Source organism: Cryptomeria japonica, chromosome 10 (assembly GCF_030272615.1).
Source record: "Cryptomeria japonica chromosome 10, Sugi_1.0, whole genome shotgun sequence".
Taxonomy (NCBI): domain Eukaryota; kingdom Viridiplantae; phylum Streptophyta; class Pinopsida; order Cupressales; family Cupressaceae; genus Cryptomeria; species Cryptomeria japonica.
Window position 1 is genome coordinate 914,619,121 of NC_081414.1, and position 72,089 is coordinate 914,691,209.

Consider the following 72,089-nt stretch of genomic DNA (forward strand, 5'->3'; position numbering starts at 1 on the left):
CAAAAACTGATAAGTGATAATGATGATGAAAATCCATTTTAAACAAACTTTCACCTACCATAATAAATGCATCATCGTTAGGGCACAAACCCTAATTTTGCCTTTTACCACTTCAAGTCTTCTACTGACTAACATGTAACATATACTAGTTAAGGTCTTTACCGATATAAACTGGGGGTTCAAAATATTTCACCGATATGTTCCCCCTAAGCTTTTCTAAAGCTCAGTTTGTTAGTTCAGAGACTTCCACACTAGGTGTAGAAACCGGTTCATCCTATGACACTTCTACTTTCTTTTTCCAAGTTTTATTCATTTCCATTTGAATGGTTTCAACATCAATCTTCCCTTTTGGAGTGATCGGTATATCATCTGATAGGTTCTTTCTCAGTCTGCAAGTTATGGCAGTGTGTCCTAATTTGTTGCAATGATAGCATACCATTCCAGGTGTTCTCCATGGTCCATTATTCATACTTCCATTCTTCCTTCTACATGTTACAACAGTGTGACCGCTACCATGATAGATCAAACAAGTTTCTCTCCAACTAGTTGCCGCTTGATAACCACCTAACCGATGGTCATAGGTATTGTACCAGTTGGGATTCCGATTCACAAAAGGTTCCGGGATAACTCCTTGAGTCCTTGAAGGATATCTCCCAGTGTTGTGCAAAACTAACCTGCATTCAAATGCTCTATGCCCAAACTTGTTGCATGCATAATAGTTTCCATTGAATCTATTGGATCTAGGCTTATTATTTAGAAAATAAGGAAAATTGTTGTAGGCCTTGCTTCTACACACATTAGTAGTATGTCCTTCTTTGAGATAATTAAAGCAAACAAGTTTAAATTTTTTCTTACCTTTATCCTTGGATGTTGGTTTCTTCTTTAATGCTTCAGCTTTTGTTCCAGAGGTCTCACCTTCCTCATACCAAAAGAAACCAATTCCATTGGTATTCTTTACTGGCTTTGCTGATTCTAGCTTTTTCTCTAGCTTAGCAGTACTCTGATTGAATTTGGCAAGTATCTCATTTGACTCAGTAAGTTCCTTGGAAATAGCAGCATTGGATTCCATAAAGGTTGCATTCCTAGAAATAGCCATGTTTAGTTCACCTTGCATTTCTTCTTTTTCCACTTTACTCTCTTGGAGGTGAGCGGTAAGGGCACTTAATTCTTGCTTCAGCTTAGAGATCTCATGATCTTTGTCTTTTACCAGATCTTCAGCTTTCCTTCTATTCTTAAGCTCTTGACATATTCTAATAGTCAGTCCTTCCAACTCTTTTCTCAGGTTGGCTTTAGATTCATTCAGTTTTTCAACTTCTTCAACTAGGGCATCCATGTCTGCTTCATCAAAAGAGCTATTTTTCAGTAAGTTCCATCAGTTTCTCAACATGCTCTCTTCTTTTGGCCAAAGAGGCTTTATACTTGATTTTGAGTTGATCATAGGCTCTCTTAGTCTGAGTGAGATGGTGAGTAAGTTCCCTCACACTGTATTCCCCCATATCTCCTTCCAAGTGGTTAGACTTATAGAAAGGTTGGCTCTGATACCAATTGATGAATACTAAGAGGGGGGGTGAATTAGTATACCAAAACATACTGTAAACAATCCTTTGAACATTTTAGTAGATAACCAATGCAACAGATTCACTAATAAACCAGTTAAGATAAATACAAACCAAATAGAAAACACAACATTCACCCACAAAAGCACAATCACTATAACACAAGATATTTGACGTGGAAACCCAAATGGGAAAAACCACGGTGAGCAGAAACTCACAAGTAACTATCTGCAGAATAGAAACTAGACCGGTTAAGGCCATACAATGTTCTTCACTAGAATAGATCCTGTTAGGAATCTAGATCTCTGTTAGGAGAAAAGTCTTGTTAAAGACTACCTTGTTAAATGATTTCAGATCCATAGTTGTGAACCACCTTGTTAGAGGATTTACAAAGGCTTTCCTGGGCCTAACCGGTTAAGGGTTTCAGACTTGTCGAAGATATTAGTAATCAACAAGTAAGTGATCTAGATACTAGCATAGTATGCTTGGTTAGATCCTTTACAACTCATTGTTAATGCATTTTGGCATTACTTCAGTCTTCAATATCTCCACACTTTATCTCTTCACACAAACCTAATCTTCTCTGCAAAGATCACACATAACCTTTTTTATTCTATCTCTCATACATGCAAACCCTAGACATGATGTCCTTATAAAGGAAACTGATTTCATGTTGGTCCAATAGGATTAGACTACAAGTTCCTCGGTTCAGTGCATCTAGACACATTTGGTAACATGACACAAAATCACTACCAAAGTGTCAGTGGATGATAACTCATCACACATAACAGAAAATACCAGTTGGTAACTCTCACAGAGTAATATCGGTTAATACAGATTACAAGTTGTCAAAAATGAAGACTAGTAGATCGAAGTATTCCGATCAAAAGTTAACTACCACTTGGTTCCTTCGTACCACTTGAGATCCTCAAACCGCTTGGGGTCTCCATACAGCTTGAGCTCTTCAGTCAATCTATGACCGGTAAACATCTTCTGCAAAATACTGATAGTCTAAAGACTATACATTCAATACAAGTTGAAGCAATTACCGGTTGAGCATAAATCATACATCAAGAAAGTGTGTGTCCATCAATGACAATCAAAACATCATCAAAATGCCAACAGATTATTCTTTTACTTTTAGAATTTCCTATCGAGAATTGGTAATATTGAATGGTCAAAAGACCTATCGATAACTGCATAGATCAAGAACAACATCAAGATTGTTAAGAACACTTTCTTTGCATCAATGAATAGGTACTTCAATGAATTTCAAAATAAAATGAGTATGAGGGTTAGGCTACCTGAAGATGTGGTGAAACACTTTGCTAAGGACATCATTTTCATAGTCACCAGTGATTTCTATCTAATGGAAGCTATTGAACCCAGAGAGGATGAAATGAAAGACATGAGCTATGAATTCAATTATGACTTATTGATTGGTTATGCTAATAACCTGTTGGAATCTCCAATAGACAAGAAAAATAAAAGACTGGGTACTATAGAGGAGTAAACTATAGAAGCTGAAACCAGTAGTGCTCCACCTAGTAGTGGTAAAGGGAAGAAGATGAAGGTTGAGCAAGTGCCTCTAGTGTCAGCAAGTACAAGAGTGACATGAAGTGTCCAAGATAAAAAGGAACTAGCACCAAAGGTATACATCAAGAAGCAACCTACAACAAAGAAGAGAGGTCGACAACTAATTCTCTCAATAGAATCTAATGACACTAACATTGAGGAGGAGCCAAATAAAGTGAAGGCAACTGGTAAGAAGGTCAAACCAATTGAAGACACCTCTCAGTAGAGTATTCCCATTAAAGCTTTGTCTTACAAACCTATGTCTGATTTTGAGAGAACGGTGAAGACATTAGGGAGGAATAGGTTTGATAACAGTAAAGAATGTTTTAATTCATTTGATGAAGATCAAAAGGAACATATTGTTCAATAAGTAATCAACCATTTGTGTCAATACAATCAATTACCTCATGATCTTAAGAATGAAAGTTTTGATTCTTTTATTCTATTGTTTTGAATAAATGGGAAGAAGCTGTGAAGAAAGAAAAATAAATTATTGATAATGTGTTTATTCAATATTTTCCTGATTTGTCTAAGGATGAGTTAATTGCATTGATTGATAATTACAAAACACAATTTCCTTTTAAGTCGAGGAGATTAATATTAATAAGTGGAAAGATGCAATTTGTTGAAGTTGAGACTAATCAGATAGCAAGGGACATTCAGACAATGCATAAACAGATAGAGTCCCAACGGGCTAATGAATAAGATATTGTGGAAAGACCAAAAATGGATGAGTAAGAAATATTATAAGCTGATATTGTCTATCCTATCAAGAAGAAGGATGACACTACTTCCCAATCGGTGATTTTTGTTGATGATGTATAGGATACCATTGATCTGTCTGGGAATATTATTGAACTAGATAAGTAGCCACTGACTATTTCATTAGTTAAAGCAGTGGAATTACTGGCTACTCAACCAATTGTGGATATTCCACCCCCATCAATAAAAGATCATCAAATGAAAACACAACTTTCACCAGTTTCACAAGCTACTTAGGAGAAACCTGTCGAAAAAGATGTTGAAAAGTCCTTTGAACAGGAAAAGGAAAAAGAGCAAGAGAAAATTGAGAAGGAGAAATCTGCTAAAGTTGAAAAGGTATTAGTCAAGTAGCATGATGATGATGATGATGAATCATTAGGCATCAAAGGGACTATAGATGTTGACAATATGAGTGCATCAGAATTAATGGAGATTGCAACTGTGATGCAATCCAAAGCTCAGAAGAAGAGGCTTAAGGAGCAGAGAAAGGAAGTAGAAACTATCCAAACTGTTGTAGAAATTTTGTCAAGTCTTCTACCCAAGACTGCTATAGGGAACTTGTCAAATCCTATTGGAAAGCTTGGCCAGTTGGTTGTCAATGCCTCTGACCAACCCAAGTCCCTTGAGGAAGCAACTTAGACTTTTGCAGAGAAGAATTACAGGAAGAAAAGAGGAGAATAGATAATGAAAGATATTGATATAGGGAGGATTTCCTTATCACTAAACAAAGATCTTTTGAGGAAAGCTATTGAGATAGGAGGGAAAATTCTAGCCTAAACATTCAATGTTTCATTTTTCTATACCAACTTAATTCAAAGGTGAACAAAGACTAAACAAGAATTGGAAAAGATATTTAATGCCTACATACCTTTATAGGATTTGGCTTAATTTTTGGAAAAATAGTTGATGATTTTCAAAATAGGTTAGATATGTATGATTTTGAACAGGCAAAGAGACTTCGATCCCTAAAGGGGTTAAAGAATTTATTAAGACCTAAAGTGGATATCCTACAAAGAGCTTACAAGAATGCAGAAGCAGTTTTGGCTACTCCTGAAATGAGTATAGTTGATGCAATGAAAGAATTTTGTGCACAAGTCATGACTATCATAGAGATCACTGAAACCTTACTAGAGACATGGGAAAATGTTTTTTTCTCAAATGAAGCTTACTTTCAGTGACATTTTCTTGAGAATTATAGTGAATACTCCTTGATAAAGACTTTTAAGTTTTTGTATATGTAAAATTTTGATGCAAATTTTGCTATATATATATATATATATATATATATATATATATATATATATATATATTACTTTTCAATTTGGCATTGTTGTCAAAGGGGGAGTAGAAATATGTATGTATGATGAAAATTTTATATGTATTGAGGGAGTAGAGTAAAAATTAAGGGGGAGTATTGTAATATGTTTGTTGTACATTTCCTTTTGTAAGCACACTTAGCTATACAATTGAAAATTTTCTAAGTGTTGCTATCAATGCCAAAGGGGGAGATTGTTGGCTTGATGATGATTGTAATGGATGACTTCATGTGTTTTCATTGATAGAACATGTATACACACACATATGTTCACATTAGTTAAGTCAAACTGGTATTACTTCTAAAGTTACTTTTATTGCAATCGGTATTGTTAAGATGGTTTAGAAGGTGTCTAACCGGTATATATAGTCAACTGGTATATGCAGAAATGGCTTGACACCAACTTGGAGATTTAGCGGAAACCATCAAAGAAGCAAATGGAGGAAAATCAATTTATGTGTTGATAGTGGTTAACTCCAAACCGGTATCAATGTTCCAATCGGTATTCATTGATTGTGTGATGAGTTACCCCTAACTAACATTTTGGCGATAATTGGTGATGAGTTATGTTTGATTGTCCAGATACACTGCACCTAGGTAATTGTGATATGATTTCTAAGCCGACATGAAATCAAGTATCTATATAATGATATTATGATGAACAATTATAACATGAGATGATATGATGCAAGATAGAAGTTGAAGCCATTGCAGAATATGTTTGTGATAAAATTGGTGATGCAATTTTGAGCGAGCAAAACTAGATCTATTCAATCAATTTGTGCTAGTATTAGATCACACCACTTGTTGTTTTCTAATCATTACAATAGTCAAATCCCCTAACCGGGTAAGCTCTAACAAGCTTCATTGTAAAAATCCTCAAATCAAGTGATCCATTAGTTTGGATTCATAAATCCTCTACTAAGGTCACTCCTAATAGTGTACTACATTTAACAGGGTATAGCTCCTAATAGAGCTTTGGGATCTTTAACAGGATTCGCTACTAGCAGAGAATTTTTGTAGACCCTAACCAGTCAGTTATCTATTACTGCAGATAGTTAACTTGTGAGTCCCATCTCACCATGGTTTTTCCCATTTGGGTTTTCCACGTATAAACACTTGTGTTATGGTGGATGTTTTACTTGTTGTGGATGCTTTAATATCATTTTGGATTGCATGCATATTATTTAGTAAACTTGTAAAGTATCTCAACCGGTCAGTTTTTAAAGTATTATTGTTTTTGTGTGCAAGAAATGAGTGCAACATAAATGTGAAAGTCAAGTTTCAAAGTCTCCACACACAAATGAGACTCTTGGTGCAAGTTATAGGAGTTATATTGAAAAGCTCAACTTCCCAAGGGGTTTTCCATTGTTCTCTATCTCACAGGAATTCTGAAGTCAATGTCTTTGCTCTTAGATCATTGATAAAAGTGACTTAGGAATGACAACTCCAAGAATGAGTGGTGTTTGGTTATAAGTATGAATGCATTCCTACAACATGTACAATATTGAAACTAGAATGATTTAAACTAGTATGAACATGATACTATGATAAAGATTAGTAATCCTATCCTAACAAGATATACTAGTCTAACATGGATATTCTATGATATTAAAAATGCTTCTAAATGTTTAATGTGTTTTAACAAAGAGAGGCTAGATGCTTAGTAAAAATGACTATAAATAAGATGCATGAAAGATTTCTATATCTCAAAATGAGAGAAAGAGAGCTCTATTTATAGGGAAAATAGGGAAATGGATGGTCAAGATTAGATAATCTTAACAAGGGTTAGGATTGAAATTTAATCAATCCATGTTTACAATTCTCACCAATGAAATGGTGACAATTGTCAACAAGAGGTTGCTTGAGAGGAGATGAAAGAATCATTAAATGCTTGAGAAGACATGAAGGTTACCTTAGGAGGTAAGGGTTAAGGTTAGACTAGGTTATCCATTGGATAAATCTTATACCCAAGGGGTAAAATCTTGTACAAGGGTTAAAGGAATAACCAAGGTTAAAGCCATGAATTCTTGATGAGACCCTTGGGTTAGATGAGGGTTTAGTTATAGAGAAAGTCTCTAACCATGCAAGAAGGATGTATTAACCATTAATGGCTATGTAAGAGCCTTAAATGGTTTAGAAGACTTTGAGAGTTAACTTTTTGAGGACATAAAGCTTTTAATGGTTTTCAAAGACTTTGGAGGCTTTGAGAAGTGACTTCTCTTTGCTTAGGAATGTGACAATAATTAGGAGATGGATTAAGCTAAATTGGAAGTGATTAGAAGAATCTAGAAGGGATTTAGGAGGCAAGTGGGAGATGTAGGAGAATGCAAGTGGGAGTTTTAAAATAATAAATTAGATTTATTTATTTGCAAAGATCAATTTAATTAAATGTAAATTTAATTAAAAGGGGAGGAAGGGGAATTAATTAAATAAAGTGATTTATTTAATTAAAGGTTAGAAAAGTCTTAAGTGAACTTAATTAAATAAATGGAGTAACTTATTTAATCAAATAGATGAATGCAGAGAAATTAATTAAATAAAATTTAATTAAATAGAGGAATGAGGTTAAAATGAATATCAATTATTCACTTAGGAAAGTGGTCAGATTTATACGTCTTCATTTTGCCCCTCTTTGAAGTGACGTGTGTGCACAAGTTGATTCAAAGAAAAATTATCGGATATGCTTGCAAAGTTTGATCGATATGATGTTGTGTGTTGAGATGTCGATATAATGACCCAGATTTGATGAACAATATTGATGATGCCCCCTCAGAAGATGAATCAAGGATTTGAAAAATTTGTTGATTTGATGAGCATTTTTTAAATTAATTGCATTTTGAATATTTTGACTATGTTGAATGCATTTTAATTGATTCATCTCCCGAAAATGATGTTGGTAAGATAAAAAATGAAAAGGTGAGGAAAATGCATGCCCCACTTATTAACCTTGTTGACTTTTACCCTATAAAAAGGTAAAAAGTGATTTGATTCTTATCATTTGCACATTTGTCTCCTTGTGATTGTGACATTTTAGCACTAATGAAGATGCTAGTTCCATATGCTTCGCACCAATTTGAGCACGTTCGTCGATATCGGAGGCCCGCCGCGTATGGCCCACTTGTAAGTGATCCAAAACTTGCCATGTTTTTTATTGATTTTGCTTGTTTTGATCACATTTTTTATTTTTGGTTTAAAATTTGTCATTTTAGCGTGTAGATGTATTTGCATAGCGCATAAGATAGACAAGTTAGCATGTACGGGAAACCTAGGTAGGTTAGCATCCAAGTAGCTTTCTGCAGCGCATTAGTAGGTTAGGTTATCGCATAGATCATTTAGCACATAGGGTTGAAAGGTTAGTGCATGGGGTAGATAGAGTAGCGCGTTAGATAGATTAGCGCATATAGTTAGTAGGGTAGCATGGTGGCGGAACCACTTAGCACATCAGGGGATTTAGTGCGTAGGGTAAAGGTTCTAGTGCATTGGAGGAAAAGGATAGCTCATAAGTAGCAACTTAGCATGTAGGAGCCCTGGTTTAGTGTGTAGGGTGCAAAATGGTTGAAAAAGGCTTGGAAGAATGCATCACGGGTCTAATAAATTAGGTAGATGGCTAAGGGGTTGATAGGTGCCTGCTGAGTGTTTTGAGATAGGTCTTGAGCCAATGTTTTGCCTACTATGATGATGTCTGATTTGTTAGGATTTCCACAGATACTGAGAGGGGGGGATGAATCAGTATCTAACCGGTAATTAGAATTTCTTAACTTAAAACATGTAGAGCATATTATAACAGTGTACCAGTATGCAAGAAATAATGCAATAAACAGAAATGAAAGCAACCACATAAGAAACACACCATAACACAATATTTTAACGAGGAAACCCGATGTGGGAAAAACCTTGGTGGGATTTGTGACCCACAATATTCACTTACTAGCCAATAAGAGAATATTACTTACAAGAGGGGCCTGCACATGCAGGAAGGCCAATTGCCTAGAGCTCACTGCTCAATGGGAAGTCTCACTGACTTACAATGTGGATTATACAAATCCAATATCTTGTACTACTTTACAATAGCATATATAATGCCAGATCCAGTACCAGTTTCTGCTATGTTCTTTACATAATACCTTTAACCTATATTTCGCATAGTAGGTCTGCCTAATATTTCTTCATTCTATCTCTTACAAAATGTCTACAATGATCTCTCTTATATATAAGAGTCATTTTACAACTTGCCAAGTCGGCTTACAAAGTTTTTACAATAATAAACAAAATATAATATATCAAAAATCATGTTGACCTCTATGTCGGTATGCTTCCTTTCTCTGTCGATGCTGATGGTCTAAGTGTCGATGTAGAGTCTGATCTATTGATGTTGGTGTAATGCCTTGCTGGTGCCATAGGATTGTAAGGTTGCCATCAATGACAAAACCTTCAATCACCTACAATGTCTCATTAGAGTGTGCATATGCCAACAATCTCCCCCTTTGGCATTGATGGCAACAGTCATGAGAAAATTCAAAAGTGTATCCAAAAATGTGTTACCAAAAAGATATGCTCCCCCTGAGTAGATAATTCTTCTGCCGGTTATTTTTCTTATTTTCTCATACTACTACTCCCCCTTTGGCATCAATGACAAAGGTTGTCAAGGTGTCAATAGAGTTGTAGCCTTAACCTTGTAACTGGGTAGTTACAATTCGAAATAGATCTGCCAAAATCAAGTTTATACTCTCCATAAACTTCTTACTATCTCTTATTGCTATCTCTATTCTTTGAACTGTACAGGTGAGGTGTTGCATATGCTTTGCCGGTGTTATCTATCCCTGTACAAGTGCCTCGGATATTTCCTTCCACATGAATGCTAGATATTCCAATCTTGGACTCAGTCTTAGTCTCAAATTCTTTTCCTTATCTACTATTCTCTCATTTTCTCTTCCTAGCTTAAGTAAATCTTCCTCAAAACTTTTTATCTTCTGTTCAAAAATTGATAATGTATCAGGTGAGTTAACAAAACTGTCTGCAAGTTTATTTATTTTGTCTTGTACCTTGCTCATTTGCTTATCTATATTAGCTATTAGTAGGTTTGTTTTGCATATGTCTCTATACAAAGTTTTGAATTCCTTCAGTAAGTTGCATAGTTTCGGTAGAAGTGTGTCAAATTCCCTTGTACACTTCTTTATCTGGTTTTCAAAGGATTTTTTATTTTCAAGTTCCATCATATCCTTTAATGCCTCTTCCTTTACTTTCTCAATTGTCATTGTGTTCTTAGTGATGTACCTGGACAAAATGTCAATTTGACTTAATGAATCTTTATTGTCTATATTGCAGTTAGGAGCTAGCCTCTTCAAAATTGGGATTGTGTCATCTATAGCTTTATAAGCTTGTGAACTACAATCAGTTAACCTTTTGATTGAATCTAAAAGTACTTATGTTACATTTGTTGATTTATAACCTGCTGATGAGGAACCAACATTCTGAATTCCGCTGGTGGTAGAAGTAACCAAGGTTGTAGTGACCTCTGGTAGGTTTGTCTGTGTTTCCATTTCCTTAAGCAATGGTTTTTGTACTTCTCTTGTTGTCGGTTGCGCTGTTTCGACATGAATCTGTTCCTGTTCCTGTTTTGGAGCCTTTTTCTCTTCTTGTTTCTCTGTCTGAATCTCTGTCTGTTCTCCTATGTTATCATCTGTCGGTTTCTCTTGTGTTTGATCAGTTTGCTTAGTTACCGGTGGCTCACTAGCCATGTCTGTCTTACCAGTTGTATCTTTATCTACCACAATGTTGATCTTTTGTGTATCAACATCTACTGTGTATAAGACTTCAAGATTAGGATTTATATCCTCTACATTCATACTTTCAACTATCGGTTGATCTTCTGTAGTTGTTATTACCGGTGATGTAATTGGAGGCGGTGGGAGTAAGTTATCCTTTACTTTTATACTAGGAGGTCCACCAACCTTTCCTTTACCCTTGTCCTTGTCTTTCTGATATACCTTTATTGGTTTGGGGTTCATGTACTTTTCTTGTTTTTCTTTTTCAACTAGGAATATATCCCATGCATTTTTTGTTTCTTCAATTACCTCATTAACTCTTCCAACCATTAAAGCAATATGTTGGTGTGCAGTAGAGAATACTGACCGGTTGGCTTTAGCAATTAAGTCATCTATCTCCTTAAGTGAGTTTACTGGGTAAACAACAAGTAACTTTTCAATTTTTATTTTCTTATCAAGCTCTACAACAGCTTGTCTTCTTGCTTCTAGTCTTTTGAACAATTCATCTGGTACTTCATCTATCACTTCCATCAAAAATTTCTTATACATGTCCATGTGTAAAATAACACTGTTTTCCACTTGTTCTTTTTCATCTGCTGTCAAAGTGTCGTACAATTTCTCTATATTCTTTAGTTTCCCTTCCTCTATAATTTCATTTAGCAATATGTCAAGAGGGGCCATGTTTTGTTTTGTTCTCTTCTTCTTCTTGGGTGTCAGTTTCTTCTTTGGCATAGTCTTTCTAACCAGAGATCTCACTGCTTGTTGTTTCTATCTAGTTCTCCTAGGTGAGGGTGTGGTTGCCAATGAAGGATCTCTTTTCCTTACAACTCTCTTGAAAGTTGCAGGCATGCCATTCTCTAAGGAAGTGCCTATCGGTGATAGGTGAGTTTCAAGTTGTGGGGTTGCTAACTCATCCTCAGTGATACCGGTTTGTTTCATCACATCTTCATTAATAGCCTTTGCATGTCTAGAACCTCTTCTCACAAATGTTTCAACCTTTTTCACTCTCTTCTTAGACTGAATTTGTTTTTCTATGGTCTCAGTACTACCAAATACTTCTTCCTTTGGTTCATTTGGTGCTTCCAGAAGTGCTTTAGCATAAGTTTCAATGATAAGGTCATCAGTCTCATAACCCATTTCTATTACCCAAATTGTCCTTGGGATGACTACTTCCATCCAGATCTCATCATTTTTTATTACAAAGCATATGTGATCTTTGTACTTGTCAACAATCTTCTGTGATAATCTGATTCTCTTCTTCATTTTGGCCTAAAGTGCTTGAAAGTATTCATGGATATTCTTTTCCTTGTCTTCACCCATGTTATGTTAACTATTTCCCTACCGGTATATCAAATCCAAGTTCTTTATAGCCTATACCGGGAACCTATTTGGTTATGTGTAGCATCAAGCATACAAGCAAATTACCAAACCTAAAAGTTCCTTTCTTATCTTTCTTGATTTTTCCTAAGTTATCAATCAACTCATCTTTTAATCATTCACATACATCAATTTTCACATTGTCTTTAACCATGTCATAAGCATTTTTAATGCATAAAATGGAAACTAAGTTAAGTCTGTTTGCATGAGTAGCTTTATATCCTAAAATGATGCTAACAAATCTCACATTTATATCAGTCACATCATTAACTCTCAGAGACCTTATGTCTGATGTTGCACCTGTTAAGTTCATTACTAGGTCATTGGAGAGCTTCTTAGTCTTGTCTGGTCTTTTACCGGTGGAAGGTAACCCTGTGACAGCTTTCACAGCTTCCTTGGTAATTTTGTGAATTGCATCTAACCAGAAAAATTCACCATGTACCCTTCTTAAGACTATCCTAATCACATCCTTGGGAAATTCAGGAATGCTAAGGATTTTAGTAAATCCTAGGGTTTCAATGATTTTAAGTTCCGGTTTTATATTTCTGGAATCATCACATATGACAAATTTATACATTGTTTTGATCTCTTCATCTCCTAATTCCTCTATGTTGTAATGAAAGTAAATTCTGGGGTCTTCAGCATAAACAACTCCTTTTGGAATTTGAGAAAAAGCACCTACAGTGTCATCTTTTCTTTGCTACCTCGGGAACTAGTTGAAATACAGGCCTAGGGAATTTTATAACCTTGACTACAGTACGGTTTTCTATATATGCAAGTGCAGAGGTGGATGCCATGATGATAAATACCTTTTTTCTGCCTTAGGGTGGATTGATTGCTTGAAGTGTTCTTGCCTCTTTGCTCGAAATCCCTTAGCTCTACAAATTTCGCGCTCTTCAAATGTTTGAAATCTCGATGAAGTGAAATGGAGCCAAAATCACAAATTTATAAAGTTTATTTGCCATCTACCACATTTAATGTATGCCGGTTAAGTAGTCACTTAACATTGTTTGCCAGTATAGAAGTAATTTCCAACTTCTCACCAATAACCGAGGGAATTATAGCATATATCTCATTGATTTCCAAACCATCAAGAAAATTTTCTTCAATTTGATGAAGAGCTTCCTGCCAGTGGAGTACTACTATGTCCTGTCGGTGAAGCACTAATCTATCCTACCGATGAAGCATTCATTGGTTCTACCAATGGAGGAGTATTCCCAGCATTTAGGTCAGACTTTATAATCCATTGTTTTGAGAATTCTTGCTTAACCTCTTCAACATTTTCTTTTCCTTTCAAGCTAGAACTTTTGTTGTCTGCCGGTGATCCTTTACTTCTACAGAATTTTGCAATATGTCCAATCTTATTACATGCATAGCAAGTCACATTATTTTTTTGAATAGCTTTGCCATAACCTATGCCAGTTTGTGTTCTACATTTATTAGATAGGTGTCCAAATCTTCCACAAACATAGCATCTCACATTCATTCTAAAATTTTCAGAGTTGTGACCAACTTTGTTGCATTTTGAACATTGACCAGTGGGTGTGTTGATATTCTGATAATTTCTAGATCTACATTGATTTTCTCTATGACCATACTTATTACAGTTAAAGCATTTTCCATTGAATTTATAAGCATTAGGTTGCCTTACCAGTTTGTTGTGATCCTGTGTATTTGCAGTACCGGAGCTTTCGCCAACTTCAAAGCCAATTCCATATTTGCAGTACCAGAGCTTTCACCAACTTCAAAGCCAATTCCACAAGCATCACAATTAGGTTTCTGAATCTTCAACAAGTCACCGAGTTCTTCTGAGCTTTTCTTGAATTTGTCTTTGTGTTGATTTACAATATCTAGTTCTCTTTGTAAGATCTCTTTCTGTCTCATCAGTTTATTGGAGTCATTATGTGTATGCATCAGATCTCTCTTCAATAGGTCATTTTCATAGCTAAGTCTTGTGTTCTCATTTGCAGCATCACTTAGTCTTCTAGTCAAATCTTCTTCATTCTTCTTTCTATCTTCAATTTCTTTACAAGATCTCATAGTCATATCCTGCATCTCATTCTTCATTGTTATGTTCTCCAGTTTTAGCTTGCTTATCTGATCATTAAGTGATTCATTTTCATCATTCTCATTTTGCATCTTTTCACATAATCTCTTCTCTTGTTTCTTGCAATGGTAAAATTCTCTTGAAGTGCCTGAATGATATGCTAAGCTGCCTTTAGATCATCTTCAAGTTTGATGTTTTTTAATTTTTCTGCATCATAGTCTGAGAGAGCTGCTTCTAGTTGCTTCATCAAATTTTCCATCTCTATCGGTGTCAAGATCTTCCTCAAGCTGTTAGGCTTCTGAAAATAGAGGACCAAGCTCTGATACCAATTGTTAGGATTCCCACAGATACTGAGAGGGGGGGATGAATCAGTATCTAACCAGTAATTAGAATTTCTTAACTTAAAACATGTAGATCATATTATAACAGTGTATCGGTATGCAAGAAATAATGCGATAAATAGAAATGAAAGCAACCACATAATAAACACACCATAACACAATATTTTAACGAGGAAAACTAGTGTGGGAAAAACCTCGATGGGATTTGTGATCCACGATATTCACTTACTGGTCAATAAGAGAATATTACTTACAAGAGGGGCCTGCACATGTAGGAAGGCCAATTGCCTAGAGCTCACTACTCAATGGGAAGTCTCACTGACTTACAATGTGGATTATACAAATCCAATATCTTGTACTGCTTTACAATAGCATCTATAATGCCAGATCCAATACCAGTTTCTGCTCTGTTCTTTACATAAAACCTTTAACCTATATTTTGCATAATAGGTCTGCCTAATATTTCTTCATTCTATCTCTTACAAAATGTCTACAATGATCTCTCTTATATATAAGAGTCATTTTACAACTTGCCAAGTCGGCTTACAAAGTTTTTAAAATAATAAACAAAATATAATATATCAAAAATCATGTCGGCCTTTGTGCCGGTATGCTTCCTTTCTCTGTCGGTGTCGGTGGTCTGAGGGCCGGTGTAGAGTCTGATCTGTTGATGCCGGTGTAATGCCTTGTCGTTGCCTTCAATGATAAAACCTTCAATCATCTACAATGTCTCATTGGAGTGTGCATATGCCAACATGATTTTGATATGATGATTTGGAGTCTATTGAAATTGCTTTCAATATGGAGTGCCAAGCTGATTGATTGTTTTGATGAGGATCCTAATTTTGATTTTGATGTGGATCTTTGATTTTTGCCTTGCGATATGAATTTAATGTCCGATATGAGTTCCGATTTTTTATTTCTAATATGATTCCTGATTCGATGCTTGCGATATGGATCTTTTGATTTTCAATATGGGTCTTTGATATTGCTTTCGATATGATGCTTGATTGTTGCTTTCAATATGGGTCTTGATTTGATGCTTGTGATATGGGTCTTTTGATTTTAGATATGGGTCTTTGATATTGTTTTTGATATGATGCTTGATTGTTGCTTTCGATATGGGTCCTGATTTGATGCTTGCGATATAGATCTTTTATTTTCAATATGGTTCTTTGACTGCTTGTGTTATGTTGCTTGCAATATGGGTCTTTGATTGATGTTTATGTGCTTGAGATGTTTCATCATTTCAAGTTGATTTTGTTTTGATTGGATATATCAAATGGATGTGAGAACTGATGATGGACATTTGTTGTTTTGCATGCATAGCTTGGCATGCTTCACTCTTGAGAGCGGATTCTGAGACCATGGTCATTTATTCCTTGCTTATCATAGGATGATAGAGATGTGATTTAGAGATGCGGTTTATCATCCTTACTAAACATGCCTCGGTATATCATTAACTCGGGTTTGTTGACAGCTTTGGCAGAGAGGTGGCACAATGACACGAACACCTTCCAGTTGGCTACAGGCGAAATAACAGTCACACCAGAGGACTGTTATCGCATTTAGTGGATTCCTATAGTCAGGGCCTTGTTTCCATATGAGAAGACTGAGGAGGGTGGGACAAAGGCTCTCCGTCATATCTTCCAGGATGATCAGATCAGTGGATATGAGATCCCCTTGCAAGAGTTCATGGATTTTGATTATGCTCCATTACCCTCGGTACTAGCAAGTTTCATTGGTGGATTTCCATGTCCCAATAGTAGGTCAAAGGGACTAGCCATAGGATGGGGATTGGTGTTGGAGGATATGGTCACACAAGGATGCAGGTTCACATGGGGGTCATGTATGTTATCCCACCTTATAGAGAGATTCACTAGGTGGTGTATCTAGGATACAAGAGTCTATCAGCAGGGATGACATTACTATAGGTGTGGGCATGGGAGCACATTCCTACAATGAGGCCACTTGCAGACAGGGATAGGCCATTTGGGCAAGCGTATGCTTATGGATATACAGGTATAGTTGTCCAGCAGAAGCTAGGCAAACTAGAGAATTGATAGAGGGTACTGGATGACATCGATACAGTCATTTAGATACCATATATGGATTGTGAGGTGTGGGATAAGGATGGGCTAGAGATGACCTACGTTTATATGTCAAGATACCTGATCGAGTGAACACCCTTTATCATTGAGCGATTTTTGCACAGCCATGTTCAACAATAATATGGGAGACAATAGGGGTTGCCACAAGGAGCGTGTTTATATGCTCATCGGAGATAGGATGTACCTAAGTGGGGACCCACTGTAGATAGTGTAGCTGAGGTAGAGGAGTATATGACACTGGCAGGACAGATCTGGAATTATGGAGCTAGGGTCGTTGATGCTGGGATGACAAAGGAGTTTGCAGCATACTTCATGGCACATGCAGTAGCACAGATATCTGATCCAACAGAGATGCTACCCGCTTTTGATGATGATGAGGATGAGCTGCCAGAGAGGTGAGGGGGAGTCTAACAAAGAGATGAGGAGGGAGAGGAGGTAGGAGATGAAGGTGGAGATGATGGAGGAGGTGGTGGAGGAGGTGATGGAGGAGGTGGGAGGGGAGGAGGGAGAGGAGGAGATAGAGGAGGTGGTGGATTGGATAGAGGAAGAGGGGGAGATGTAGGGAGAGGAGGAGATGGTGGGAGAGGAGGAGGGCTCATTCTTGGTGCTGGTGGGGTTGGTAGGGTAGGTGAAGTGCTAGCGGTGGTGGGTGGTATATAGGATGTTAGGCAGCCCGCCCAGAGGAGGAGATCTGATGTTTTACCTCCACTGATGCCTCAGATAGGTATAGGTATGGGTGGTATCATGACACAGGTACCCATTTGGATTAGGGTACCCACCCATTGACAATATTCATAGATAAGAGCCCTATAGGTCACAGTGCAGGAGCTACAAGCATAGGTGCTAGCACAACAACACCAGATTATGTAGATTATGGCAGAGTGGGATATGGAGAGAGAGCATCGGGTCTAGGTAGAGGATCTTGTTGAGATATTGGAGAGAGTGATAGGTGGTGCCCCAATGCGAGACAGCTGAGGGAGATATGGTATACAACCAAGGAGGATGATTATTACAGGTATCTATATGAGTTAGAATAACCAATGGACAATTGAGAGGGGGGTGAATCAATTGTCAACAAATTAGATTAATCAAAGCACTTTATAACCTTTAACTGGAGCACATAACATTAAATACCGGAATAGCAGAAATAGATACCAATAAGAAATAAAACTTAAGAATGAAATAGAGAATCAACACAATGCAACCATACCACATAATACCATGATTTGTACATGGAAAACCTAGTAAAGGGAAAAACCATGGTGGGAAGCCTACCTACAGTCATATGATACTTCTGCAAAAAGTATGTGATACAATAAGGGACCCACACATGCAAGGAGGCATGCTGCCTAGAGTGTACTGCTCATTACAAAGGAATCTCACTGACTATAGAAAGATTATAACCACCTCAATATAATTGGACAACAATCCAGAAGAATGAACTGCCAATGATAGCATCTACCATGCCTAATTACAGTCCCAGTTAAGCTCAATACTAGAGGCCTTTGACCTCTTACATAAACCCAATTTGATAACCTATGATCGACCAAATCTCCTTCGTATATGATATTTCATTCCATGACCATTACCACCATGATCTACAATGAGATCTTACATCAATTTATACAAAACCTAAGGCCTAAACCAATTAGATCGGCCACCTAAAAGATATTACAATAAGATCAATACATACATCCACATTACAATGATATACCATGTTGGCTTTAGACCAAAACAACATTAACCAATCCATAAATCATCCGAGTAACATGTAGAGAACACGTAACATGATACCGATCAATAACCTAGACCCAAATAGATTCACCATGTCAAAGCAATGTCTCCAATCAGTCAAGGCATGAATAAATATCACCTTTTGCATCTTGAATTCCATCTAGAAGCCACACCAACACCACTTATGCATCTTGTCAAAGATTCTCAATAAAATCTCTTCCGGTAAAACCTTAAACCCTTACTGGTATAGGCTTACTAGAGTGTATGATAGCATCTGATCATCAAGTCAATACCAACTGACCAAAACATACTCCAGAAACATCAAACCAAACATATTCCATTGATCCAAATATGTTGGTAGTATCCAACTAATATTCCCTTTTGCCAGTAACACTAGTTCTTCTACCAATAACCAAAATCTGTCTATTATCAGTAACCAATCATAATAGCTAGTGTTGATATCAATGACAAAACATCAATGCAACACATAATCAATTCCTTCATATTGCCAACAGTGGTCCCTATAGATCATAGAGCTCCTAGTTATGAAGCCAATCGATCTGCTCGCAATCATACAGGATAGAGAGTAGAGGTGTTACGAGGCCTGCCCAACATGATCCACCTAGTGGAGATCCAGGGGTTGGGACATCTACTGTGAGACCATCAGCCTCAGGAGATAGTCATACCTGAGAGACTTGTCTTTGTTGTATTTTGACATATATCCCTTATACATTTCGACCATTTTTTAAAGATATAATATATATGGCACTGATTTTCTCTGATCCACATATGTTATTGATGATGATTGGCGATATGTATTGATATGATAATTCTATGATGATGATGTGATTCTTAGATAATGATATTCTTGATTTTGATGATTATGTATGATTTATGATGAGATGAGAGTGTGAGGATGTATGTGTATTGATTACTTTGATTTATGAGATGTATCTTAAAAATGAGATGTATGATAATGATGATGATGTGAGATTAATGATATGCAACTAAATGCAAGCTTAAAATGATTTTAAAATGATATGCAACTAAATGTAGGATTAAAATGATGTTAAAATGATATGCAACTAAATGCAAGCTTAAGAATGATATGAAACTAAATGATCACTTTAATTTTGTCGGTGTCATTCTTGTTAGTCACTTGTTTGTGCTCTATTTTTGTGTGTCATCATTGAGATTTTGATATGTTGGAAGTTTATACAAGCATAATGGTATAATTGAACCATAATGACTTGAGTGGAACTTACATGGATTTTGATATTGCAAGATGGCAGAAGCATCGATGTATAATTGAACCAAGATGACCTGAGTGTTGCTTTTGTAAAATAGACAAGAGTTAAATATTTGTATGCACAAAGTGGAACAATTTCGTCAATGATATGTTTCCAATCATGTCTCAAGACAATATTTGTATCGTATGAATGATTGCCTTACAGACAAAAAACTAAAAAATATCAGATTTCTTTGTTCCTTTCTCTATCCTGATGCATCCTTGAGTAGCTCTGGAGATTCAATGATTCAAAAATACAAAATAGTCAAAACTACATGCTAGATGTAATCAAATTATAATTCAGAAAATCATCCATCATGTGTGTGTTAAAGTTTTAATTGGATAATGGTCTTGTTTTCTAGCCCGATGAGAAATTCTTGATAGTGTTTCCTTAGCATGTTGTGATCCTTGTTGTTTTTTGTTGGAAATGTTGAAAGTGAGAGGAATGTTGCCCCTTAGTTACAGATATCTATCGATGTGGATATATATATTGATCACCAAGACATGGTGGGGTATGATATGGATAAGCTTTTTTTGGATAATCAAGGACAGTAACTATGCTAAGTATGTCAGGGATAATGCTACGTGAATAAGTGTTGGGTGATGGCCGTTAGCTGAGACTTGGGTGGATGTCAAAGATATGAGTACTGATAGATAGAGGAGTCGGTCTCTCACAAATAGCGCCTATTGCCAGGTTTTCACTACTTGGTTTTATTGCACTTTTCTTCTTTTTTTTTTTTCCTTTTTCCATGAATTGGACAACTCAAGTGTATAATTTCTTCATATGGATATTGTTGGTTTGTTTGTCAACCACATCCCCTTCTGAGGTTGTTAACTGATAGGTGCCTAATCTATAGGCTGATAAGATGACAAAAGGATCCAACCAGTTAGGTTCAAACTTCCCCTTCTTTTCTCGATTCTGCTGATTTCTGGGATTTTCCTTTAGTACAAGATCACTGACTTTGAAAGCCCTAGGAATGACTCTATGATTGTAACTTCAACACATTCGCTACTGGTGTGCCTTGAGATGATCATAGGCATGTTGTCATTTTTCATCTAGGAGCTCTAGTTCATGCAATTTGTTGACTCGATACTCCTCATCTGGTATGAGGCCCTTCAAAGATACTCTGAGAGATGGAATTTCTACCTCAAGAGGTAGAATTACTTATGATCTGTACACTAATGAATATGGCGTAGCCTCCGTAGTTGTCTAAATTCTAGTCCTATATGCCCAAAGTGCCGGATTGAGTTGTAGATGCCAGTCCTTACCTGCATCATTTTTTGTTTTCTTGAGGATTTTCAAGATTGTTTTATTTGATGCTTTTGCTTGACAATTCCCCTGTGGGTAGTAAGGTGTAGAGAAGCGATGTTGGATTTTGAATCTTTCACATAACTCTCGTACGTCTTGATTTTTGAAAGGACGCCCATTGTCTGTAATGTTGAAACTTAGAATGCAGTATCTGCAAATGAGATAATTAAGAATAAATAAGGCAATATATTTTCCAGTTACTGTGGTCATCGAGACTGCTTCAATCCACTTTGTGAAATACTTTGTTGCAGTGATAATGAACTTGTGTCCATTTGAAGAGGAAGGATAGATTTTCCCTACTAAATCAAGTTCCCAATGACAGAAAGGCCAAGATGTGGTAAATGGCTGCAGCTCCTTTGCTGGTGCATGGATAAGATTTCCATGAATTTAGCACTTAGGACATTTATTTGCAAATTGATAAGAGTCTTTCTCCATTGTCGGCCAGTAATATCCCATTCTCAGAAGTTTCTTAGTGAGAGTAGGACCACTTGAATGCATACCACAGATACCCTCGTGAAGCTTGTGTAAGGTAGAGTCAAACTCGTTACGATTGAGGCAACGAAGAAGAGTACCATCTAGACCTCGATGTTAAAGGGTGTCAGCGGTTAAGGTATAACGGGTGGCTTGCCAGATGATGCTGCATTTTTTGTTACGAGATAGGTCAAGTGGTAGGGTATTTTTCTTAAGATATTCATATATTATCCCGTATAGAGAGGAGTCTGAATCGGTTAAGGCATAGATGACTTGGGATAAATAATTGTCATAGGCTGGGGAAAATAGTTGCTCTACTAGGAACCCAAAACGACTTTGTTTCTCTAAATTTTGCAGCAGTGAAGCGATAGTGGCCATTGCATTGGCCGCTCTGTTGTCCAACCTCGGTATTTTCTCGAAGGTGATGTGTAGAAAGTACTATTTGAAATCATCCACCATTCTCTTATAGGGCATTAGTTTATCATCCTTTGTCTGATATTCATCGTTGATTTGATTAATGACTAATTGAGAATCCCCATAGACTCTCAATTTTGTGATTCTCCATTCCATAGCCATTTTGATTCTTGTGACCAGGGCTTCATATTCAGCGATGTTGTTGGTGCATGGAAACATCAATCTATAAGATCGTGGGATGGTGTGCCCTTCTGGAGTGATGAACAAGATGCCAACACCTGATCTAGGGAAAACTTTAAGAAACCCCTCCCTTGGACAAGGTGTAAAAACCTGGCGAAAGTTATATAATTCTGAAGAAAATTTTAATTTTACTGGCGAATTTTTGTGGTTTACGGAGAAAAATAATAATCTCCATTGGCGAATTAGCCGTGATTGCTCAAAGTTTGTGAAAAATCCTGGTGAATTGTATTGTTTTTAAAACCCAAAAAATAATTGCATGGGTGAATTGTAATGTTTTTAAACAATGTTTGGCCAAACAAACATTGTTTAAAAACAAACTTGATGGTAGGCTAAACAAACATTATTTAAAAAAATGTGTTGTGTAATTGATGGTAGGCTCCAATGTTTGGCCAAACAAACTTGCAAGAAGCTTACGAAGCCACACTACTTCGCAGGTTGCTACACACATTGCAATGTATTATGTCTCTGCAGTGGTCAGAGCTACTGAAGACTGCTTCCTACTACACCAGGAAATCATAGTAGATCCTAAGCTGAAGCAACAACCAAAAGTGCTCTTTCGATCAGTAACACTTCCTGCCCAATCAGAATCAGAATATCCTTCAAGAGTCGATCCATATTGGAAGAGTATTTCAAGCCATATCCAATTGTGCCATGCAAGTATCTAATATTTTATAATCAAAATAAGTAGGGTGTGGAAATAATAATAAATATATAAATATAATTTTTAGATACTATAAGGTTTTCCTAATTGTATTCACCCATGCCCTTGTCCTGATATGAGTTTGTAGGTTGTGTGGGATTTGAGCTTTGGCGATTTCAACCTATTTTCAAACCATAAAAATAAAATATTGGCGATTTCAAGCTATTTTCAAACAATAAAAAAATATTGGTGATTTCAATCTATTTTCAAACCATAAAAATAAAATATTGGCGATTTCAAGCTATTTTCAAACCATAAAAAACAATATTGGCGATTTCAAGATATTAAGTAATTAAAACACGTGGAACACAGTCATCAACTCTCTGCCTGGAAGACTGCCCATTAGAAAATCTCGTGACCTAGTGACTGTAATACCCTAAAAATGGTCATCTAAACCATGAGCCCCTAATCTCGACAACATCACCAAGGTCCTAACCAAAGGCAATTAAATAAGTCTTGAGCACACAATTAATTCTTTAATCATCAATGTCACATGGCAAAACTAATCACTCAATATTAATTAAATATTTATTTAATTAATTAAATCATTCCAAGTAAATCATTTTAAACAATTATCTTATTTATTTTATTAAATATCCTAGCATATTTAATTAAATAAATCAATTTGCCATTAAATCATCAAAAAGAGGAATTAATTTAATTAAATAAATCAATTTGCCATCAAATCTTCAAAAAATGAAACAAATCAAGAAAGAGGAATTGGAAATTATGAGCACAAATCTTCAAAAAAGGAAATAAATCAAGAAAGAGGAATTGGAAATTATGAGCACAAATCTTCAAAAAAAGGAATTAATTGACAAAAAAGAATTAAAAATTGAGAAAAGAAATCAATTGGATATAATCTTGAAAAAACAAATTAAAAATTGATAAATAATCTCAAAGAAAGCAATTAAAACAATTAAATCTTAAAATTGAATGAAATAGAGAATAAATCAGTTTTTTTCTTGATTTTATCTTAATTTTAGTTTAATTTCCTTTAAAACTGAGAAAAGCATCCAATCACATCAATTCACCTAGATTGTGCTTCCTCTTTGAAAATCTTGACTGCTCATCATCATTTAATCTTAGCCTTTGGTTTCTTTCTGAATTTTCTATAAATTCAGGCTCTCATCTCTCATTCAAAAAAAATCCTGGAGAATATATTGTTATTATATTGTTTTTGCTCTAGGTTCATTGAGAATATTGCATATTAATTATTTCATATTGATTAAATCATTTATCTTAATATTGCTTGAATCTTGTTAGATTAATCTTGCTTTCATCTAGCTAATATCATGCTCATATAGATTAAATCCTTCATCTTGGTGTAGTCTAGTCACTGGTATTGCTTATACAAATTTGAGAGCAATCTTATACTCGCATCTTTTAGAAGGCAATGGGTTGATTTGTTGTGGTTTTCATATTCATGCTTATATTTGTCTAACCATACATGTAATGACTTGATTGAAGTGTTGTGTTTATAGATACAGGTTCACTTTTCACACACACATTTTTGGTGCCCATCATGGGGCAGAAAACTACTTTTTCGGCCTCAAAATCATTCATTTTATCCTGCAAGTTTCATCCATACAATCTCTACGAAATTTCGTACAAGTAGTTTCACTGCATTGTACGACATTATATTGAAGCCTGTCATTTACCGTATGACATAATATTATACCTTGTAGTTTGTCATACGAATCATAGTATGGACTCGTACGACATACTGTTTCTAGTTATTTGATTTTATCCTCTGTTGTCCTGTGCTAATTTATGACTCGAATGATAAAAGTGCTTTCATCGTTTCATTTTATGAGAATTGTCGTACGATTTTGTCTCTGTTAGATTAAAAGCAAGTTTCACTTTTCGAGGTTTTTCTTGAATTAAATTTGGATTATTCTAACGCTAACCCTAAATTGTCTTCTGTCTGCCTGGTATTTTCACAGCCTGACCAGTTTCTTGCAGGACGCTTGTCAAAGAATTTATCACTCAAACATACGCCTGTCAAAGAATAAAAACAACATGACTACTGATGCATTGTTTTTGCAGGTTGCCTAAAGAGAAATCAATCAAGCATCGTGTATTCTTTAATTTTTTTAGGCACCTAACTTGCTATCTGGGTAATGAACAAATCTATCTTTTGTGTTTTTTTAGAAAATTTCGAGAGGTAGGAGAGTATGCTCTTGTCTTTCTAAGACAATTAGAAATCTAGACCCTTGAGGCTTTTTCTTTGTTTGAGATTTCTACATCTTTAGCAGGCCGACCCTCCCGAGGGGTTGAAAAACTCTTAAAGCCATTATGGCCAGTGTGAGGGGAACGACCTAAGTGGGAATGTCTAAATGCCAAGTACTCCAACCCACTATAAAATAAACATGATTTGATGAAAATCAAGTCAACGACAGTGCTCAGGAATAGCTCTCCTCAGTACCTTCGAGTATATTGAACCTTGGTTTTCAAGGCTGGGAGACCTCTTAACTGAGTTTATACCTTGATGCATCGAACAAAACCCTTACTAGATCCAATTAAAATTAGAAGCTACCCGATTCACCTCTGAAAGGTTGATAATCTTTGTGCAAGAGAGATAGTAACTCTCCCAAGACACTTGCCATATCGTGCCCCCATTAGCGTTTGGAGTCGGCTAATACGGCGTTGAGAATCCATTGCATGAGACTCAATGGTCATATTCTGATTAGCTATTGGGTGTGCACCTAAGTCAGCAAGCAAAGGTTTTCTTCTCTAAGCCAACTTCCATAGGGTTTGCATGCTGTGATTGAAGTTACTATTCATACTGTGTGTTTTCTGTGTTTTCATCCCTCAAACTAAAACTGGAATACTAAAACTGGAGAAAATAAATCAACAAACTCAGTGATCAAAACTTTGTCTGTGTCACAAACTAGTCTATCCTTGTCAAAAATCAGTCCATCTCAGAATTGGTCATACTCAGTTGTCATACCCAGCCATTGAAAAACTCAAAATTTTTGTCTCTATCCTATTAACAGTCATACGAGCCTGATCATTTGTCATCCTGCACCATATTATGTGTCATACGAGTCTGCTAATTTGTCGCACGATGCTAATCCTTTGTCGTACAAAACCCAGTAGTCTATCGTTTAAAGCTAAATCTTGTGTTGTACAAGATAGAACTGCACTGAATTATTTGTCGTTCGACACCTACCCATTTGTCGTATGGTACTAGACAACAACTCATACGAAACAAAACTGTTGTCATCCTTAAGCTGTTATACTGTCGTACGATCTCAAAAAATTTGTCATACGAGTCTCTGATTTTGTCAGTCCAGAACAGTCAAACCTATCCAAAATAGTCTATAGTTAGCCTAAAACTGGTTATCATCCTCCTGAGCATAAACAACCTTGATAGTGTACCTTTGTCATTACGTTGCACGATTTTATCGATCATCTTTAAGCTAGTTCAAACAAACATCTTATCAAACCTAAGTTAACTTAGATAACGTCTTACACAAGATAGATCATTTCTAAAACCAGACCAAATCTTAGTTACTTCTCTCAATCACTATGTTAAACGAACTACTAGCTACAATTTGATCTTGACTTCTGCAACACATCTCACTCTCGATCCTGTCAGTTACAAATGCCTGTCCAAACTAGAAGCTCTCGTAGCAAAATAGGCAAAGCAAAAGAAACACCCTTTTCATCAAACGACAATCCATTCTTCAAAGAAAACCCCTTTCAAAGTAAACCATCCTCATCACAAATACCAGTTTACGACTTACCAATCTTTGGTCAGCCCCTATCTCCCACCATGTCTGGAGAAAGGCAAGAAAGAGAAGCTAGTAAATGATATACTCACGATGATTTCAGCAATCATGCCACTGACAGTGATTCCTCATCAACTGAATCTGAGCTTCCTGAACCTCCTGAAGCCAAAGTACATAGATGTCAGAATGATAAAGAGTTTTGAAAAATGATGAAGGTCATCATGGCTAGGGAAAAAGAAGACTATTTCCTAGAATTAGCAAAGCAAGGTGCCAAACTCCCTACTAGTTATAATGTGGAGGCCCTCGTTGCTAAAGAGGAAGAGCTACCATGGGGAAAAATAAGCAAACAAATGCAAGCATTACAAACTGTGGTCACAAGAATAGAAGACAAAGATAAAATGCCAAAACAATATTCTCTGGACACAATATGCCCATTCCCATTTGACAAAAACCTTTACATGTCTCCATTTCCTTTACGAGTTGAGATCCCAAAATTTGACAAATATGATGGTACTCAGATCCTCAAGATCATGTCAGAGAGTTTTGTGCCACTTGTATGGAGTTCATGCATGATCAAACGTACCTCATGCACCTTTTCCCAATGAGTTTAGGGGGTCAAGCCATGGAATGGTTCTCAAGTCTACCCAAAGGGATAAAAATGTTTAAATAACTAATCCAACTATTTTTGCAACAATACTCATACAACATTCGACATCCTATGACTATGATAGATCTTTGCAATACTAAACGGAAAACAGGGGAGCCTTTTCACACTTTCCTCCAACGTTGGAGAAAGATGTTCTCTAGGTATCCACGACCTATCTCAGACTCTGAGAAAATGGATATATTTGTTAATAACCTAGTCCCAAAACTGAAATACAGTATACAAATGCAAGTACACCCATCATTTAACAAAATGGTAGATAATGCTATTTGGATGGAAGATGTGCTCATAAAGAAAGGGGATATCTCACTTTGGAAGGAAACACAACAAGGTTCTAGCTCTAAAGAAAAGAATAAATACTGGAAATATGGCAAAGATAGCAACAAGAATGTCGTTAATGATGGAGTGATAGATACTATCCAAGAAAAAACAAAATCCACAATATTTAACTTGGCTAGTGGCACACAAGCACTCAAGGCAGATGAAACTACAACAGAGAATCCCCCAAAGAAAACAAGAGAATGGTTTAAAGAAAAACCTTGGCTTTAAAAGCCTAAGCATGATTTTACTCCTCTAGATGAATCATATTAATTGGCTTTTAAAACTTTATTGGTAAATAATCTGATAACATTGCCAGACAATTCTAGACCATATGACCCAGAAATTAGACCCAAATGGTGGAGAGAAAATGAATATTGTGACTACCATCGGAATAAGGGACATAACATTAACAATTGCATAAAACTCCGACATGAAATCCAAGATCTCATTGACGCAGGCAAGATCATTGTTGGAAATCACGCGACTAATGTTGATCATAAGCCCTTTAAAGATCCCTTACCTAGTTATTAACAAGGAGATTCCTCTAAATCCAAGGGAGGAGTTAGGGTCAATTATACCTACACTAACAACGATAATGTGATCAATATGATTGAATCTATTCAACCTGAATATTGCAATGTGATCATAGTCCCAGATCACCAAAATCAAACATAAACTGCTAATGTCGTGACTCACGCTCAAAGGAAGATTACTCTCCCAAGAGCTAGTTCCTCAACTTTTGATCAAACAACATCAAATCTACCAAATAGACAAACAGACACAATCATGGCTAAATCAAAACACCTGGCTTCATCATCTTCTCCTGGTTATAGTATTGTCAAACAATTGAAGAGAACCAATGCTCAAATCTCCATCTTGGAACTGCTTAAAATCTCTTCTGCTCATTAAGAGGTCCTGGACAAAGCTTTACTTACTACCAGTGTCCCTAAATATTTAGGCATAGATTGGTTTCAATCTATGGTGGGTCACTTGACCTCACCTCATTACCTCACTTTCTCTGAAGAAGATGATAACTCATTGCGTCACCCACATAACCAGCCATTACACATTGAAGTCATGATCCATAAACACTGCATTAAACGTATTTTGATAGATGGAGGTGTTGGGTTGAATATTTGTACCTACAATCTATTGACACAGCTGGGACTTTCTAAAGATTTTATTGATCCAACAAAGAAGATAACAATCAAGGCTTATGATGAAGAAGAAAAAACTTCTAAGGGTCTGGTACTATTACCAATCAGAGTAGGACCTGTGGAAAGAGATGTCATTTTTCAAGTCCTGGATCTTCATCTTTCATACAACATCTTACTGGGTAGGCCATGGATTCATGAAATGAAAGTAGTACCATTTACGTATCATCAATGCCTAAAATTTCCTTATAATAGAGTTGAAGTTGGTATTTCGGCCGATACAAGCTATACCTGTAATGCATTAACACAAAGTGTTGATGCTTTTGTTCCTCATAATAGAGTAGGCTCCACAGCTGAAAGTTCGGAATCTTTGCTGAAATATTTACAAAAGAAATTGAAAATCATAAACACTGGCATGGATGGCTATAAGATAGAGCCTATACTCTCACTAACATCTCTTCCTCCATCACCAAGAGAGTCAGGAAAACCATCAGAGGTTATGAAGCCACAAATTTCAACTCCAAAAGTCATTTATGATGGTCTCTTTATACATTCCTCTACTTCTCTTGCAAGTGAAATGGAAGAGGATGATGTCCTCAAATAACTTTTTAAAGAAGATAGTGCAAACAAAGAAATATGACATTGTGAGATTTCCCCGACACAATATGGTCCAGGATATAAGATGCTTCAACACATGGGATATTCTGGTGCTGGTCCTCTAGGCAAGTGTCAACCAGGTATTGTTGAACCCATTCAGTTATAAACTAAGTTTGCTAATGATAAAGTTGGACTAGGATATGATCCAAGAATGAAATTAGATCAGAAGCACACATCTCACCATCAACATAAGTGGAAGAAAAAGGTACTACCTTTATCAACACAAGAAATTAATACTCACCAAACTCAGGAAGAGTGTGATGATGAACAAAAAGAATTGCCCACCCAGAGAGAGGAAACAGATGGCAATCAAGTTCCAGTTATATCAGCTATAATACCATAGGAAGTAGAAGTCCCAAAGGATATGAGAGATGAAGTATACAGGATCAGAGATTTGTTTGCACCACTAAAAGTTTCAGCCACATATACTGGCAGACAACAAGTAGATGATTCAGAAACTGATTCAAATGAGTATGAATGGGGTCCAAACCACATCTCAGATACATCTACTATAGAAACCCTTGAATAATCTAGTGATATCATAGATGATGCACAAGAGCTAATACGCCTAAGAATGCAAAAGGAAATAGAAGAAATCGGACTAAAAAGACAAGAAGACTATGAACGACAGCTGGGGAATGACCGGACACAAGCAATTTCTTCACCTACTATTTCCCCCTCTAATGAGGTAGGACAAATCAAGTACGAAACTACAAAAGAAGATTTAAAAGCTACAAAAATAGAACCAGTCATCAATCCAGAAGAAGCTGAATGGAACAGATGACAAGGATTAACAGAACCATCAAATTTATGCCCACAAGTGTGTCAAATACAAGTAATCAATGAACCAAATCATGAAGGAACTTGCAACATCAAAGATGTGGGTGTTGATACTATATATACCTTTACTAAGCCACTTGAAGATGAGTCAAGATGAGTCAACAACTTCATCCTATGACTCTGATGACTCAGATGGGAGCTCTACTTACAACAACAACTATTCAACAATGCATTATGACTACTCTATCATGAATGATGAGATATTGTCTACTATCACACCATGGTATGTAGTCCAGTCTGAAGTAGGTGACAATGCTAGAAGTAGGTCGGTTGGGTTAGGTCCAATAAATACTAACATGAATTTTGATAATCGTGTCATAACTATTCTTGGTCTCGAGACACATATGCAAGGTAGTCTTCTAGAACTCAACTGGTCGGTCCGAAGCCATGATGATAGTACTGTGAACTCCCTTGAGCCTATTCCAACCTTATCCTTAATGCATCCAAAACTGATTGATTGTACTCTTTATAACCAACCCTTGAATGTACCTACTTTTGGCAATGACTATACATTAGCCTACTATCTCAATGCAGTTGAACCCATGTACTCTTCCACTAGCGAACAGAATGAAAACATGAAGACCCAATGCCACCTTGCAATTTATTGCCATTACCTGTTTTAAAGGACCCCATTTGAAGTCCCTCTTCCTCATGTTCAAGCATTGATTCCTTGCTAGAATCCATCACAAATGTTCAAAGTGCATTTCCTTCATGCCAAAACATTGATTCATTGTCCGAATCCCCCATGCATATCCAAAGTCCAACCTCATGTCAAGAGGATAGTTTAGAGCATGAAGAAATGTGTCTTAAAACAGATCAAGATCAAGATCCCAAAACCTTATCATCCCATCCAATTGTTGACCAAGACCCCATGTTCCCAAACACTCACGATGATTCCCCTATTCTTGTCAATTCTATCCAAGAACACAATATCCTTTCAAATCCCATTGACATTCCACTTCCTAAACAAGATCAAGATATCCCTTCCATCCTTTCCGATGATCCCATTAAAAGTCAAGAGCAAAGAACCTTTAAAGAGGATTCCAATGATCTTCCTCCTTGTCAAGATCAAATTCTTCCTTCAGATCTCCCACAAGATTCCTTTGTTCCTCCATCTCCTTGTCTTAATGCAACATATCCACTCCAAGATCGCATTTCTTTTGATGATCCCATTATTTCTCCCATTCCATCTCTTGAAGAGCCTATCATTGAACCATGTCCACTACATAATCCTAGTCCCCCTCATGATCCTAATTCCCCTCATGATTCTAACGTGTCAGTGCAAGATGTTCATGAACCCTTGACATGCATAATGGGTTCTTCCACTTTGGTGCAATCTGATCCACTTCAAGATCTCATTATTTCTCTCATATCATATCCACCTCATAATGGACTCGCGTCTTCTTCCCAAACAAAAGAGTATCCTACAAGTCAAGATATTCATAAAGGCAAAGGGGTAGACATTCATGAGAAAGAACCCCTCATATCAAAGAATATACTAATGGTCATGGCTACAGAGCTCACACTCAAGGCGTTGGTATCCCTTCAAAGTCAAAATCCAAATGTCCACCTTCCCCATCATCACTTCCATCCATTCTAGGTCCCTATATCCCTCCATCTCCTATGAAACATCAGCAAAGGCACACATCCTTGAGTAAATTTCATTAATCCAAAAGAACTCCATTTCATTCATATCCATCCATGCATTCTGTTATCGCTGTTTTAAAATTGGGTTCTTTCCCCATATTTGGCTATGGTTTTTGAAAAAATTTGTATAAGATGTGGCCCCAAATGCTTCAGCCTTATTCTAAACCTAGAGGGTTTAAGGTTTTTCTAAGTTTTAGGCTCTATCTTTTGTGTTAGGTCCCCTGGTTTCTATTCCGACGTTACTTTATTTCACTTAAGTCATGGGTCGCGGGGTCGTAAGAAGTGTCCCCCCTTGCTATTTACCTAGGCGGTCATGTTTATTATTTGAAAATTTTCGCCTTTTATTATTTCCTTCTAAAGTGCCGGGCCCAGTAAACACTGATCAACTTGGGGAAAGATCCGACGGTTGGCGCTATTTCGCAAAGGCTAAGTGCTCACATTTTAAGGCTGCGAAATAGCGAGAATGAATATCAGCCGTCCATGTGTCATGCGGAGGAAGTGAAGGTTGCGGCTGTCAAGAAGGTGGGGCCCCCTCTACGTGGTCTTCTCTGGCGTATTGGAGTGCAGCACGTGGCACAGGCCGCCACAGTCAGCAGGACAAAGAACGCCAGGTGTCCATGATGTGTCCGTGGACCCACCTCTTCTGAAAGCTCCTAGCAGGGTTTAAATGCTGAGCAACTTCAGAAAGGATCTGACGGTCAGCGCTATTTCGCAAAGGTTAAGTGCTTGCCCTTTAAGGCTGCGAAATAGCGAGGATTAATATCGGCCGTCCATCTGTCACGACAGGGTACGTGGAAGGCATAGTTGTCAGTGATAGCTGGAGCCCCGTGGCTTTCTTTTGGCGTATTATAAGGTAACACGTGGCACAGGCCGCCACAGTCAGCAGAACAAGAACGCCAGGTGTCCATGATGTGTCCGTGGGCCCACCTCTTCTGAAAGCTCCTAGCAGGGTTTAAATGTCGCGCAAGTCGAGATAAGATCTAACGGCTCGCGCTATTTCGCAAGGGTAAGATGCTCACATTTTAAGGCTGCGAAATAGCGAAAGTTAACCTGGACCATCCACGTGTCTTGATGACACGCGGTCTAAAAGGCAGCTGTGGGTCCCTATAGTGTATGTTCGACACATGAAAAGTTGACAGGTCAGCTTCGAAGGTGACACGAAAGCCAGGTGTCTATGGCGTTTCTGTGGGCCCACCTTTTCTGAGGTAGACCTGTCGAGACTGAAGTGGGGCCCCCATGGTTCTTCTTCCGGCAAATGACAGAATGACAAATCAGCACAGTGGATGACTAGATGCCAGATGTCACTGATGACTCAGCGGGCCCACCATTCCTGAGGACCTGTTCGAAGGATTAAAAGGCGATTAACTTGAAAGATAATCCAACGACCCACGCTATTTCGCAAGGGTTAAGTGCTCACCCTTTAAGGCTGCGAAATAGCGAGAATGAATATCAGCCGTCCACGTGTCATGATGATGACATGGCAAAAAGAGAAAAGCACGAGCCCGCTACGGTATAAAGGGCGACATTCAGCCAGTATCAAAATAGAATGTGAGGGGATTTTCTAAGCCAATGGTTGGATGCCGCGTGGTATTATGTGGCCAATAAAAAGACAGGACTTAGACTAAGGACAAAGCCGTCAAAATGAAATTCACAGAGAGACACTTGCAGAAAGACTGCGGCCCGTTGGAGCTAAAATATGAATTCTCGTATGAATTCGATTTTGAAGGGACGGTCGAAGCATGCGGAATCAATGTTACAGTTAAGGCCCAGAGTACAAGCATTTGATTTCCTAACAACCAAGTAAGGATATCTCTTAAAAGGATTTTTGCAGAGGAGGCAAACGCAGAGTTATCTTTTACAAATACAGAGAAGGCGAATTGGTTGCAGAGCAAATTTCTTCGAGTAAGCATCAGGTTTTTTTTTTTTTTTCTTATTTTGCAGCCGTTCTTGTGTTGTGATACGTGAAACTGTTCTCGTATAGCAGAAATATTTTCAGAAGTAATATTTATCTGGTTGTATTGCAAATGGCTCCTAAAAGGGAATTTTTTGGTAAAGTTGATTATCTTGAAAGAAGTGTGTGTGATGACTTCTTAGAGCAGTTGACGCTGTCAACCAACCAGGCATCTAAGGCCAAAGAATTAGTACCCAGGGCTCCCCGACTGAAAATTGGAGAAGGATTGTATGATAAGGGTAATTGGTTAAGAGACCCACAGGTTGGGCTGTCTGGGTTGGGGTTATTTAAAATCGGTTTTGGAATGAGGAATTCTCCTGCTCCTCAAAATAGCATTTGGGAACTAGATGTTGGGAAATTGGTAGTCCCAGGGGTGTTCATGGATACAGATTTGTTAACCCAGATGGCATTAAATTATGATTCAGTTACCAGGTGTATCCGGGATGTGAATGGAAAAACCCTCGTGGAGATAAACGCAGAAGAGCTGAGAAAAGCGTTTGGGCTTAGTGAGTTTACCAATTTCTTGGAGCATATAAGCTTCACACAATTAACTCAGGTGTACAGGGCACAGAGGACTCATCTCAGGAATGGGCCTCTCAAAGAACTTTTTCTGAAAGTGGGAGGGTTAGTAGTTGTAGGGCCCCATACACAAGAGCCCTTTTCACTAAGTATGTTTACCTTAAGGGCAAAAGGGATGTACTGGGCACTTTGCCAAGTTCTAGGAGAGGATGTTGAATCTAATATACCAAATCATTATCTGTTAATGATTGTTCAAATTTTGAATCCTTCTCTTGCTATTACATTTGATTACGCCTCCTATATTGCTGATGCTATCCATGGAGGACTGATGGGGATAAAGAATGGGAAGGTGGATAGGCCATTTGGGTGGTATTCACTATTGATGCACCTCTTCCTCTTCAAAGGTGGAGATTATTTTGCCAGTGGAATGGATCTGGTAAAAGAAAAGGAGGGAGAGAAGATGCCAGTACAATTATGGAGCACCGTATTGTCATGGGATAGAGAGGATGCAAGTTTTCTAAAGTTTGATAAATACTTTGCATCCAAAATAAGGACTCTTCTTTGCTCTGACAATCCACGAGTCCCCAAAATTCTTCTGGAATTCCTAAGACCAAAAGAATTCGCAGAGAATGTCAAGATTGTTCATAACTGGGGTGATATGTATTTGTATCCAGTGTCCACAGTGTTTAGGGTTTTTGGTTTCAGAGGCACCCCATTTTTGTTACCATACCAGGTCCCCCTCAAAGTGGGAATAGCTGAGATTCTCAGACAAATTGGTGACTTGCAAGAGGCAGAGTTAACAGGCCGAGGTAAAGGGACTATTTTCCCTACAGCTACAGTAGCCCACCAATTTGTAATCACCAAGGGCGGCTGGAAATGTTTTGAGGATTTCCTCAAACCCTACCATTTGTCCACTGCAGTGTCAAGATGTGCTGATCCGGAGGACTTCTACAATGGTGTATTCCGGAAGAAGGTAGCATGCAGAGGAAGGCCCCACCAATTCCACTTTCCTGAAGACCTCATCAGGAATGAATTTGATTTGGATGAACAGGAGTTGAGGAAGGAAAAATGGGTAGTTTACAGGAAGGCCCTGGATTTTGTGCATCAATTTGATGCTAGCTATGACCCATTGTCTAGCTTCTTCCCATTGGAAGAAAAGATAAAATTTTTGATTATTTGTTTTGAGGATGTGATGCAGACAATAAAGGAGAAAAGGGGAGTTGTAATTAAAAACAACCCTGAGAAAGCAAGAATGATTTTGGGGAAATCAGCTCCTATTAAAGCCATCCCTCCTGGTGATTACACCCTGCATAAGAAAGCAGGTTATAGTGTGTTGGTGTCTGCAAGAGGGGAACCCTCTTCATCTAAAGGGAAGAGGAAAGCACATGAAGTCATTGACATCCAAGACAGCCCAAAGAAGCAGAGGGTGGGGAAGGAAGTGCAATCAGATACACCCTTATATTCCCCATCCCAATCCCCTCTCCACATTGGAGATGAACAAGCAGCAACTGAATACCTCTCTCAGTTGGGCAGTTTGGGGGAGATTGCGTATACATATGATGAAGTGGAAGAGGGGATGCCAGAAGAACCCACTAAAGCACAAATGGACATCACCTCGACTGAACTCAAAGGCCAGGAGTGGGATCCTGAGATAAAGAAGGCCACTAGTGCTTTTCTAGCCGATGATAGTTTTGTAACATCTGAAGCATTCATGCAGTTTATATGGAAACAACATATAGATAAATATAATGCTAGATGTGAAACAAGAAAGGCAGAACAATTAAATAAAGATCCAGCCTTGGTGGAGGAAGAAATAAAACAGGAGATGATGGAAGAATTCAAAACCATCACTCCTGAACAGGGGAGAGATTTAGTAGCACAAGCTGGAGTGCTCATTTTGCCAGAATGGAATATTGCTGATGCTCTGGTGCTGGATGCAGTGAGGAAAGAAACCAAACCCATGGAAGGGGTTACATTCAGTAAAGACAATGCTGCTCTAGTCATGTGGTCCCTTAAGAGAAATGAGGACAAGAAGGGTAAAGACACCACAGGGACAAGTCACATTGGCGGATTGATGGTCAGGAGAGTAGAAAGCACAGGGGTAGTAGAGGCTGCTAGCACGGTGTTGGAGATTGCCAAATTTAGTGTTGCAGTAGCTGAGAAGGATGCTAAAGAAAAAGAGGCTCTCCAGCTCAAATTGGAAACAGTCTTGAAGGCTTATGACAGTGCCAAGGAGGAAATAAAAGGCAAGGAGAGTATTATTGCCAGATTGCAGAGCCAATTAGCAGGACAAAGTCAACAAGGTGAATCTTCAACATTAATGATCACCTCTTCTCCTGCAAGACCTCCACCTACTAGCCCCATTATTGAGCTCCCACCATCTCCTGCACCTTCCAGCTCTCAGATGATAGAGATAACTCCCCAAGAATTGGAGAGTCTTAAGCAAACTCAGGCCTATTATGCAGGGAAGTATGAAGAAAAGATCAAGGCCACAGTCTCCAGTTTTGCAGACACTATAAATGCTTCACTCCTTCACAATAGTGTAGGAAAAGTCATGGAGATATGGACTGAGTTGATAAGAGATAAAGTCATATTGACACCCATTTTTGACAGATGGAGGCCTAGGGAGCAGGATTTAGAGTTCATGTGTGTTTCCTGTGATGAAGCAAGAGCTAACCCTATTATCAAATCCACTTCTGATATTACTAAGAGTTTATTGCAATTGGCGACAGAGGTGGATAATGTGGAAAGAAGGGTTAAATTGCTTAAAAAGGAATACACTGATCAGGTGTGTGAATTACTCCCAGGAATTTTTGCTAATCCAGATCAACTGAAAGACAAACAGATATGGCTCAATGAGATAAATGTTAAATTGTCAGCAAGGGTCAAGGGAATTATTGATCTGGATGACACCTCATTTTTTGTTATAACCATACAGGAAATAGAGAGAATTAAATCACACTACAGTTTTCTTAACTCAGAAGTCAACAAACTGAGGAATTCTTGGAAAGGGTTGACTAAGGTTAAAAGTGATGTGATTAATTTTGTATGGCCGACCAAGGAGACGTATGGTGAGTGGGGAATTAAATATTCCACTCGAGATCCGGAGCAGTTAGAGAACGTCCCTGAAAAGCCAGAGGAGGTTGCAACTGAATAACCTGTCCAACAGACTGCTGAAGAAGCTGAAAAGAGCGCATAACTGAAATTGTAACTTCTTCAATTTTTGAAGTAATTGTAACAAACTTTCCTCAAAGAAGTCCGAAGCTTTGTGCATCCATATTGTTATAAATGGATACCAGGACTAGAGAGAGAGGGATCACAAATTTTTGTAAGAAAACGCTGCAGAAATGTTATCTGAGCTTTTCCAAAGTTTAATGGAGAATTAGACTCTTGTAAAATCTTTTTTTTAAATGAATATCAATATACAGACCATCAGTTTTGAGTAAAGCTCTGTGTCGTCTTCAAATTTGTCCTTAATCGTATTTACTCTTTCATTCAGAATAATCTAGGATTTTTCTGTTTGAATGGAATTGTAAAGCAATCTCAGTATGGGTGTTTTTAGCATTTCTCTTTAGGAGGGAAATAAAACAGGCATGACCACTCTACCAGTAAATACTTCGGGACGAACTTTGAATTTTGAGGATCCTAGCTTATTTTGAAGTGATTAAATTCTTGTTGATGTTAGGTATTTACAGGGATAAATGGAGACCAAGTTGATGGGAAGTATAGAGATGTTTTATTTCAGGAGTTTTATTCGAGTTTGAGTGTCTTTGTAGCCTTGGATAAAGCATTGGTACTAATTGAAGCTGTTTATTGCATGCTTTGTTGATCAAATATACTGAAGTTGAATATTGTTTCATTCTTTGCTTTCAGTTGTTTTTTTCAAGGTGAACAAACTCACTGGTTTTCTGGACTGGTTTGCTGTGGGTTTGTTGCTTTAAGAATGTGAATTTAATTCACAAAGGGTATACCCGCCTGGGCTTAGGGAAGAGCCCGAAGTGTAGAAGGTCTAACCAAACCTTGTCATATGTTGTCTCTGAAATCCTTTTATCCTTGATGTCTTCTTGGCACTCATTTTAGATTATATTATTAAAGGCATTGAAGGGTAATCAGATTTTGAGAACAACAAAAGTGGCGACTCTGCTGGGGACAGTTATCACAAAGATATACACATAAAATCTGTGCAAAGACTTGTGGAAAGTATTGTTGTGTTTGTGAGTAAGACTGCTTGCGTCTATTTTTCCCACAGCTTTGTGGGTGGCGACTCTGTTATTTTTGAACTAGTCCTTGTGAGATATAAACTTTCTAAAATAAAGACAAACAAGATGCAAGGAAATAAGCATACAAGATCATTCATGAAGAAACATCCTCGTGAAACCCTGCAAGAAGGTCTGCCCGAGCAATCACGAAGAGGCCAGAAGAGATCTGTGATGCATGAGCCGTCGAATGCTGCATGGGTGCAGAAAAATAACAATACTGGTAAGATGCCTGACCGACCTATTTATGCAAAGTCAAATTCATCTTCAAGAGATTCGGATCAGGATATTTTAGGTTTTCATTCAGGATTGTTCGGAAATATTGATGATATGCCTATTGTGAGTCGAGAGTTATCACATGCTAGTGTTTCTGCAAAAGATAGAACTAGTTCAAATGCTATTAGGCACTCTGTTCCTAGGACAATAGATGGGAACATTAGTTTGATTGATATAGATCAAGTTAATGTATCGGATTCTGAAGAAAATTATCCTGATGAGGATAAAATGTCCCAAGAAATTGAAGAATTAAATAAAAGAGTTCATCATTTAATATCCTTGAGGGCCCAAAAGGAGGCAAATAAGGAAAAGGAAGTTAAAGCCAAAATGATGGAGAGAGATAGGCTTCTTAGACAGTTAGCTGATCTTGAAGTCCTTGCCAAGGATAAAGAAAAAAGTGATCAAGAAGGCCCGGTGATCAGGGAAATCTTAACCCCTAAGATCAGACCAGTTCCTAAGTCAGTAGCCCAGCCAAGTAAAGAAGTCCCTAATGATTCCCAACTCCCTAAGGTTAATTTAGACAAAGGGAAACAGATATGGGTAGATGATGGGGTAGAGTCTAAAATTGCAGAAGGGATTTCTCATAGGATCCTAGCACATGAGAGAGAGATGGAAAGGATGAGGAAGGAAAAGGAAGACCTCCAAATGGAGTTGGAAAAGGTTGAGTTAGAAGCTGCAAATTAGGAAGTTAAGAGAAAGATCAACTACCTAAAAGCTCCCCCTATTACATTCCCATCAGAAGATCTTAGTAAGCCTAATCCCCAACAAATTTCTCTCCCTCAGGTCAATATCCGACCAGCAGTGCACACTAACATTGCTTCAGTAAGCCATATACCTTCAAATAAGCAGTATACCCAAACATCTCAATCCCCAATCTCAAAGGCTAAGATGATTATGGGGAATAATAATACTGTTTCCCCTTTTCAAAGAAGGCCGATTAATCTAGAACAATATAAGCAATTGTTTTTTGATGGGATCCCAGGATATCCAAATCATGTTCCCATTGAGTTAAGAGACAAACTCCATAAATTTGTCGGGAACAATGCAGTCAGTGCTGAGGAACATCTCAAATCTTTTGGGGATTTGATAAATGATTATGAGATAGTTGATGAGGATGTGATTATGAAACTGTTTGTTCAATCCCTGGTTGATGATGCAAGAGATTGGTATAGAGGTCTTCCAGTAGCCAGCATAGGTTCATGGGAGGAATTCAAAAATTGCTTTCAAGAACAGTATGGTGATAAGACTAATGTGAGTTTCATGTTGAATGAGTTCAATAATATCAGAAAATCTGAAAATGAAATAGTCACTGATTTTAATGCTAGGTTCCAGAAGGCTATGCATAGATTATATCAGGTAATGAGGCTAGATGACAATATGTGCCTTAACACCTATTATAATGCATTTGATTCTAAAATGGCTTACATTCTCAGAGATAAAAATCCTCATAACTTGAGGGATGCCTTTAGAATTGCCATAAATGTTGAAAGTAATAGAAAGGCATCTGGCAAATTAGGAAGGAGGATAGATGGAAGATTATGGCATGAAACCAAGCAGCAGCCTAACAAAGTTGCTAAGGAAGAGGACAAAATAGAAAAACTGGTCACTGCTATGAAAGATTTGACTGCTAAGGTTAACAAAAATGATAAACCTCATTACAATTGGCAAGATAGACCTCCTAGGTTACATGATATGCCATACAATACAAATTGGAAGGATGGTAAGCCCCAAGTTGAGAAGCCTAAAATTGCCCAAAGCCAAGACACACCAGATCCTTTGAAAGGCAAGACTGTTAATAATATAGAAAATACTCCCTGGTGTATTGCTTGTGATGGACCACATTCTCCTCACCAGTGTGCAGTAGCTCAAGCTCTGGAGGAATCCATGAGACCAGAAGCAGAGCTTGATATTAATATGTTTGAAACTATCATAGAAAGTGATGAGGAATCTATGCCAAGTGAGTGCAATGATGCGTTAGATAATAAAAGATCAGTAAAAGGGCAGTTAGCCTTAGGCTGGCACCCTACATTGAATGTGGTAACAATTGAAGATGAAGAAGTTCATCTTAGGAGGCCTAGTGAAGAAGAGGTTAGAAATCTCACTAAGGCCGCAATCGCCAAAGCTAAACATAACTACAATCTGAGAAGCACCAAGAGAGATACTGATCAAGGTGAGTCAGGTTCCATGTTTGTAAAAGAGGTCACAAAGAAAGGGGCATCAAGCAGTGTTACTGCTACTGTTAAAGCTAGTCAAGAAAAAGAGGAACAAGTTAAAGACTTCCCTAGAACCACAGATGCCAAAAATGCTGATGATGTACAAAAGGTGGAAATAGTAAAAAGGGGTAACCAACTCAAAGTAGGAAAGGTTAAGGCTAATACTGAACAGTGTAATTATTCCACATTTAATATGGCCCAAGCTTTAACTCAAATGAAGGTCACTGTCCCATTAGTGGAGTTACTAAAGATTAAGGAACACAAGGATGCAGCTTTGTCTCTATTCTCTAGTATAGCTGATGGTGGTTCAGTATCACACACTGGTTCAGATAAAATTGGGAAGGATCAAGAGTTCCAAACTCCAGAGGTATATGTTGGAACCACTATCACTCAGGAGCCTTCTCAGGTGGACCCTTTCTATGTCACTTTGCTAGTCAATAACAGGTTAATTAAAAACTGCATGATAGATTCAGGAGCAGCGGCTAATGTGATGCCATATGGTGTCATGAAAGAATTAGGATTGTCAATAACCACCGTGTATGGGAAATGTTATGCCATGGATAACAGAGAAGTGCCTGTGATAGGTACAATGAAAGATGTAGAAGTAAAAATAGCTGCATTTCCTGAAGCTACTTACAAAATGGATGTTATTGTCACTGATACTAAACCCCACTATGGCATGTTACTCTCTAGGCAGTGGGCCGCAGCAGTGGGGGGAAATGTTCAATTGGATTTGTCTTATGCTACTATTCCTGTTGGTGGCAATAAGGTCAAACTATACAGGGAGCCACGAGCTCCTAAGGTAGTTGAAAATGTGGACCCTAGTGTGCTTAACTGTATGATTGATGTGGATTTAGATAATTTCAGAATTCAGCCAGTATCACCTCAGTTGAAGAACACCGACCCAATTGTAGTTGAACTACAAGCACAACAGTATGGATTGTGGCAAATGTATTTTGATGGAGCTTGTTCCAAAGAAGGGTCAGGAGCAGGGGTTCTTTTTGTATCCCCATCAGGTATAACCTTCAAATATTCATTCTTATTGGCATTCCAATGCACAAATAATACTGCAGAGTATGAAGCTTTGTTATTAGGACTTGAGGTTGCAAAAAAGCATGGAATCCGATTATTGAAAGTGATGGGTGATTCAGAGTTGGTCGTCTCTCAGGTAAGATCTAAGTATGCGTCTAAGAATGATAAATTGAAGCAATATAAGCATGCTGTTTGGGATATTATTGAGTATTTTGATGCCTTTTCTATCAACTGGATAGAGCGAGCAAAAAATATTATGGCAGATTTCTTAGCTAATGTTGCTTTAAAAAATGACGATGCAACACTAACTGGTATCTCCACTGTGGAAATAAAAGCTAGGCCTGCTATCCCTGATAATGTATATAACTGGCAAGTTTTTGCTGATGATGATGATATTCTTAGGTTCATCCAATGTGTTGATGATTATGATGGACAAAAAATTGATTGTAATGCATTGGTGGAAGTAGTCGATGGCAGAGAGACAGTGTTTGGAAATGATATTGTCCAATTGGAAACCAACGAAATACCTAAAGGACTGGTGGAGTTAGAAAACATGTTTAGTTATAATGACAGTCATCTACACCAGCAATCTACCACTAAGTTAGAAGAATTAGAGGAGGTCAACTTGGGGACAGAATCATCCCCCAAGTTGGTATATATTGGAAAGAAGCTACCTCCTCATGTTAGGACTAACCTAATCAGTTTACTGAAAAGGTATAAACATGTTTTTGCTTGGTCTTATGAAGATCTAAAGGCGTATAGACAAGATCTTTTTCAGCATGAAATTCCCTTACTTCCAGATGCTAAGCCTTTTAGACAGAAACAGAGACCTATTAACCCCTTGTTAGAAACAAAAATGCAACAAGAGTTGACTAAATTGAGAGAAGGGGGGATTATCAAACCAATCAGACATTCTTCATGGGTTTCTAATTTGGTCCCAGTGAGGAAAAAGAATGGAGATATCAGATTGTGTGTGGATTTTAGGAATCTGAATGTTGCTTCCCTAAAAGATAATTATTCATCTCCAAACATGGAAGCAATGCTACAAAGAGTGACAGGTTGTGATCTTTTGTCCATGATGGATGGTTTCTCAGGATACAATCAAGTGCTTGTAAGGGAGTCTGAACAGTTTAAAACAGCTTTTACTACTCCATGGGGAACTTATGTGTATGTGAGAATGCCGTTTGGATTGAAAAATGCAGGGGCTACCTTTCAAAGAGCTATGGATGTGGCTTTTAAGGAATTCATTAACATTATTATGGTGGTTTACCAAGATGATTTAACTTGTTTCTCAAAGAGAGCTGATGATCACTGTGGACATTTAGAGAAGGTGTTTGATAAAGCCTTGGAATTTGGTGTATCACTGAATCCCAAAAAATGTCATTTTGGGGTCACTGAGGGAAAATTATTGGGACATATAGTTTCCAAGGAAGGAGTAAGAATAGACCCTGAAAGAATTGAAGCAATCAATAAGGTGTCTGAACCAAAAAATGTGAAAGGAATTCAGTCCTTTCTAGGCAAAGTGAATTTTGTCAGGAGATTCATTGCCAACTTTGCTGAGATAGTAAAGCCTATTGTCAAGTTGCTCAAGAAAGACACCAAGTTTCACTGGGATCAGGAAGCCTCAAAAGCTTTTAATGAGATTAAGAAAGCAATCCAGGAAGCACCAGTGTTGAAGTCCCCGGATTATGGTAAGCCTTTTTCTCTGTTTTCTTTTGCTTCATATCACACAGTGGCTGCAGTATTATTGCAAAAGGATAATGAGGGATATGATCATCCCATAGCTTTCTATAGCAAATCTTTGCAAGCGGCAGAATTAAAATATGAAACCATGGAGAAACAAGCTTATGCCTTGGTTAAAGCTGTTAAAGCCTTTAGGCCATATTTGGTGAATGCAAATGTCACTGCCTATGTTCCACATGCTGCAGTTAAAGATATTCTGTCTCAATCTGAGGTTACTGGGAAGAGATGCAGATGGATCAATAGAATTCAAGAGTTCAATTTGGAGGTAAAGATCACTAAATTGGTGAGAGGGTTAGGTTTGGCCAAGCTCATGGCTGAGTCAAATCTCATGAATGTAGAAGTACACAATGTTGAAGTTGAAGATATTTTGGTCACTAGTATTGAGAGGCAACCATGGTACACAGAGATAGTCCAAGTATTGAGGGGTAATATGCTGCCAGAAGGAATGACTCACAACCAGAAGAGAACTTTAAAGCTCAAATCCCAAAAGTATGTCCTCATTCAGGGTGATCTTTTTTGGAGAAAAAGAGATGGGGAGTTACTATTGTGTTTGGATGAATTTCAAGCTAAACAGATGTTGAATGAAATGCATGATGGAGTATGTGGAGGTCATTACTCTGCTAAGACTACAGCTGGTAAGATAATACGGGTTGGGTATTATTGGCCTACTTTGTTTAAAGACACCCATGCATATGTTCGAAGATGTGATTCATGTCAGAGATTTTCTTCTAAGCTCAAGTATGAAGGAGCCTTACCACTAAATCCAGTTTCTGTAGAAGCTCCTTTTGTTCAATGGGGTATTGATTTTATTGGAGAGATTGTTGAAAAGTCAGGAAGAGGCCATGGATGGATTATAGTGGCTACAGATTATTTTACCAAATGGATAGAAGCTATTCCCACAAGAAGAGCTACTAGTAAAATTGTCATTGATTTCCTGATGGATAATATTGTGACTAGGTTTGGAACACCTGCAAAATTGGTAATGGATAATGCTATGTGTTTCAGATCAGAAGAATTTGTAGGCTTTTGCAATAGTCATGGTATACTTATGTCATACTCATCACCTTATCACCCTCAAGGGAATGGACAAGCAGAATCTAGCAAAAAAAGCCTGCTAACTATTATTAAGAAGATCTTAGAAGAAAACAAAAGGTCTTGGGATCAAAAGTTGAAATTGGCTCTGTGGGCAGATAGAATAACAGTTAAAAAATCCATTGGAATGTCACCTTTTGAGTTGGTTTATGGTACCCAAGCCAGATTACCGGTAAATAACCTTCTTCCAGTATATAAGTTTTTGCAGGAAGAGAGCATGAAACTATCTGAACCAATGGAGAACAGGATGATCCAAATTGTAGAGGTGGAAGAGCTTAGAACCTCCGCTCATAAGAAAAATCAAAAGCTCCAGCTACAGTCAAAGTATCTTTTTGATAAAAGAACATCGTTAAGGAAGTTTCAAATTGATGACATGGTTCTTCAGTGGAATGCAAAAGGGCAGGATAAAGGAAAGCATAAGAAATTTGAATCACTTTGGATTGGCCCTTTTGTAATTTGTGATTTGAATGGTAAGGATTCATATTTCTTGAAGAATATGAATGATGAGATGCAGGAATTTCCAGTGCATGGACAATTCCTGAAGTACTATTTCTCTTAATATCCATGCACAGTAGGTCCTTGGTTTGTATATATTTTGTTTTCTTTCCTGTTTTCCTGGTTTTGGTCTGTGTTTTGGTCTGTTTCTCCAGATTTTCTGAGTTTTCTTGTGTTGATCTCGCAATCAACCATCCCCAGTCAGAGCCGCTGTTATCGCTGTTTTAAAATTGGGTTCTTTCCCCATATTTGGCTATGGTTTTTGAAAAAATTTGTATAAGATGTGGCCCCAAATGCTTCAGCCTTATTCTAAACCTAGAGGGTTTAAGGTTTTTCTAAGTTTTAGGCTCTATCTTTTGTGTTAGGTCCCCTGGTTTCTATTCCGACGTTACTTTATTTCACTTAAGTCATGGGTCGCGGGGTTGTAAGAAGTGTCCCCCCTTGCTATTTACCTAGGCGGTCATGTTTATTATTTGAAAATTTTCGCCTTTTATTATTTCCTTCTAAAGTGCCGGGCCCAGTAAACACTGATCAACTTGGGGAAAGATCCGACGGTTGGCGCTATTTCGCAAAGGCTAAGTGCTCACATTTTAAGGCTGCGAAATAGCGAGAATGAATATCAGCCGTCCATGTGTCATGCGGAGGAAGTGAAGGTTGCGGCTGTCAAGAAGGTGGGGCCCCCTCTACGTGGTCTTCTCTGGCGTATTGGAGTGCAGCACGTGGCACAGGCCGCCACAGTCAGCAGGACAAAGAACGCCAGGTGTCCATGATGTGTCCGTGGACCCACCTCTTCTGAAAGCTCCTAGCAGGGTTTAAATGCTGAGCAACTTCAGAAAGGATCTGACGGTCAGCGCTATTTCGCAAAGGTTAAGTGCTTGCCCTTTAAGGCTGCGAAATAGCGAGGATTAATATCGGCCGTCCATCTGTCACGACAGGGTACGTGGAAGGCATAGTTGTCAGTGATAGCTGGAGCCCCGTGGCTTTCTTTTGGCGTATTATAAGGTAACACGTGGCACAGGCCGCCACAGTCAGCAGGACAAGAACGCCAGGTGTCCATGATGTGTCTGTGGGCCCACCTCTTCTGAAAGCTCCTAGCAGGGTTTAAATGTCGCGCAAGTCGAGATAAGATCTAACGGCTCGCGCTATTTCGCAAGGGTAAGATGCTCACATTTTAAGGCTGCGAAATAGCGAAAGTTAACCTGGACCATCCACGTGTCTTGATGACACGCGGTCTAAAAGGCAGCTGTGGGTCCCTATAGTGTATGTTCGACACATGAAAAGTTGACAGGTCAGCTTCGAAGGTGACATGAAAGCCAGGTGTCTATGGCGTTTCTGTGGGCCCACCTTTTCTGAGGTAGACCTGTCGAGACTGAAGTGGGGCCCCCATGGTTCTTCTTCCGGCAAATGACAGAATGACAAATCAGCACAGTGGATGACTAGATGCCAGATGTCACTGATGACTCAGCGGGCCCACCATTCCTGAGGACCTGTTCGAAGGATTAAAAGGCGATTAACTTGAAAGATAATCCAACGGCCCGCGCTATTTCGCAAGGGTTAAGTGCTCACCCTTTAAGGCTGCGAAATAGCGAGAATGAATATCAGCCGTCCACGTGTCATGATGATGACATGGCAAAAAGAGAAAAGCACGAGCCCGCTACGGTATAAAGGGCGACATTCAGCCAGTATCAAAATAGAATGTGAGGGGATTTTCTAAGCCAATGGTTGGATGCCGCGTGGTATTATGTGGCCAATAAAAAGACAGGACTTAGACTAAGGACAAAGCCGTCAAAATGAAATTCACAGAGAGACACTTGCAGAAAGACTGCGGCCCGTTGGAGCTAAAATATGAATTCTCGTATGAATTCGATTTTGAAGGGACGGTCGAAGCATGCGGAATCAATGTTACAGTTAAGGCCCAGAGTACAAGCATTTGATTTCCTAACAACCAAGTAAGGATATCTCTTAAAAGGATTTTTGCAGAGGAGGCAAACGCAGAGTTATCTTTTACAAATACAGAGAAGGCGAATTGGTTGCAGAGCGAATTTCTTCGAGCAAGCATCAGGTTTTTTTTTTTTTTTCTTATTTTGCAGCCGTTCTTGTGTTGTGATACGTGAAACTGTTCTTGTATAGCAGAAATATTTTCAGAAGTAATATTTATCTGGTTGTATTGCAAATGGCTCCTAAAAGGGAATTTTTTGGTAAAGTTGATTATCTTGAAAGAAGTGTGTGTGATGACTTCTTAGAGCAGTTGACGCTGTCAACCAACCAGGCATCTAAGGCCAAAGAATTAGTACCCAGGGCTCCCCGACTGAAAATTGGAGAAGGATTGTATGATAAGGGTAATTGGTTAACAGACCCACAGGTTGGGCTGTCTGGGTTGGGGTTATTTAAAATCGGTTTTGGAATGAGGAATTCTCCTGCTCCTCAAAATAGCATTTGGGAACTAGATGTTGGGAAATTGGTAGTCCCAGGGGTGTTCATGGATACAGATTTGTTAACCCAGATGGCATTAAATTATGATTCAGTTACCAGGTGTATCCGGGATGTGAATGGAAAAACCCTCGTGGAGATAAACGCAGAAGAGCTGAGAAAAGCGTTTGGGCTTAGTGAGTTTACCAATTTCTTGGAGCATATAAGCTTCACACAATTAACTCAGGTGTACAGGGCACAGAGGACTCATCTCAGGAATGGGCCTCTCAAAGAACTTTTTCTGAAAGTGGGAGGGTTAGCAGTTGTAGGGCCCCATACACAAGAGCCCTTTTCACTAAGTATGTTTACCTTAAGGGCAAAAGGGATGTACTGGGAACTTTGCCAAGTTCTAGGAGAGGATGCTGAATCTAATATACCAAATCATTATCTGTTAATGATTGTTCAAATTTTGAATCCTTCTCTTGCTATTACATTTGATTACGCCTCCTATATTGCTGATGCTATCCATGGAGGACTGATGGGGATAAAGAATGGGAAGGTGGATAGGCCATTTGGGTGGTATTCACTATTGATGCACCTCTTCCTCTTCAAAGGTGGAGATTATTTTGCCAGTGGAATGGATCTGGTAAAAGAAAAGGAGGGAGAGAAGATGCCAGTACAATTATGGAGCACCGTATTGTCATGGGATAGAGAGGATGCAAGTTTTCTAAAGTTTGATAAATACTTTGCATCCAAAATAAGGACTCTTCTTTGCTCTGACAATCCACGAGTCCCCAAGATTCTTCTGGAATTCCTAAGACCAAAAGAATTCGCAGAGAATGTCAAGATTGTTCATAACTGGGGTGATATGTATTTGTATCCAGTGTCCACAGTGTTTAGGGTTTTTGGTTTCAGAGGCACCCCATTTTTGTTACCATACCAGGTCCCCCTCAAAGTGGGAATAGCTGAGATTCTCAGACAAATTGGTGACTTGCAAGAGGCAGAGTTAACAGGCCGAGGTAAAGGGACTATTTTCCCTACAGCTACAGTAGCCCACCAATTTGTAATCACCAAGGGCGGCTGGAAATGTTTTGAGGATTTCCTCAAACCCTACCATTTGTCCACTGCAGTGTCAAGATGTGCTGATCCGGAGGACTTCTACAATGGTGTATTCCGGAAGAAGGTAGCATGCAGAGGAAGGCCCCACCAATTCCACTTTCCTGAAGACCTCATCAGGAATGAATTTGATTTGGATGAACAGGAGTTGAGGAAGAAAAAATGGGTAGCTTACAGGAAGGCCCTGGATTTTGTGCATCAATTTGATGCTAGCTATGACCCATTGTCTAGCTTCTTCCCATTGGAAGAAAAGATAAAATTTTTGATTATTTGTTTTGAGGATGTGATGCAGACAATAAAGGAGAAAAGGGGAGTTGTAATTAAAAACAACCCTGAGAAAGCAAGAATGATTTTGGGGAAATCAGCTCCTATTAAAGCCATCCCTCCTGGTGATTACACCCTGCATAAGAAAGCAGGTTATAGTGTGTTGGTGTCTGCAAGAGGGGAACCCTCTTCATCTAAAGGGAAGAGGAAAGCACATGAAGTCATTGACATCCAAGACAGCCCAAAGAAGCAGAGGGTGGGGAAGGAAGTGCAATCAGATACACCCTTATATTCCCCATCCCAATCCCCTCTCCACATTGGAGATGAACAAGCAGCAACTGAATACCTCTCTCAGTTGGGCAGTTTGGGGGAGATTGCGTATACATATGATGAAGTGGAAGAGGGGATGCCAGAAGAACCCACTAAAGCACAAATGGACATCACCTCGACTGAACTCAAAGGCCAGGAGTGGGATCCTGAGATAAAGAAGGCCACTAGTGCTTTTCTAGCCGATGATAGTTTTGTAACATCTGAAGCATTCATGCAGTTTATATGGAAACAACATATAGATAAATATAATGCTAGATGTGAAACAAGAAAGGCAGAACAATTAAATAAAGATCCAGCCTTGGTGGAGGAAGAAATAAAACAGGAGATGATGGAAGAATTCAAAACCATCACTCCTGAACAGGGGAGAGATTTAGTAGCACAAGCTGGAGTGCTCATTTTGCCAGAATGGAATATTGCTGATGCTCTGGTGCTGGATGCAGTGAGGAAAGAAACCAAACCCATGGAAGGGGTTACATTCAGTAAAGACAATGCTGCTCTAGTCATGTGGTCCCTTAAGAGAAATGAGGACAAGAAGGGTAAAGACACCACAGGGACAAGTCACATTGGCGGATTGATGGTAAGGAGAGTAGAAAGCACAGGGGTAGTAGAGGCTGCTAGCACGGTGTTGGAGACTGCCAAATTTAGTGTTGCAGTAGCTGAGAAGGATGCTAAAGAAAAAGAGGCTCTCCAGCTCAAATTGGAAACAGTCTTGAAGGCTTATGACAGTGCCAAGGAGGAAATAAAAGGCAAGGAGAGTATTATTGCCAGATTGCAGAGCCAATTAGCAGGACAAAGTCAACAAGGTGAATCTTCAACATTAATGATCACCTCTTCTCCTACAAGACCTCCACCTACTAGCCCCATTATTGAGCTCCCACCATCTCCTGCACCTTCCAGCTCTCAGATGATAGAGATAACTCCCCAAGAATTGGAGAGTCTTAAGCAAACTCAGGCCTATTATGCAGGGAAGTATGAAGAAAAGATCAAGGCCACAGTCTCCAGTTTTGCAGACACTATAAATGCTTCACTCCTTCACAATAGTGTAGGAAAAGTCATGGAGATATGGACTGAGTTGATAAGAGATAAAGTCATATTGACACCCATTTTTGACAGATGGAGGCTTAGGGAGCAGGATTTAGAGTTCATGTGTGTTTCCTGTGATGAAGCAAGAGCTAACCCTATTATCAAATCCACTTCTGATATTACTAAGAGTTTATTGCAATTGGCGACAGAGGTGGATAATGTGGAAAGAAGGGTTAAATTGCTTAAAAAGGAATACACTGATCAGGTGTGTGAATTACTCCCAGGAATTTTTGCTAATCCAGATCAACTGAAAGACAAACAGATATGGCTCAATGAGATAAATGTTAAATTGTCAGCAAGGGTCAAGGGAATTATTGATCTAGATGACACCTCATTTTTTGTTATAACCATACAGGAAATAGAGAGAATTAAATCACACTACAGTTTTCTTAACTCAGAAGTCAACAAACTGAGGAATTCTTGGAAAGGGTTGACTAAGGTTAAAAGTAATGTGATTAATTTTGTATGGCCGACCGAGGAGACGTATGGTGAGTGGGGAATTAAATATTCCACTCGAGATCCGGAGCAGTTAGAGAACGTCCCTGAAAAGCCAGAGGAGGTTGCAACTGAATAACCTGTCCAACAGACTGCTGAAGAAGCTGAAAAGAGCGCATAACTGAAATTGTAACTTCTTCAATTTTTGAAGTAATTGTAACAAACTTTCCTCAAAGAAGTCCGAAGCTTTGTGCATCCATATTGTTATAAATGGATACCAGGACTAGAGAGAGAGGGATCACAAATTTTTGTAAGAAAACGCTGCAGAAATGTTATCTGAGCTTTTCCAAAGTTTAATGGAGAATTAGACTCTTGTAAAATCTTTTTTTTAAATGAATATCAATATACAGACCATCAGTTTTGAGTAAAGCTCTGTGTCGTCTTCAAATTTGTCCTTAATCGTATTTACTCTTTCATTCAGAATAATCTAGGATTTTTCTGTTTGAATGGAATTGTAAAGCAATCTCAGTATGGGTGTTTTTAGCATTTCTCTTTAGGAGGGAAATAAAACAGGCATGACCACTCTACCAGTAAATACTTCGGGACGAACTTTGAATTTTGAGGATCCTAGCTTATTTTGAAGTGATTAAATTCTTGTTGATGTTAGGTATTTACAGGGATAAATGGAGACCAAGTTGATGGGAAGTATAGAGATGTTTTATTTCAGGAGTTTTATTCGAGTTTGAGTGTCTCTGTAGCCTTGGATAAAGCACTGGTACTAATTGAAGCTGTTTATTGCATGCTTTGTTGATCAAATATACTGAAGTTGAATATTGTTTCATTCTTTGCTTTCAGTTGTTTTTTTCAAGGTGAACAAACTCACTGGTTTTCTGGACTGGTTTGCTGTGGGTTTGTTGCTTTAAGAATGTGAATTTAATTCACAAAGGGTATACCCGCCTGGGCTTAGGGAAGAGCCCGAAGTGTAGAAGGTCTAACCAAACCTTGTCATATGTTGTCTCTGAAATCCTTTTATCCTTGATGTCTTCTTGGCACTCATTTTAGATTATATTATTAAAGGCATTGAAGGGTAATCAGATTTTGAGAACAACACATTCCTTTCCCCCTCCAAGCAATTTGGATGCCAAGCATAAAAGTCATAAGTCTAATAATCCACATGTATTCAAGGATCAACATGTCCAATATAATCGACATGTCAAAAGAAAGCAAAATATGATCTATAAAGAAAAGGAAAAATCCAAAAGATCCAAAAAGCCCACTGAGCAAAATAAAGCAAAGTCAAAATCTATATGGGTTCCTAAATCCCTTGTGCAAGCAATGCACTCCAAGGAACCACAAAAGCATGAAAAATCAAAAACCATGTGGATCCCTAAGCGACTCCTTGAAGCACAAAAGCCTAAAGAAAAATCCAACTTGGCATCCAAAGTTGCTATTCCTCCATCCAACCCTCTCAAATTTGTTCCTCCATCACCTTCTTCATCCATTTTGGGCCCTTATGTCCCAAAATCCCAAGCTATTCCTCCATCCAAATCTCACAATCTGAGATCCATTTTTCCTCCATCAATCTACCACCCCTCAAGGTGTGTGCCAATGTCGATCTTGCCTTCATTTCCATCCACTCAAGCCCAATTCTTCCAATACCCTATCCATTATCCAATGCATATTTTCCATCCTTCCATCCCTCTGGTCCAATCCTTTACATAAATCCTCACCTTAGTTTCATCTCTTTTTCCATGTCCTTATCCTACCAACGTCTTTGAGCATACTTTTATAGGCCATGGTCCATTTTTTTTCAAGGCTACTATCCAAAAAAAAAAGATGCTTGAGTCCTTCTTCCATCCCCTATCATGTGTCCATCTTCTATTGAAAAAGTCAAAAAGAGAAAAAAAAGTGAAAAAAAAAAGACAAAATAAAAAAAGTAAAGCAAAAATAATTTGTCCACTGGTGAAAACCTGGCAAACAGGCACCTTGGGCAAGTACCATGATGAAAACCTGGCAAACAGGCGTCATGCGTAATCTATGAACTTCTTGCACACCACACTTGGGGGCAGGTTTCCTCCTTCATATCCTATTGCCCTTCATTATCCTATCATATCATGTCATACTCCTCCATTATCCTATTGTCCCTCATGTCCATTTCCTCTTTCCACCTTTGATCTTGATAAGGCTGAGGATCATCATGAGCATCATGCATCTTGTTTGTAGCTTTTAGTCCATCATAGCTTTTGGTCTTTATCCATTTGCTTATTACAACTTTTCATCCATATTCCTTGTCTTATTGCAACTTTCTGCCACTATCCCTTAGCCAATCCCGACCTTTAGTCCATGTCCCTTATCCATTCCTTGTCATGCTTATCCTATCCATATCTTATCACTATCCATACACTCTTTTTGTTCCTTGATCTTGATCTGACATAAGGACACAACATTTAAACATGGTTTCCAAAACCTCTTGACATGTCCCTCATGCCATGTTCCTGCTTTACATTATCATATCCAGTCTCTTGCCCCATCATGCAATAGCCCTTGAAAATTGCATCCGTATTGTCTCCATGATAAAAGGCCTTTGTTTTCCCTCTATCCACCAACATTTCAAAAAGCCTATTTATTCACCTGTCATATTCCTTACCTTGCTAGACACTAGGGGCAAAATCATAAAAATTGAAAAATGTCCTGAAATAATCAAAAAAATTGAAAAAAATCCTGAAATCATTCAAAAACATCAAAAAAATCATGTGTTCATTTTCAGCTAAAATGTCCTGAAAAAATCATAAAAATTGAAAAATGTCCTGAAATAATCCAAAAAAAAAATTGAAAAATGTCCTGAAATAATCCAAAAAAAAGTCAAATAAAGTCCTGAAAAAATGAACACAAAAAAATTGTAAAAAATCGAAAAGCAAAACAAAACAAAAAATATCCTCTTGGTGCATAAGACAGATCGCTGAGCATACATCCAACGACAATCAATCATACATTGTGCTTTAATGAAATCACGCTTAAACAAATGAGCTTTTCAATCAAACCAGACATTCAAACTGATCGCACTTGTCATATCACTCAACCGCAAATTTATTTGTCCTTGTCACTGATATCATGGGTCTTATACAGGGTGTGGTATACTCGAAACCAGACTGTGTCCTGTCTTAGACGGGGTACCGCACATCTTGAAACCAGACAGCATGATTGTCCTATCAGCACTTTCAACTTTTGACAATGAAGATCAAGATGTTTGTTTGATTTGCTGGAATTTGTGCATCTTATCTTTTTACTGAATGATCTTTGGCTTCAATCATGTTCCTATGTTGCTCGATGATGTCACTGAGTGATTTAGAGTGGCCGGGATGGTTCATGGTTCTTTTCTTTTTTGTTGTGATTGTTGTTTGTCTATGATGTGTCTATCTTTTGAAAAAAGGGGTGCATTTCAGCTCTGGCCTTCAATGCCATGATGCTACGCATCCATTTTGCTACATTAAAATAAAGGTTCTCACCTACAAAGTGCATTACTGAAAGCAAGTTTTTCTTCGTCTCTAACTGTCCTCCATCTCATTTTCTTCTTACTAACATTTCTTCCATCAGTTTGGATAGTTAGTTCGGTCTAGTGCTCTGATTTCTCTACATACATATGTTGCATCCTGCATCCATTTGGTTAGTACATTTGCATTACATCAAGCATCATATCAAGCATTTTATCCATTTCATATTATCAATGCATCAAAAACATATAAAAAAAATATATATCTATACATATTCCACAATGGTACATAAATAGTGCATAAGTCATCCATACATATGTCATAACACATTGCATCCCATCATATCGATGCATGTCATATCATATATCACCATAATATCGGAGTACAAAATTGGACTGTCTGTCCTAAGTATGGCCCGCAGGCTGACTACAAAATGTCAAACTACATAAACGTCCACTGTCTGTCATACAGAGCATGTGCCTCTGTCACTGGGTGCTCCCTCTGTCCTCCTCATCCCTGCCATGTCTCGCGGATGATGTCCCTCCTGGTCTTGGCTATGGTGGTCTCATAGGTCCACTCACCCCCATGCTACTCAATGACCTCCGAGAGTGTGCCCTGCTCTCTGTCCTCGATCGTGCCCAATATGAAGCTGCTCTCTGCTCTGGTGGAACTGTGCTCTCATATAGTGTCCTCCAATGGCGTATCTCCTCTCTGGTCTCTACCAGCATCTGTGCCATCTCCCGTGCACTGGCATCCCGAATCGACCCAATATACTCAATGACTCTCTATTCTTCTCGCTGTGCCTGAGCTATCACTGTATCTCGAGCCGCTATGAGTCTGGTTATCTCCGCTTTGAACTGCTCATGCTCTCTCTCTAAAGTCGCAATGTGATCCTGCTGACTCACTATGGTAGCCCTGCACATCTCCATCTCCTCTATCCTAGCTGTTTCTGGCTCTATGGGTATATCCTACAATGCCTCCTGCTCGTCATCTCCATCCTCATCTTCGTCCTTGTCATCCCCCTCCTCATCTTCGTCCTTGTCATCCCCCTCATCCTCATCACCGTCCTCATCCTCCTTGTCCTCATCATCTCCCTCCTCCTCTCCAGCGAGTGGGAAGTCCTCCTGTCTCCTAGGTACTGGAATATTCGGATCTGTCAATGGCACTGGTCGTCGTCGTGCAAACCATCTCTCATACTCCTCTGTCGTCCTGGCATCCGCCACATCTGATCTCCAATCCCACTGTCTCTGTTGTAGCTGTGAGAAGTCTGTATATGCTATGTGTGGCTGAATCATACTCCCCCACTGACTCGTCTCTCTGTGAGATCGGGCAAAGTGTGCAGTCCTCCTAGGTACATCCTACCTCTCTCTAAACTGTCGTCTGACTCTCTCTGGCTAGTACAACTCAATCACTCTCTGGCGATTCACTGGTCGCCCAATTAGGTACCTCTCCTGTCTACAATACGGTAACTCCTCACTATCATCTGACCATCCTGGGCAGTCACGATATGGCCTCCATGTGAACTCTCTTAGTCTATCTAGCTCGTGTCGCCAATATAATATGTATCCAAAAGGACCCTGTCTCAGTGCTCCCCCATAGCAGTACACATATGGTCGATGTGGTACTACCTGTCTCTCTGTAATCGGTCGACATATGGCTATGTGCTCAAATGCCCATACCTGTAGCAATGTGACTCCACAGCTCAATGTCTGCTCTCCCTGATATGCTATCTGATGCAACTGAAAATACAGCATAGCCAATACACATGGTCCCCATGCATACACCGTCCCCTCTATCGCCATCCGCTCTAGCACTCTTCCCCATCCAATAGGGAATCCATATCCTCATCTGTCTCCTGCTAGTAGACATGCTATCACCACATATCATCGATCATACTCTGATGCCATGGTCTCCCAATCGATCTCCCTCTCTACGATATCCAGATCATCTGCGTCGCACTCAAATAATCTGCACAGCATGTCTCTCCTTGTCACTGGGTCATACTCTACCATCTCTCCATGAATCGAAATGTGGAGGATACGCCATACATCCTCCAGTGTCACTGTCGCCTCTCTAGTCGCCAAATGGAATGAGGAAGTCTCCGAATGCCATCGCTTTGCCAATGCGGTAAGCAATCCTGTGTTTGCCCTAATCTCGGGCATGAATGTGACATAGTATATCCCCAGTCCTGCTAATGTATCTCTATCTGTGCTCCTGAGTCTATGTCGTAGCATGAAGCAGTCAGGTCGGTTCTCCCGCATGATCAATGGATACTGTCCACTTTGCATCACAATTGGGGCATATTTTGTCAGTTTTAGGGTTTTCTTCTATGGGTTGCATTTCCTCATTTCATCCACAAATCAGGTTGTTTCTAAGCTATTCTGACCTATCCTACCCTTATCCACCCCTTTCTAGATCATTTGCATGTTGTTTTGACCAAAATTAGGGTTTACACTGCACAATTGTGCCTATGTGATGAGTCCTGCGCCTATGTCATGTAACCTGCGCCTGTGTCTCCCTACACAAGCATAGAAGACCCTACACAAGTGCAGGATTCGCCCTACACAAGCGCAGGAGTCCCTTTCTGCATCCCCTGTAGGCCCCGCAATGTCCCGCAAGCAAGTCAAATTCATCAAATTGAAAACATGGGTTTTTGAGATACATACCGGTGCTCCCGCATCGTCCGATCGTTTGTACATGCGTACATGTTCTCCGAGGTGATCTGCCCTTGGAATGTTCGCCATCTCTCTGCAAGTGTTCTTTTCCAGAGCAACAAATCCTCTTCTTGGGCTAGTGCAAATGAGCAAATTTCATTCTCTTTGCCTCATTTATAGATCTTTGTCAGTGCATAGATGGACGTGCACTCTCTCCATCTCATGTTGGTCGCGGTCTTTTGCGTCTTCTTTTGTTTGTCCTTCATGCATTCAGTCTTCGATTGTCAGTCTATTTGCTCCTATCATTTTCTATCATTTTTATCGATCAATTGGCCTCTTCTCTGCATGTTTCCGGCCAATTCCTCGAGGGGGCATGCATATGTCATTATTATTGTCTGGGGCATTTTCATTACTGTTCTTTGAAACAACCCTTAAAATCGCATTGTCTCAAAGAGGGGCAAAATGTAGACACCTAAAAATGGTCAACGCTTGCGGGATCATACTTTAATATTTGTGCATTGCCTCATTTTAGGTTTTTGCATCGCATTAACATTTCCCCTATGTCACGCACTTGGTTTTTATCATTTGCGAGCATCGAGTCATTCTTTTACATTCTTCATCTATCTCGCTTTCGAATTTGGTCTTGTCAGCAACAATTTTTTAATCATGATTTTGGTCGATCTTTGTCCTTGTCAATCTTGTCATATTGCGATCGATTCGTCATCGATCCTTGTCCTTTTCAATCATGTCAATTTGGTCAATTTGTCATTGATTTTTGTCAACCAATCTCAATCAAATCATTTATCAACACTGGTCATTTATCAATTCAAAATCATGATCAAATCGATATCAATTATCCTTCATCAAGACCTAATTGTCGTCCTTACATTTCTAATTCATCTTCCAAGGTTTTATGATTTATTCATTTAATCTTGTTTGTCATTTCCCCCTCTAGGATTAATAAATTATTTATTTATCCTAAGTCTTCATGTCACAATTAAATGTTTGTTTAATTGGCTAATTAATTCCTCTACATTTAGATCTACATTTGGTTTGCATAGTCTTTAGTTTTGAATGTTTCATTTTCATGTCTCTATTGAGTGTGTTAGGATTGATCATTGCAATGAGCTTTTGTGATTGAGCTAGATTTGTATTTTGATATTTACTTGCTTTGATGATTTCCAATTTCCTAGCTACAGTATTCATTAATGGATGCATTCTCTAGTTACAATCAGATCAAGATAGCACCTGAAGATCAAGAAAAGACAACTTTCACATGTGCATGGGGAACCTTCTGCTGGAATGTTATGTTGGTTGGTCTAAAGAACGCAAGAGCAACTTACCAAAGAGAAGTAAACACTATCTTCCATGATATGATGCATAAAAACATGGAAGATTATGTTGATGACACCCTGGTAAAGACTATGAAGAGATCTACCAATATTCAAGAGCTAGGCCTCATACTAGATAGAATGGAAAGATTCAAGCTCTGGTTAAATCCTAAAAAGTGTGCATTTGGGGTAACATAGGAAAATTTCTTGGTTACATAATTTCAAAAAAAGGAATTGAGGTTGACCCTGAAAAGGTCCAAGCTATAATGGAAATGCCTCCACCCAAGAATATCAATCAGATGAGAAGTTTACAAGGTCGTCTTCAGTCAATAAGGCATTTTATATCTCAGCTAGCAGACAAAGCTCAACCCTTCATGAAGGTATTAAGGAAAGGGATTCAATACAACTGGGATAAAGATTGTGAACAACATTTACAAAAATCAAAGAATATCTTTCTAATCCACCCATATTAATGCCATAGATTCAAGGTAAGCCACTGATCCTGTACATATCAGCTACAGATACTTCACTAGGGGCACTTTTGTCACAACAAGGTGTCAATAAAAAGGAACGAGCTATTTATTACATCAGTAGAACATTGGTGTCATATGAAATGAACTACACTATAATAGAGAAGGCATGCTTAGCATTGGTCTTTGCATCACAAAAATTAAGGCACTATATGTTGGTACACTCTATTCAGCTGGTAGCTAAGATTGATCCACTCAAATATCTTCTCAGTAAAGCAATGCTTACAGGAAGACTAGCCAAATGGGTCATGGTCCTTATAGAATTTGATATTGAATATATGGAATGGAAATCCATCAAAGGATAGGTTATTGCAGACCAACTTGCTGAGGATCCACTTGAAGACAGTCAACCTCTGCATATAGAATTCCCAGATGAATCAATCATGCACCTTACTGAACAATCATGGAAGATGTTCTTTGATGGGTCTTTCACTCAACATGGTTCTAGTGTCGGGATACTTTTTATTACTCCCCAAAAATACTCAATTCCAAAAGGTTACAAGATTCTCTTCCCTTGCACGAACATGGGATCAAGCTGGCCATCGAGTGGAAAATCATTGAATTACACATCTATGGAGATTCACAACTCATCATCAACCAAATCAATGACCTATATCAGACAAGAGATGAGAAATTAATGCCTTATAAGAGAATGGTGGGTGATCTCAAGAAATACTTTGCCTTTGTATCGTTTCAACGGATCCCTAGAACAACAAATAGAGCAGCGGATGCAATGGCCACTTTGGCATCTATACCACAGCTACAGGAATCTAATTTTTGCTTTGAATTCCTGGTGGAAGAGTTACATTACCCTACCTATGATTCTCCCAAGTCCTAGATGGTATGTTCTATTATTGGACATGACTCATCTCAGTATAGCCACATTTACTCTTACCTGCTTGACCAAGTTGTCCCTACTAATCTTTCCCAAAATGAAAAAAGGAACCTAATCTAAAATGCGTCATGATACGTCATCATTGCTAATGACCTATTCAGGCGAGGTTTAGATAATACTTTGCTTAGATGTCTAGAAACCAAAGAGTCCCAACGCGCATTATCCGAGGTTCATGAAGGTGTTTGTGGATCCCATTCGAACGGTCTAACTTCAGCACAAAAACTACTAAGGGTTGGCTACTACTAGCCAGACATGGAGAAAGAAGATATAAAATTTGCTAAAACCTATGAAAAATGTCAACTACATGGGCATCTTATCCATGCTCCTACAAGAGATCTCCTACCCTTTGTGACACACTGGCCCTTTCAACAATGGGTGTTTGATTTGATTGGCCAAATATATCCTGCATCATCTAATGGACACAAATTTATTATCACTACCACTAAGTACTTCACTAAGTGGGTAGAAGAAGTTCCGCTCATCAAGGCAACCAACAAACAAGTAGCTTTCTTTATTCTTAATTATATCATCTGTAGGTATGGTATACCTTCATCCATTATAACTGACAATGGAGGACAATTCAAGAACAAAGATCTAGATGAACTCTATGAGAAATTTAAAATCAAACAACACTAGTCCTCAGTATATTACCCTCAAGGTAATGGACAAGCAAAGGCATCTAACAAAAACCTATTGACTATCTTGCACAAAACAGTGAACAAATCTGGGAAGGATTGGCATCTGCAACTCAATCCTGCATTGTGGGCTTATAGATCAAGTATCAGAACACCTACTGGGGCTACACCTTTTTCTCTGGTGTATGGGTCCGAAGCAGTATTACCTATTGAAGTAGAAATATCATCTCTAAGAGTTTCCTTGCAAGATCTTGTTACTAATGAAGACTATAGAATATCTAGATTGCAAGAGCTCGAATTGTTGGATGAGCGTCGGCAAGTGGCATTTGATCATATCAGAGTGTATCAAAAGAGAATGTCTAGAGGATATAACAAAAAGGTACGACACCAAGAATTTTAGGTTGGTGACTTAGTTCTAAGAGAAAATCCTAAAAATCAACAGTTTCGAGACAACAAAGGGAAGTTTGAACCCAACTGGCTAAATCCCTATAATGTTACTGCAGCTTTCGGCTCTGGTGTTTATCAACTCTCAACATTGGAAGGAGAACAACTCTGTGAACCAATCAACATCATCCATCTGAAGAAATTCTTCATCTAAATATTCTTTTCTCTAGCAACTTATACAGCGAAAAAGTCCTTAAAAAATCATAAAAATTAGGAAAAGTCCTGAAAAAATCTTAAAAATCAGAAAAAGTCTTTAAAAAAATCCTAAAAATCAGAAAACGTCCTAAAGAAAAAAATTAAAAAATAAAAAAAGGAAAAAGAAAGAAAATAAAAAAAGGAAAAAAGAGAGAAAATGCCTTGCTGAAAACTTGGTAAACAGGCACCTTGGTAAAAAAATAAATAAAGGAATCTCTACCAAGCAGGTGAAAACCTGGCAAATAGGCGCCTCTTGTACTCAAGCGCTCCATCTATCAACACAACATTGGCATTCCTACTTTCATTCATATTTGCTTTCGCTTGTACATATTTCAATCACTTTTGTGACATCCTAGTTCATTGGAACCCTCATGGCTTGAAACCGATCATTGTCATAGTCTTAGGTTAATCGACAAGAACACATTACATGTCCTAAGCAGTGTCAACCAAGTCAATCTTACGTCAGTGAAACTTGGTCATCCACTCCAAGTCAGTCACCTGTCTTCTGACTACTGAAAAGTTTTATCACTGAGTTAACAAGCAAAACAACATAACGGAAAACAATCACTAAACAGTTTGAGCTATGAATGAAAATTTTCTTTGCGTGTTGTCTTTTATATTGGTTTTCAATTATTATCCCTTTAAGTAACTCGAGGAAGTATATCTTGACTAAAAGGAGCAAGGATTGGGGGCATAATATTTTCTTATTTTCTGCTTGAAGGAATGATCCCATTGATCTGGAAACATCTAAATTAGCTGGGTGTCTATGATAAGAGTCTTCACATCAAGGTGGAATCGCCTCACATACCTCGACTTTGCTTATTTGAATGCTACAGGGAGGCTCCCATCATTCCTTTGTTCATTTTGAGGGAATTTCTTTATCATGCAATCCGAGTCCCTGTGAAATTTGTCCAAGGATATGAACGAAAAAAAAGGTCATTGCGGAAAAGATCATTAATATTGCACATGAAAAGAAAAGAACTCTACTCTACCTGCTATAATTGTAAAACGCTCAATGATGACAATTAAGCTTTTCAAAATCCAGTGACTAGGTCTAGGTTGCATTTTGAATCTCATCTTGCATTTCATTCTGTATCTCATGAATTTCGAGTGATTTCGATATGGTAACAATGCTTTCTTTATTTTCTAAATGAGAGTTGGAGCGTCATCATTTCTAAGCTAAGTGGTCTCTTTTCATCATTTCTCTGATCGAGTACTTGTGTTTTGCGGTGTTAGCTGCATACATAAACATATTATATAGATTCATACATTCATTATTACTCTTGTGCATTCATCTTATTGCATAGAAAAATGAAAACATTGCATTATTAATATTACTCATACTCATTCATTTATGTGCATATGAAAAAAACAAAAATAGGCATCAATAATCATTTGCATTTCATTCATCTATACTGAAAATAAATGCATACATATAGAATAAAGCATATAAAACAACATCTCATAATCAATCAGCACAAGTACGATGAAATCAAATGACGATCTTGTAAATCGGTTGTCCTGAGTCCATTGTCGAGATCGAAATCGAAATCTGATGTCAACTCTCTCATCGAAATTTCAAAAAATTTGGACCACTTAGCGCTTTTCATCAAAAGCTCATTTTCTCTTCTAATTGTGCTCAATTTCTCGTTAATCATAGCTGAATCTCAATTTAATTTCTACAAATCAACTTTGCACTCAATTTCTCGCTAAAATTTCAAAAATTCCTCTAAATCAATTTGTGCTCAAACAACTTATCATCGCTAAAAATTGCCTATCATCATGAAACCTCACTACCTTTCGATTTCGCTCCCGAGGGGGCATACTCGTGACCTTATGACCTCACATTCTTCAAATGTCGAGAAAATTTTCAAATCTTCATCAAAAGTGGAGCAAAAATCTTTTTCAACTAAAGAAAATCAATCAAATAAGACCTCATCGCTAGAGGCATCTCAACTTCATCGCTTTATATCAAGTTGAGATCTCTCGATCATTTCAATCAAATCAATCGCTAGGGGAATATCAGTTTCATCGCTCAAAATCAAGCCGATATTGTCTTTTATCTGAATCAATCTCTTAACGTTAATCAATTTCATCGCTTTTCATCAAGCTGATTATTCGTTTAAACTCAATCAAGGGTTTAAAGAGTTTCTTTGATTACACTCAATCTAAGCAGGTGTTTAGTATTCATCGCTTTGGATCAAGCTAGACAGTTTATCTTCGCTCATCGTATCTTGATCAATCAAGTTCAAGATCAATTTTTATCATCACTAACTGTGTCTAAATCAATCAAGTTCTAGATCAGTAAGATCTGCTTCTTGATCAATCAAGTTCAAGTTTGCTATCTTTGTTTTCTATTGTTCCTAGTTCAATCAAGTTTGGGATCGGTATCGCTTTAATTGGACTTCATTCAGCTTCGTCGCTTCGAATCAAGCTCAACACCTCGCTTTCATCTAGTTCGTGATCAATCAAGTTCATAATTGGCATCTCCTAGACATCACACATTCTTTGAACCAACGTGTTGCTCGCACATTAATTCAAAGAGGGGCAAATGTAATACCCTAAAAATGGTCATCTAAACCATGAGCCCCTAATATTGACAACATCACCAAGGTCCTAACCAAAGGCAATTAAATAAATCTTGACCACACAATTTATTCTTTAATCATCAATGTCACATGGCAAAATTAATCACTCAATATTAATTAAATATTTATTTAATTAATTAAATCATTCCAAGTAAATCATTTTAAACAATTATCTTATTTATTTTATTAAATATCCTAGCATATTTAATTAAATAAATCAATTTGCCATTAAATCATCAAAAAGAGGAATTAATTTAATTAAATAAATCAATTTGCCATCAAATCTTCAAAAAAGGAAACAAATCAAGAAAGAGGAAATGGAAATTATGAGCACAAATCTTTAAAAAATGAAACAAATCAAGAAAGAGGAATTGGAAATTATGAGCACAAATCTTGAAAAAAGGAAATAAATCAAAAAAAGGAATTAATTGACAAAAAAAAATTAAAAATTGAGAAAAGAAATCAATTGGAGATAATCTTGAAAAAACTAAATAATATATGATGCTCTGCAAAAAGGATTAGAAAATCTGTTTGATGGCAACACACACAAGAGCACAAGAAACAAACATTAGTGTTAGCAACAAAAGATTATCCTAAACAAGCATATCAAGAGAGATATTAAGCATGAAATAGAAAGCATATAAACATAGAATAAAATAGCTAATCAAGATGCTCATAGTTGCTCCTCCCTTGTTCCTCTCCTCTCCAAGTCCCAAATGAGTGTAGCTCTCAGCTTTTAGCACTATCCATGGATGCCATATGGAGATTCAAGATGGTTGAATATGATAAGCAAATGCTATGCAAGTGTAGACAATGATGCTATGAGAAAACTCTATGCTAATGCCAGTATAACAACAATACTCTAATGCTTCTTCTTTTTTGCTTGAGGAGAAGGGTTCTATTTATAGAAGAAATGGGGAAATGAAGGGTTAAGATTGAATGGTTTAATCAAGGGCCAAATTTGAAAGTTGGGGATCCATGTGCACAATTGGCACCAATAAAATGGTGACAAGTGTCAACATAGGATTGGGTTGAGAGAAGAGGTTGGAGGCATTAAAGGCCTGAGAAGACCTCATGGTTATCTAGAGGCTAAGGGTCAAGTCCAAATTAAGATTACCCACTGGATTAAGAGTTAATCCAAGGATAAACCTTTGTGCAAATGTTTAAGAGATAATCATGGTCAAAGCATTAATGGCCTGATGAGACCTTTGGGTTGGGTAGAGGTTGAGTCAAAACAAATGTTTTAACCATGTGGGAGGGTTCGAGGTAACCATTAATGGTTATTGGAGACTTTGGGGATTAAGTGGTTGAAGGTTGAAAGCCTTCAATGGTTATCAAAGACTTTGAGCCATTTAGTGGTTGAAGGTTGAAAGCCTTCAATGGTTATCAAAGACTTTGAGGGTTTGAGAAGTGACTTCCCTTTTGCTTAGGAATGTGACAAAGTTTAGAGAAGGGGTTAGGTTATTTAGAAGTGATTAGAAAATTCTAGAAGGGGTTTAGGCATGCAAGTGGATTTTGTAGGAAATGCAAGTGGGAGAAATTTTGGTATTTTCAATTAAAATAAAATCATTTATTTCAATTAAATGGTGTAATTTGCATTTGGATAAATATTCAAATAAATATTAATTTATTTAAATGAGAAAAATGAAGATAAAGCATTAAAATGCTTGAAGACTTTGAGGGAAACCATCAAAGGCTTGAAGACTTTAAGGAAAACCATTAAAGTCTTAAGAAGACTATAGAAGGAAGCCATCAAGTTTGAAGACTTTAAAGCCATCGAGTTTGAATACTTTAAGGGAAACCATTAAAGGTTTCAAGTGGGTGAGGATAAATAGGATTTTAAATAAATAATTTATTTAAAATAGTTGTGCAACTTGCTTTTGTAGGAAAATACAAGTGGGTGAGGATAAATAGGATTTTAAATAAATTATTTATTTAAAATAATTGTGCAACTTGCTTTTGTAGGAAAATACAAGTGGGTGGAGGATAAAGGTGATTTAAATAAATGTTAATTTATTTAAATGTGAGAGGTGGGATTTTTGGGGGATTTAAATAAATATTAATTTATTTAAATGTGAGAGAAGATTTAATTAAACAAATATGATTTATTTATTTAATTAATGGTCTGAATTTGGTTAAGTGAATTAAATCAAATAAATTGAATAATTTATTTAATTAATAGGAGAAGAGGGTTAAGATGAATTAATTAAATATTAATTTAATTAATTACTAATTGATGGTTAAATAATCAAATAAATACTAAGTATTCATTTAATTAAGTGGACAGATTTATGTGACTACATTTGCCCCTCTTTGAGACGGTGCAGTTTATCGCGTCGTTTCAAAGAAAGAAAAATAGGTGTGAAGAAATGCCCCATAAAATGTAAATTTAATGGGTGGTATGCCCCCTCGAGAGATGGGTCGAATTTTATTATTATTATTATTATTTGAAAAATCGAACGATCTCTCGAAAAAGAATGAAAAGTGGAGGGGAGGTAGAATAGAAGAAATTAGAACTAATGATGAAAGAAATGGAGAAAATGGAGTGAATATGAAGAAATAACAAGCCAGCGAGTACCCTGAGGTCATGCAAGAGATACATAGCAGATGTAGTGTGGGGTTTGGATTGATGCTATACAATTGATCAAAATTGGTTGGACAATCTGGTGCAATCGGTTTAATTGCCCCGGTCAAGTCAAAGCATGACAGTTGATGTCAGTTGGTCGCTTGGACATGATAAAGTTTGAGTAAGTGAATCAAAGTGACCTGTTGGTGACTTAGACAATTGATGTAATTGCCCGATGAAGTCAAGGTATCTGAAGCAAAATACTCGTTGAGACTTAGACAATTGATGTAATTGTCCATTGGATTGTGTTTGATTGGTTGATCAATTGATAGTGTGTGCGTGGGATGGATGATTGTGGTGAATCATGGCAACCCCGTTGAGACTAGGTCATTGTGATAAATGCCTGATGTAGTCTAGGATTACCATAATCGATTACCTGTTGAGACCCGAAGATACTTGATCAGAGTATCTGTTGATAGTCTAGGTGTGTGGGAGTCGATGTATCTGTGTAGACAGAGTAACTGGCTTAATTTTTTTGGATGAGTGAGGATGGGAAGCGATGAAGGGATTAGGATGATGTTGATGATCAAGATAGGGAGGGTGAGGGGGGATTTGATGTTAGATAGAAGATATGGAGGACTAGGACCGAGTCCTATGGAAGAAGATGAGTAAAATAGAGTATGCATTATTATGACTATGTATGCATGATATGCAGCTATTATGAATGTATGGATGGGTGGAATGCAATGAAATGCAATATATACAGATGAGATGGAATGACAATCCATGGTGCTTTATTTTTCATCATTGAGCTTTAAAATGTTGTAAGAAAATACAAGCAACTTGACATAAAGATTCAAGATGACTAGAGTATTTCTTACATGGATTTTATATAGCAAGTTAATACAAGCAACTTGATATAATGGATCAAGTTGACCTGAGTATTGCTTGCGGAACAGACAAGGATTATCTCCTTTCATGCATGACTTGGATCATCCTCCTTGATCTTAGGCTGATCATATCCTGAGACAAGTGCATACCGTAATAAGAGATAAAACCTTTATCCAGTTTGGATGAGGTAGGAGGAACCAAAGAAAGAGCATTGTACCTGCAAACAAATAGTATATACATAAAGAATAAAGAATATGGATCCTTGGTAATAGTTCATGCTCATATGGTCGAGGTATACGCTGTAGTCAGCAAGCCGTAATGATCTATGACTGTATTTGGCATAAGATCACGTAGCTTGGTGAACTTCCCACGTAGACACCATTAATACATGCCCCAGAACTTCATTGGAAATAATGCGCAAACGATACAAAATAATGCTGAAAGATCCCGATATAAATTACTAGACCATAAATCAACCAAGTATTTGATAGCGTAAACAGAATTTTCTTGTCAAAGAAAATGTCATCTTGTCTTTGTTTTGGTAAGGAAGGATGCATCCTTGTTGAAGACAATTTTGAGTGTTGATGTTGATTGTGTGGTCGATTGGTAAATGGTCATTGTGTGAGTAGTTTGTCAATGTTTATTTTGGTATCTGCATGGATGAGTATGTACAAAGTGTTGCCATGTTTTTGTGTGGTTTTCGATGTTTTCCGATGTTTTTGGATTTTGAATTGTTTGAATGTTTTTGGATATTTTGAAGTGTTTTTGAATGTTTTTGTCAATGAATCACCAGTAATGTAGAATCCACTTCCATCATCTAGATTTTTTAAGGGTACTGCCCCCAAGTGTAGACATGACTATGAAAAAGTGGGACGCAAGATGCATGAAGTATTTATCATAATTGCAGAGAAATAATAAGCCATGGTTTTTCGGATGGATGGTTGTATGTATGAATGTGATCGCAATGAGCCTGAAAGACAATGGAGCCATAGCCTTTACGAGTGGCACCTGTTTGCCAGGTTTTCACCATCGTACTTACCCAAGGTGCCACCAGAGTGGTTGTTCACCATTTGGATGCATGATTTTTCTTTACTTTTTTTGAATGTTTTTGTATTTTCTTCAGGACATTTTTCTGAATGTTTTTGGTATTTTCTGGTATGTAGGGGAGCCTGATGCTCTGTACAGCTTAGGTATAAAACCGTTTGAGGTGCATGTTGTTGATTGGATCTGCAAGCGGTTCTCCTTCTGATGTAGCCAACTGATATGCCCCGGACCCGAACACAGCAGTGACAACATATGGGCCCAGCCAGTTTGATTCAAACTTGCCCTGATGTTCTCTGTTTGGTTGATTGCGAGGATTCTCTCATAGAACAAGATCACCTACCTCAAATGTACGCGGTCTAACTCGGTGATTGTAGCTTCTGCTCATGCGCTGCTGATAGGCTCTGCAAAAAGGATTAGAAAATCTGTTTGATGGCAACACACACAAGAGCACAAGAAACAAACATTAGTGTTAGCAACAAAAGATTATCCTAAACAGGCATATCAAGAGAGATATTAAGCATGAAATAGAAAGCATATAAACATAGAATAAAATAGCTAATCAAGATGCTCATAGTTGCTCCTCCCTTGTTCCTCTCCTCTCCAAGTCCCAAATGAGTGTAGCTCTCAGCTTTTAGCACTATCCATGGATGCCATATGGAGATTCAAGATGGTTGAATATGATAAGCAAATGCTATGCAAGTGTAGACAATGATGCTATGAGAAAGCTCTATGCTAGTGCCAGTATAACAACAATACTCTAATGCTTCTTCTTTTTTGCTTGAGGAGAAGGGTTCTATTTATAGAAGAAATGGGGAAATGAAGGGTTAAGATTGAATGGTTTAATCAAGGGCCAAGTTTGAAAGTTGGGGATCCATGTGCACAATTGGCACCAATAAAATGGTGACAAGTGTCAACATAGGATTGGGTTGAGAGAAGAGGTTGGAGGCATTAAAGGCCTAAGAAGACCTCATGGTTATCTAGAGGCTAAGGGTCAAGTCCAAATTAAGATTACCCACTGGATTAAGAGTTAATCCAAGGATAAACCTTTGTGCAAATGTTTAAGAGATAATCATGGTCAAACCATTAATGGCCTGATGAGACCTTTGGGTTGGGTAGAGGTTGAGTCAAAAAAAATGTTTTAACCATGTGGGAGGGTTTGAGGTAACCATTAATGGTTATTGGAGACTTTGGGGATTAAGTGGTTGAAGGTTGAAAGCCTTCAATGGTTATCAAAGACTTTGAGCCATTTAGTGGTTGAAGGTTGAAAGCCTTCAATGGTTATCAAAGACTTTGAGGGTTTGAGAAGTGACTTCCCTTTTGCTTAGGAATGTGACAAAGTTTAGAGAAGGGGTTAGGTTATTTAGAAGTGATTAGAAAATTCTAGAAGGGGTTTAGGCATGCAAGTGGATTTTGTAGGAAAATGCAAGTGGGAGAAATTTTGGTATTTTCAATTAAAATAAAATCATTTATTTCAATTAAATGGTGTAATTTGCATTTGGATAAATATTCAAATAAATATTAATTTATTTAAATGAGAAAAATGAAGATAAAGCATTAAAATGCTTGAAGACTTTGAGGGAAACCATTTAAGGCTTGAAGACTTTAAGGAAAACCATTAAAGTCTTAAGAAGACTATAGAAGGAAGCCATCAAGTTTGAAGACTTTAAAGCCATCAAGTTTGAATACTTTAAGGGAAACCATTAAAGGTTTCAAGTGGGTGAGGATAAATAGGATTTTAAATAAATAATTTATTTAAAATAGTTGTGCAACTTGCTTTTGTAGGAAAATACAAGTGGGTGAGGATAAATAGGATTTTAAATAAATTATTTATTTAAAATAATTGTGCAACTTGCTTTTGTAGGAAAATACAAGTGGGTGGAGGATAAAGGTGATTTAAATAAATGTTAATTTATTTAAATGTGAGAGGTGGGATTTTTGGGGGATTTAAATAAATATTAATTTATTTAAATGTGAGAGAAGATTTAATTAAACAAATATGATTTATTTATTTAATTAATGGTCTGAATTTGGTTAAGTGAATTAAATCAAATAAATTGAATAATTTATTTAATTAATAGGAGAAGAGGGTTAAGATGAACTAATTAAATATTAATTTAATTAATTACTAATTGATGGTTAAATAATCAAATAAATACTAAGTATTCATTTAATTAAGTGGACAGATTTATGTGACTACAATGTCAAAGAAAGCAATTAAAACAATTAAATCTTAAAATTGAATGAAATAGAGAATAAATCAGTTTTTTTCTTGATTTTATCTTAATTTTAGTTCAATTTCCTTTAAAACAGAGAAAAGCAACCAATCACATCAATTCACCTGGATTGTGCTTCCTCTTGGAAAATCTTGACCTCTCATCATCATTTGATCTCAGCCTTTGGTTTCTTTTTGAATTTTCTATAAATTCAGGCTCTCATCTCTCATTCAAAAAAAATCCTGGAGAATATATTGTTATTATATTGTTTTTGCTCTAGGTTCATTGAGAATATTGCATATTAATTATTTCATATTGATTAAATCATTTAGCTTAATATTGCTTAAATCTTGTTAGATTAATCTTGCATTCATCTAGCTAATATCATGCTCATATAGATTAAATCCTTCATCTTGGTGTAGTCTAGTCACTAGTATTGCTTATACAAATCTAAGAGCAATCTTATACTCGCATCTTTTAGAAGGCAATGGGTCGATTTGTTATGGTTTTCATATTCATGCTTATATTTGTCTAACCATACATGTAATGACTTGATTGAAGTGTTGTGCTTACATATACAAGTCCACTTTTCACACACACAGCGACAAGCCCTTACGACTCTCTCTATCTCCAACTCGCAAGCTGAAAATGCTAAGCCTTCGTAACCTCAAGATCTAGTAACTGAGGGAAACTGAACTGGCACTCGCCAATTTTCAACCACAAATGTTAAGTCATCGTCACCACAATGACTTAGAGATAGTGGTAACTTTAACCCTTGTCGCGTACTAGCCAACATAAAACTTTTTATCTCTTAACCGCTAGCACTTTACTCGCAAGCTCGCGGCTTGATCAGGTCTTCAGACATTTAACTTCATGAGCTGGCGATAACCAATAACCACAAACTGTCTAGTTGCTAGCTCGTGACCTAAAATTGCTAACATTAAATAAACATGAGAGCTAGCAACAATTGTATGAAATGACTTATTTGCTAACTCTCACGGCTATAATTTATGACATCAGACCAAGTCGAGACCTCGCGACCAAAGCAATTTCACTAACAATCTCCAGCTCGGTAACATAAAATGCTAACACCCAAAAAGATAGAGACCTCGCGATGTAAACCCAAACCAACTTGTCGCCAACTCGTGGCTTGATCACATCTTCAGACATTTTACCTCGTGAGTTGGCAATAACCATAAAACTTAACCACAAACTATCTGGTCTCTAGCTCGCAACCTTATTTTTTTAAGGCTTGGATGTTGACGCGTTCCTAAGGGACTAGTTTGAAGGTTTCTCTTGAGTTGAGGTTGATTAGACAAGTGAGGATGATGGTTTCAGAGGCATAAAAGGATTTGATAGCTTCTGAGTTA